General features: G+C 44.6%; 1 protein-coding gene across 1 annotated transcript; it reads left to right on the top strand.

Annotated features, from left to right (window-relative positions):
- Positions 1 to 654: 654 nt before the first annotated feature.
- LOC137532605 (uncharacterized) lies at positions 655 to 55,923 on the top strand. Its single transcript, XM_068253352.1, has 11 exons — positions 655 to 852; positions 2,488 to 2,558; positions 3,404 to 3,579; positions 8,716 to 8,841; positions 10,139 to 10,224; positions 10,344 to 10,474; positions 51,731 to 51,906; positions 53,512 to 53,637; positions 54,279 to 54,367; positions 55,192 to 55,322; positions 55,506 to 55,923. Exons 1-11 carry the CDS (start codon positions 655 to 657, stop codon positions 55,651 to 55,653), a joined length of 1,458 nt encoding a protein of 485 aa, XP_068109453.1. The 3' UTR covers positions 55,654 to 55,923.
- The last annotated feature ends 16,166 nt before the right edge of the window (positions 55,924 to 72,089 follow it).

The following is a 72,089-nucleotide window of genomic DNA, read 5'->3' on the forward strand; positions in this document are numbered from 1 at the left end:
AGGAAATAATCCGACGTTGCCTGTCCATATACATACCCGGAACGGTGTGGACGCCTGGGGGAACGCTGGGGACTAACCGCATCTCAGGATTGTCATTTCCAGTTTAAAGGTACCTTATGTTTTTTGTGCGCAATCCTCCACTTGCACATTCTGTAAGCTGCCACATGATACTCTAAATGAGTCTTTCCTTTGTATTTTATTGCAGCTATCTGTTGCTACCATGGGGAAGCATACATCAAAAGACCACTATAAAGATAATAGGTAAGGAAGGTAGGTGAAGGCCTCTGCTCTCTGGAGGGTGAGCAGTTATTTATTGCATTTTTCTTCTTTTTATAGCTCCAAGCATTCCAAAAAACATAGTGAAGATAAGAAAAAGCACGATAAACCCTCTACGTCTGCACAGTCGTCAAGATTTTTTTCAGACAAAAAAGCCATCATTCAGGAACCGACTACATAAGATGTATCCGCTCTCTGAAAAAGATGATTCCTTAGTAGACTCTTGTCCTGTAATTGATGCTTCAATTGCCAGGTTGGCAAAAAATTCAACATTACCTATGGAAGATTGTACCTCCTTTTAAAGATGTACAGGACAGACAGCTTAATCAGGATCTCAAGAAAGCCTACATGACTGCAGGTGATGCTGCAAGACCGGCGATGGCTCTTACATCTTTTTCCAGAGCAATGAAGTTTTGGATTAATGACATGGGAGAGGCCATCAAAAGTGGAGCAGATAAAGACATGCTTTATTCATTTCTGAAGAATATTCCAGCAGTTGGTGAAGGAATGGGGCATACCACAGATCGACCTATTCGCAACGAGAGCGAACAGGAGGGTTCAAGCCTTCTATTCTCTGTATCCGGATGAACAGGCGGTAGCAACAGATGCACTGGTACAGGAATGGACATTCAGCAAGGCTTATGCTTTCCCACCAGTACCGCTCATATTCAAATTTCTTCAGAAGGTTCTGACCTGCCAAGGAGAGATAATAGCGATCCTTCCCGATTGGCCCAAGAGGCCTTGGTACACTCTTCTGAAATCTTTCGATAGATCAGCCGATACGCCTTGCGCTTTTACAGGATTTACTTTTACAGAGGGAATTTCTACATCCCAATCTGGACAAGTTAAAATTAACTGCCTGGAAGTTGAGAAGCATAGATTGCTAGCCCAAGAATGTCCGCAAGAGGTCGTAAACACTCCATCAGCCAGAAAATCTTCCACTGCAAAGGTTTATAACAAGGTCTGGCAGAAATTTGTTCAATTCGCTGAAGAATACTCCTTTGATCCTTTACATCCGGAGACTAGCCATTTACTTTCTTTCCGAAGGGTCTGCAAATGGGTTTAGCCTATAGTACCCTGCGCTCGCATACGTCTGCAATATCGGCAGTATTGGGAGTTAGTTGGTCCTCTGACGTACTAATAAAAACAATTTTTCAGAGCAGCACTAAAACTGAGACCTCCTAGAAAGCCTAGGTTCCCACAATGGAACCTACCGTTAGTACTAAACTTCCTGTCTGAACCTCCATTCATTCCAGTACACAAATGCTCCCTTTATAATTTAACGATTAAGACGGCCTTTCTCATTGCGATAACTTCCGGAAGGAGAGTGTCGGAGCTACAGGCGTTAAGCTGTAAAGAGCCTTTCTTAACATTCTTCGAGGACAGGATAGTGTTAATGCCAGTGGAAGCTTTCCTGCCAAAAGTATCTACTTACTTCCACTATAACCAAGAATGGACTCTTCCCTGTTTTAAAGATCCTCTGGATGAGAATAACCCTCATCCTCTCAACCCAGTCTCTACCATAAAGGCTTACCTGGATGCAACAAAAACATTCAGAGTGTCGGAAAGGCTTCTGATTACTACATCTGGGATTAATAAAGGGAAAGAAGCTACGATTCGCACTGTAGCAAGATGGATTGTTTCCACTATTCAGAAAGCGTATAAGTCCAAGAATCTCTCTCCTCCCCAAGTAGTCTCGGCACACTCGACTACAGGGATGTCGACTTCTTGGGCTTCGCTCGGAAAAGTTTCAATAGAAACCATATGCAGAGCAGCTAACTGGGCCTCTGGCCACACCTTTATAAGGCACTACAAAATAGCAGCATTATCAACTTCTGACTTTGGAAAGAAAGTTATTTCCCTAGCAGTTGATCAGCCTTTATGATACATCTCATGTATACTGTTTGTTTGCATATGATTCTTTTTGCTGCTGAGTGTCATATAATATGATATAATTAAAAATCTTTTTCTTTGATTGAAATTCCCTCCCTTGTATTTTTTTCTTAGCTAGGTAAGTGCCCAAATGTTATGCTGCCATGGAGTTGCCAGGGAAATTAGAAAATTGAATACTCACACAGCAATTTTCCTTTCCTGGCAAGACTCCATGGCAGCATACATTCCCACCCATTGTTCAGGCGGCTCGTCCATCTTTAAGGAATACTGAGCAGTGGGTGGAGTCTCTTTTATACTCAGGGTGGTCCTATCTGGCAGTTACACGCGAGGAACTGCCCAAATGTTATGCTGCCATGGAGTCTTGCCAGGAAAGGAAAATTGCTGTATAGGTGAGTATTCAATTTTCCAATTTCTTGGACTATATGCAAGCAATGCAATGCAAACACCATTCCCACTGAACCCAGCCTCACTACCAGTCTGTCTTTTCTGCGTCTTATAAAGCAACTCTCCTCCAAAAGTGTCCCGGCCCCCAAATATTGAGGAGTTCAGGCCTTTTCTTCACTGGATTTGTATATATTTATAGTGCTTCTGGTGTGAATTAAGTTGAGGGTGGTTTTGTTTCAGGTAACATCATAGATGTAATGGCAAACTGCCTTGTGGTGAATCCTAGGTGAGTGCTATGGAGGCTGCTATAGTTATTTCCCTTTAATCAATACTAGTAGCCTGGCAGCCCCACTGACATATTTGGCTGCAGTAGTGTCTGAATTACTCCAGAAACATTTAGCTAATCTTGTCCGCTCTGACAATATCGTATAACGCCTGATGTTAGAGGCAGGACAGCCAGGCAACTGATATTGCTCAAAAGGAAATGACTATGGCAGCCTCCATATCTCTCATCTCATGTTCACTTTAAGTATGGTTTTTGTTTTGCCAATTTTACCAACCCCATGATGAGGCTCAGATTTTTAATGTTCAGGTATGATCTCATACTACATTAGTGGTGAAATTGGCCAATTGACATCAGATGTGTACCTGGCTTTAGCTCTGTTGCTGGGACTTGACAGATTTGAGAACTGTCATAGGCCAAAGACTCATAGATGCTAAATACTATGTCATTACACTATTACCTGTGTAATCTTCTTAAATTGCCTATCCTGAGAAGTAGTTGCCTCGGGTAAAAGAACCATGAGGTGATTGGTTTTTTTTTTTTTGTTTTTTTTTTTTTTCCCCTCAGCCGTGAACCAAGCTCTCTTATTAACCCAAAAAACCTGAAGAACTTGCCAGAGAAAGATTTGAAGCATCAGCTAAAAAAGCATAAAGCCACATCCAGGCGGCATATATTCCTTGTTCGGCATGGGCAGTACAATGTGGATGGAAACACAGATTCAGAGAAAGTATTAACCAAACTTGGTAAGTGTGTGGGAAGTTAATGTGGAAAGTCTATTGCTTTTTCTTCCATATTGGTAAGTTTTGGCTACTTGCATTCTCATGACAGTTTTAAAGGATACCCAAAGTGTTATGATCATGTCTGCAGCATGTACTGCTGGCTGCAGTTTTACAAGCAGTTTTTGACTTCTTTGCATGCTATTGCTAGCATAGTTTTGCTGGCAAACACACTGAGGGCCCTTTTCCACTAGTGGCGTTTGCGATGCTGATTTTTATTTTTATTATTATTTTTTTTTTTCTACGGTTTTCTACTCGCTACTGTTTGCTAAATGGGAAACGCGGTAGGTTACTTCCACTACCGCGATTCGTTTTTGCCTCAAACGCGATCGCGCTGCGGAGCGATATTTGCCGCAATTTTGCTATGCACACTACAGCATAGCAAAATCGTGAATGCAATCGCCGGAACGTTCCTGCATTTTGCGATTCAGCAATCGCTAGCGTTCAGCGTGAACGCTAGCAATTGCTAGTGGAAAAGGGCCCTGAGTGATTCCTTCTGCATATCATTGTCTGCCCTTTCCTGCTGTCAGCCTGTGATTTATAATTCACCTGTGTGGGAATCTGCATGTCTGCTCCCATTGGATGACCTCAGTATAAAGGACTGCTTCCTGCAGGGCTCCTCGGGCTATCATAGTTTCAGATCAGTCTGTTACTCTGTTCTGGCACTAGTGTTGGGCGAACAGTGTTCGCCACTGTTCGGGTTCTGCAGAACATCACCCTGTTCGGGTGATGTTCGAGTTCGGCCGAACACCTGGTGGTGTTCGGCCAAACTGTTCGCGTTCGCCCGAACTGCCAAATTACTAGCCGAACAGGGCCCCTGTTCGGCCGAACAGGGCCCTGTTCGGCCGAATACGGCCCCCCTATGGGGTCGCAGGCATAAGGGGGGAGCATGCCCCGATCGCGGGGGGGGGTCGGAAATTCCCCCCACCCCCTCCGCTAGCGCTCCCCCCTCTGCCCGCTTCCCCATACAAAAGTTGCAAGAAGTACCTGTGTCCGGGTGGTAGTGGGTGGCTGTCTGGCTGGCAGTGGGCGGCACTATGCAGTGACTAAATGAGGAGGAGGAGTCCGGAGAGTGACGCGTTGAGGGAGGCCGGGCAGCGGGCGGTTCAGCAGTAGTACTGCTGAACCGCCCGCTGCCCGGCCTCCCTCAACGCGTCACTCTCCGGACTCCTCCTCCTCATTTAGTCACTGCATAGTGCCGCCCACTGCCAGCCAGACAGCCACCCACTACCACCCGGACACAGGTACTTCTTGCAACTTTTGTATGGGGAAGCGGGCAGAGGGGGGAGCGCTAGCGGAGGGGGTGGGGGGAATTTCCGACCCCCCCCCCCCCCCCCCCCGCGATCGGGGCATGCTCCCCCCCTTATGCCTGCGACCCCATAGGGCCCCTACAAGCGGGATGTTCGGGGAGTTCGGGGTTCGGCCCGAACATGCCGAACATTGCGGCCATGTTCGGCGAACTTTCCCGAACCCGAACATCCAGGTGTTCGCCCAACACTATCTGGCACTCCTCGCTCGTAGATCTCGTGTGGACTGCACTGACTCCTGCAAAGGGGTCAGTGAGTCCTTCTAAGTCCTGTTCTTTCAGTATTTGTTACTTGCTAGTCTTGCATCCTATATCGGTTCATCGCTAATATATATACGCATACTAGCGTGTTTGTTTTCCCTTGTATTTGTGTTACGTTAATACATCAGTGTCACTGATATATACGTACACGAACTGTTCAGTCACTCAGCTTTCAGCACGTTTTGGTAGGTTGCGCGTATCGTGATCACCCGTGCTTGGCTAGTCAGTCCGGTTGGATTGCGCTCGCTTCTGTGTCGAAGTAGCAAATCTTCCTAGTCCTGCTCCAGTTCTTAGTTAGTGTTCCTTGCTTATGTCATATATCGGTTTATCGCCGATATATACATATGTCAGTCGTTGTAGTTCATTGATAGCTGTAATCGTAATACGCTAGGAAATCTTACCTATTGTATATTTGTATGTACTAGGTCTGCCTTCTTTGACTCTATTTCCTGACTATTCTGTCCTGTCCTTGTGAGGCACGCAACTGCATTGGCTGCCTCATTTCAGTCTGTCTTGTTATGGACGCTTGCTGTCACCTTAAAGGGGAACTGAAGAGAGGGCTATATGGAGGCTGTCATGTTTATTTCCTTTTAATCAATACCAGTTGCCTGGCAGCCCTGCTGGTCTATTTCTCTGCAGTAGTATATGAATAAGACCAGAAGCGAGCATGCAGCTAGTCTTGTCAGATCTGACTTTAAAGTCTGAACAACTGAAACACCTGATCTGCTGAATGCTTGTTTAGGGGCTATGGTTAATAGTATTAGAGGCAGAGGATCAGCAGGGCTGCCAGGCAACTGGTATTGCTTAAAAGGAAATAAACATGACAGCCTCCATATACCTCTATCTTCAGTTCCCCTTTAAGCAGTGACTAGTTAAGAAAGCGTTCATTCTGTTACCTGTCCTGATCTTCTGAGGTCTGGTTTATGCACAGTGCTACCTTGCGCTGAGCCACTATAGTGGAAGGATTGTTTCTGGCTGTTCGGATCTACGCCTGCTCTGTATGCCACATCTCCTGTTGGCGTCAGTCCTCTCCTCCACTAAACTGGGGATATCCTGGTTCCTTGTGCTAGCGTGTGTACCTCCTTCACGTCAGGATATACACCACGTGCTGACTGTGGAGAATATACCACCAAGCGTAACACAAAGTGACATGATGAGATAGACATGTGTATGTACAGTGCCAAGCACACACAACTACGCTGTGTGGGTTTTTTTTTTTTTTTGTTCTCTGCCTGAAAGAGTTAAATATCAGGTATGTAAGTGACTGACTCAGACAGGAAGTGACTTACCGTGTGACCCTCACTGATAAATTCCTACTATAAAACACTTTCCTAGCAGAAAATGGCTTCTGAGCCAATAGAGGTAAAAAGGGTCTTTTTTTTTTTTTTTTTTTTTTTTTTTTTTTTTTTTCAGTTAGGGTCACCCTGTAGTCACTTCCTGCCTGAGCCAGCCACTTAAAGAGAACCTGTACTGAGTAAAAATATTTAAAATAAACACATTAGGTAACTTCAAATGAACATTACATAGTTACCTTGCCATCAGTTCCTCTCAGAAGCTCACAATTTTCTTCTGACAATAATCCCTTCCAGTTCTGACAATATTTTGTCAGATCTGAAATATATCAGTTGCTGTCAGTTATAGCTGAGAGGAAAACTGATGTACCAGGTAATGTCCATGTTTCCCTATGGCTCAAGTGGGCAATGTTACAGTTTAACTGTGTGCTGACCAGAAAGCTGTTATGGGTATTGGCCATTTTCAAAATGGAGGACGGAAAATTCCCTTGATCACAGTGGACAAACAGGACGCAGGAGAGGAGAAAGAGATTGAGGAGTAGACTACATGGAAGGTAAGTATGACTTGTGTATGCTTATTTTGACTTTTAATTTTCAGTTCAGGTTTTCTTTAAATTCCTGATACTTAAATCTTTCAGGCGGAGAGGGAAAAATAAGGAACACAGCATAGTTATTTGTGTGCTAGGCACTGTACATACCCATGTCTATCATGTCACATGTCAGTTCGGATATCCTCCTTATGCCCATTAGAGTTTAAGTTAAGACATTGATACCTTAAGGCTGCTTTCACAGTGGGACGTTACAGGCACACATTAGAGCAGCCTGTAATGCAGCCCAACTCACAGCAATGAAAAATCAATGGGCTGTTCACAGTGCCCACGTTGCGTTACAGTGTAATGTTGCACGTTCAATGAGAGTGCAGCATGCTATGTGTTATACGCGGTTTTAGTCACGTTAGACTGTTTGCACATGCTCAGTAATGTTGTTTGTTTGTATGCAGGAGATGAGAGTCCACTATTTTGCCTAGCCACATGGCTAATGTTCTCTGCCTGCTAGCAATGATTCATATGAATCATTGCCGGTTCTATCAAACGAAAACGGCGCACCAAGAGCCGTGTAACGCGGCTCTATGTAGCGTCCACCTTCAGCACCACCATGCGTTGCGTTAGGGGAATGTTATGCGGCCTTAACGTCCCACTGTGTAAGAGCCCTAAGGTATCAATGTCTTAACTTAAACTCTAATGGGCAGGTTTTTAAAGTGTAAATAATCAAATTGTCAGAATTTACACAAGTATTCTGCAGAAATGGTATTGCCTTTAGAATAGGGTCAGTTTCATTGTGTGAACTGCAATGGAGACTGGACATAGACTTTAATACAAAGTCTGCATGCAGCAAGTTAGTATATATGTGTATTAATCTCTAATTTCAGTCCAATAAGATGCAAGTTCATATAGGACTACAACTTTTATATGCAAACCTATATGCAGCTTGAAAATGGATTAATTGAATACCGCTCAGGTGAGGGTTGATTGCTCTGACAGAAAACCCGTTCAGAACGGGATTTCCTGATGGGCATGATCACCGCGATCGGGAGGGAGCAGGGAATCGTGTAGCTAGCGCTAGAGGAATCCGTTGTAGCTGCATTTTATATCTTTAATTTTAGTCAGGTGTGGCTTAGTCTCAGAGCACATTCTTTGTTCTTTACATGCATGGCCCCTGATGAGAGGATCATAAGGCCCCATCACATCCTCAAATGCGGATGGCTGTGCATTCACAACATGCGCGTATGTACATTTGCATTTGTATGTGCTGCGTGGCTGATCCCATTCACTGAAAGTGTATGGGTCAGCCGTGTGTCTTTGTTAAAAAAAAAAATGCATGCAGCATGCGTTCCCAGATTGCACTGGCCCGAAACACATGCAGTCTATGCACTTTCGGATGTCATGAGTGTCTGCCTCCTGCACGCGTTGCCGGAATCCGGACAGCATCACATGCTGTGTGAACAGGGCCTCACTGGTCAGAACTGGAGTGCAAGGTTTGCATAACTTACTCCAAAAATGGAGTAAGTGACCCTTTTTCTTGTAAAATATATTCTAGTTTTCACAAATGTAATGTTGAGGATCTCCCCATAGTCTCACACCTTAATGCCTTAACAGTCACTGTTTGTTCAATCAACCACAATACTACACTACAATATATTTTTTTTTTTTTTTTTTTTTTTTGGGGGGGTTTCCTCTATTGTAGGTCGTGAACAGGCACAATTGACTGGTAAGCGTCTGGCTGATTTGGGGTATAATTATGATCACATAACCTACTCTACATTGACAAGGGCCAAAGAGACATCAGAAATCATTGGCCAGTGCCTGCAAGGTAAGTGGTACAACTGGCCATCATTCTTTGTATCTTGGGATTCCCACTGGTTGCGGTGTGTACAACTCCGACAGACTGTAGTGAAAGCAGTTTTTTTCCAGAAGGCTTTTTTTCCTACAGCCATCTATATGCCAGGTGCTGCTTGGCAATGAGCACTTGCCATCCTTGTAAATGTCAAACATAGTTTGTGACATTTAGGCCCCTTTTGCACTTGGTGCTTCCCAACCCCCCCCCCCCCCCCCCCCTTTCCTCTAATGATATGGTGTGACTTAAAGTGGACATTAACTCAGAATTGCTTTCTGCTCTAAAAGATACAGCATAATTTTTAAACTATGGATTAACGCTGATACAAATCATAAAATGTGCAGTTTCTACTGCTGAATTCATGGAAGCAGACATATTGTTTACAGCCTGTGCTTTTTAAATGGGCTTCTCTGCCATAGGCAGTCATGTGACACAGGGAAGGATCAAATTACAACTTGTGATTAGACACAAATGAGGGGGAATTACACAGGCTAAACTCTCTAAATACATACAGGGTGCATTTCTCGGTTTTCCTCCTGTGCAAGAGTTCAGGTCCGCTTTAAGGGAAGACTTCTGGGATTAGCACAGAAGTCACATGGTAACACTGCAGCTTCTGCCACCCAGAGCACTTCTGTTTCATTGCAGGCAGTGTCCTGTTCCATTGCCTGTAATGACCATTGTGACAAGCTGCAGTAGGAGAGTACTGCAATGCAGTAAGTGTAAAAAGGGCCCTTAAAGAGACACTGAAGCGAAAAAAAAATTATATTTGTATGTGTAGCACAGCTAAGAAATAAAACATTAAGATCAGATACATCAGTGTAATTGTTTCCAGTACAGGAAGAGTTAAACTCCAGTTATCTCTATGCAAAAAAGCCATTCATCTCTACGACTTTCAAAGTCGTGGAGAGGGCTGTCTTCTGACTTTTATTATCTCAACTGTAAGTGAACGGTCTTCTTTTTATCTGCCAGAAGAGAGGTCATTAGTTCACAGACTGCTCTGAAAGAATCATTTTGAATGCAGAGTGTTGTGTAATCTGCACATATTAGAGAATGATGCAATGTTAGAAAACACACTATATACCTGAAAATAAAAATGAGAATCTTCTAGTAATTAATCATAGTACACAACCAATTCATTATATCTTTTTTTTTTTTTTTTTTTTTTTTCTTCAGTGTCTCTTTAAATTGGTACTCCTAATTAAAGTACTGAAATGCTGTCAATTTTGATGCCTTTAGATTCAAATGTTTATCTTCCAACTACCCTCTTTGTCAGGTGTGGCACGAACAGGCTCTGACTTGCTGCAAGAAGGCCATCCCATCCAACCAGACCCATGTCAGCACTGGAGGCCAGAAGTTTTTGTGAGTCCTTGAATTATAATTTTCAGTTACAACAGCTACCATATTTTGCATCAACTGCAAAGAAAATATTGCATGCTCCAGTTTAGGCAGCACTAATGTTATGGAAATGTCTTGTCCAGTATTATACAGATGGACCTCGTATAGAAGCTGCATTTAGGAAGTTCATTCACCGAGCTGACTATGAGCAAAAAGAAGACAGCTATGAGATAATTGTCTGCCATGACAATGTAATCCGCTACCTTGTATGCAGGTAATACTTGCTGAGCTCTAGCTTAAACCAAAACTGAAAAAATACACACGTCATACTCTCCATAGTCCTCAATCTCGTTCTTCTCTCCTGTGTCCTGTTTGTCCACTGTAATCAAAGGAATTCTCCATCCTCCATTTTGAAAATTGCCATTACCCTGTAATCGCTTCCTGGTCAGCACACTGTTAAACTGTTGCCCACTTGAGCCATAGGGAAACATGGTCATTATCTTGCTCATCAGTTGTCCTTTCAGTTATAACTGACAGCAACCAATTTATTTCAGTTCTGACAACCTTGTCAGAACTAGAAGTAATCATTGTAAGAATGGTAACCTTCTGAGAGGAACAGACAGCGAGGCAGGTATGTCATATTTGCAGGTAAATAATGTTGATATTCTTTCTCACTTCAGGTGTGAGTAGAAATTCTTAGTTTCCCCTGGAGGGGAAAGTGAGGGAAACATCCCAAGAGGTGGCTGAATGTTTCCAGTAGCATTCATGCTGTGATTAGAGATGGACCGAACAGTTAAACTGTGAACTCATTCGCGCGAACTTCGGTGGTGAACCTTGAACTATGAGTTCAACCCGCCCCTATACTACATCAGGGTCAACTTTGACCCTCTACATCAGTCAGCAGACACAGGGTAGCCAATCGGGCTACACTCCCTCCTGCCCCCCCCCCTTATAAACTGCAGGCAGCATCAGCCTTTTCACTCACTCGTGTGGCTGCAGTAATTGGAGAAGGGAGAGAACCTGCTGACATAAGAAAAGCTTAGTTAGGCTCTTGTATTAGGCTTGTTAAGTTGCGCCTTCTTGCTGATACTTATTGCTAAAAAGCACTCCTCCTCATCAACAGCTCTGAGTGCTAATGTTGTTCTTGTGATAGAGAGGTGTGTGTGTGTGTGTGTGGATTTTATATAATATTCCCACAGACACCTGTGTTGCATATACAGCCCAGTCAGTCGCAGCTTCTTGACCTTGGCTCCTTGGTAACTCCTACTGTGCCACTGCCAGGCCCAGCACATTCAGTGACTACGTGTGTGTGTCAGCTGCACATTTGTAATACTAATCACTGCATACCCACCTGTTCAGTGCACCTACCTACATGAGCGCATGCAGTGTTGTATACCACCAGTCACTGCACCTGTTCTGTGTGTGACAGCTGCACATTTGTAATACCAATCACTGCATACCTGTTCAGTAGTGCACCTACCTATGTGACCGCAAGCAGTGTTATATTTTATACCAGTCACTGCACCTGGTCACGGTTCATGTGACAGCAGCACATTTGTGATACTAGTTGTTACAGGGCCCCTAGTGGCCGTACCGACAATGCCTTCCAATCTGTTTCAGCACACAGACCATGCAATCTGTGGTCGCAATCGGTGCACAGAAACCGCTGGGAATTTGGCCGCAGACCGACTAGAAGGGAGCCTGTGAGTTACGGTAATACAATTTACACACTATTTCAGGGTATAACTGCCACCACCTCTGTTACCATATGACAGAGGAGCCCACTGACTGTCTGATTCTAGACCTGCAAATAAAACGGTTAAACACTCTATTCTGTCTAGCTAGCAACAATAGTAGCGACTCTTCAGAAGTCAGAGTTCAGTTTGTGCGGCTGAATAGCAGGGTAGCTGAATGAATAAATGACGATAGCATCGTTTGTTAAATATGCAACATGAAGAATTAATATATACAGAAAATCATTAAAATCAACAATTATAGAAACATTAATAGCCAGTATGAAAATAAGGAGAAAATACTTAGGTTCGTGGAAATGTGTCCTTTCAGTCCTTAATTTCAGAGTGGAGGACTCAGTGTCAAAGTCCAAACAAGCCAGATGCCAGTATGTCCTTAAGCTGGCAAGGATGTAATCATGTTTCAAAGTGGAGGACATTGATTTTTAGGTCCTCTGCCATTCTTATACCCCTGATCCAGTCGGAGGGAGTTAGGGCGGGAACCACACCCCCTCTTAGAACATGAGATGAGTCGAGTCCTCCCCTTCTGCTGGGGACCAAAAATCATATCTAATCTTATATGGGCTCTCACAGAACCATACAGGTCAGGGCAGATTTACTAACCTTTTCAGGTCTGTCCCGATTTACCCAGCCCCCTGATACCAAACATGAGGGGTAGGACCTCTGTGGTATCACCAGGGCACTTCCGAACTGCCTAACAGCCCTTACCTCAGAATGTTCTGAAACGTTCTCAGTACCAGCGCCAGGCAAAGCCCAGCACGCTCTGAGTTTGGATGGCCTGCCAGTCTTGTAACACGAGAAATGTGACAAATATAGCAGTTTATGGATTATTATATATATCTAGGAACTACAGCAGGTCAGTTCTAGGTGAAGGGCTCTTTGAAGCTAGGACAGCAGGCTACTTGTCGGCTTCCCTGCTAAGATCGGGGCCGAGGGGTCTCACTCTCTCTTCTAAATTGGTCCTGTCAGGCTACTTATCTGACTTCATCTGATGGGTGGGCCCTTAGCACAGCTGGGTGCCTGGGACAGTTCCTGCTGAAAGCTAACTGTCTTTTAAAAGAAGGAATGTCATCCAAATCTAACCAGGAAGTGATCAGAAAATTGACTGCGTGAATCCTTCTGATTTGCCTGCGTTTCTCACGGCTGTTCCGTGACACTAGTCATTGCATAATTGTTCACAGTACCCGTGTGACCTCACGCTGTGTAGTATACCAGTCACTGCATACCTTTGACTGCACCTGTGTAACTGCACATTGTATTAGTCAAGTCAGTGCATACCTTTCACTACACCCCCAGACCCTCCCCAAACGATATAGACAAAACCGGCACAGGCAGGCCACCCGCAGGTCTGTTCGCGGCCGCGCTGACGTGATTTCATTTGGCCCTGGCCAAAAAGTATAGTGCTCTGGAGAAGGCACGTCCCATCGACTCCCAAGATTGACAGGACGTGGTTGACTATTTAACACAGAACACCTCCTCTTCCGCAGCCACCAGCGCTACTACAAGCACCACATCTGCTGCATTGGACACTTCGCAGGACTTATTTGGTGGGGGAATTCACTGATTCACAGCCATTATTGAAGATGAAGGCACTAAGCAAGTTACACCACCTCATATGTCTCAGTTAGGCGACACTATGGACGTAAGGGAGGAGGATGATTAAGTACCTGCTGTTGGTGCAGTTTGAGGTGTCTGAGGCAAGCTAAGCTGGGGAGGATGTTTATGATACGGATGTCACGTTGGTTCCCAATAGAGATGAACAGGGGGACAGTTCAGAGGGGGAGTCGGAGGAGGAATAGGAGAAGAGTTCCTGAAAGATGCAGAGGGAGCTTGTCGTCAAACAGCTGGTGGCAGTGTCCGGCGCCATGTATCGCCACCTATGGACAGCCAGCCAACATGCCCTTCAACGTCGGCTGCTGATGCCACCATACTGCCCACAACCCTGGGCTCAGCCATGTGGATTGTTTGTTTGTTAGTGGTTTTTTTTTTTTTTTTTTTTTTAGATCAGAGCAATTCCATCTCTTCTCTCGGCCAAAAATTGAGCTGTGGAAAGGCCAACAGCCGCGTAGGGACAACTGCCTTTTGAGAAATGGACATGGAGAAAAGGCACAAACTGCAATGGGAAGACCACCTGAAGAAAAGCATCACGCACAAGCAAATCCACCCTCCTTCTCCTCTTCCTCCTTCAGGTGCATCATCTTCAGCCACTTTCTCCCTTGCACCTTCACAATCACAGCCACCCTCCTCCACTCAACCTCTCACCTTGAGCGGTTCCTGCTCCTCTGCACACAGCAGCAGCCAGGTGTCCATGAGGGCAATCTTTGAGCGGAAGAAGTCAATGTCTGCCAGTCACCCCCTTGCACGGTGTCTGACAGCTGGCTTGGCGGAACAGTTAGCTCGCCAGCTGTTGCCATACCAGCTGGTGGACGCTGAGGCCTTCCGAAAATTTGTGGCCATTGGGACAACGCAGTGGAAGATACCAGGCCGCTATTTCTCAAAGGCTATACCCAAACTGTACCATGAAGTTGAAAGGCAAGTGGTGTCATCTCTGGCACACAGTATTGGGTCAAGGGTCCATCTGACCACGGATGCCTGGTCTGCCAAGCACTGTCAGGGCAGGTACATTACTTACACAGCCCATTGGGTCACCTGGTGACTGCTGGCAAGTGGGGAGTACATGGCTGTGGAGCAGATCTAGTTGTGACACCTCCACAGCTTGCAGGCAGGCATTTTGCCACCTCCTCTCCTCCTGCTACATCCTCTCCACTGTCCTCCTCCTTGGCTGAGTGGCAGTTCAACTCTACTGGTGCTGCAATAACCTCTCCAGCTACACAGTCCCAGATCCCCAGGGCCTATGCTGCATGCCAGGAACGACTGTCATGCCTTCTTAGACATGTCTTGCCTCAAAGTGCAGAGTCACACTGGAGCAGCTCTCCTGGCTGCTCTGAACAGGTGGATCAGTGGCTGACCCCACACCAACTTGAGATCGGCAATGTGGTGTGTGACAACGGCAGCAATCTCTTGTTGGCTTTGCGTTTGGGAAAGTTGACACGTACCCTGCATGGCACGTGCTGAATCTCATTCAGAGATTTGTCAGTACCCAGGCTTACAGGACATCCTGAAGCAGTCCAGGAAGTTGTGTGGGCATTTCAGGCGGTTTTACACGGCCATGGCATGCTTTGCTGATATTCAGCGGAGAAACAAATTGGCTGTGAGACGCTTGCTTTGCGATAGCCCGACTCGCTGGAATTCAACAGTCCTGATGTTCAACTGCCTGCTACAACAGGAGAAAGCCGTCAAACAGTATTTCTACAATTACATAGGACATGCTCTGGATAGCTGGGGATGTACTGGACACTCATGCGAATTACCTGCAGGCTCATGCAGCCCTTTGTGGAGGTGACAAACCTGGTGAGTTGCAGTGAAGGCGCCATCAGCGACTTGATCCCATATGGTCCAACTTTGCTCTGCATTGAGCAGTACAGCACTTGCAGTTTGCTTGAAGCCTATCAGAATTAACCACTTTGCAGCCCGGGTACAGTATATCTATGCTCCTTTTTAACTTCAGTTCCCTGCCCAGAGCGTAGATATACGCACCCGCTGTCCGCGCTCCTGCACTCGTGTACGCTGCTGCCCGCTCGCCCGGAGATCAATGAACGGGAAAAAACGTTCCTATTCGTTGATCTCCGCCCCCCAATCTTAAATCTGCCTTGCTTTACTCACTTTTGTTGCCAGTGGTTTAGACATTAAATAACTGTAGTGAGAGGTATGTGGAGGCTGCCATACAGGGGAGGACTGGCCAGGGGGGAAGGGGGGAAATTTCCCCCCAGGCTGCCTCTCATTTAATGATTTAGGGCTGGTGCAGGGCCTGCTGCATTTAGGTTTTTTTATAAGGTGAACCACTAGGCTGGCTGAGGGAAATAAAAGCCCAATTAGCAATTAGAGGGTGGGAAAGCTAGTAAATATACATGGCATGATGCAGAGCAAAGCCTTGCCTGGAGGGTCAGTGGGAATAAAAAAAAACTCTGCCTGCTCTCTCACCATCATTGCTCCCAACTGTCCCTCTTTTGAAGGGACAGTCCCTCTTTGGATATAAGTCTGTGTGTGTTGGGGGGGGGGGGGGGGAGCCTTGGGGAATTAAGGTGGCCATACATCTGTCGACTCGGTGATCAACCAACTGTTTTGATAATTACTATCGACTTGGATGAAAATCAGTGCTGCCACAAGCTTGCCTAACTAATCAACAACTTTTTGTTTTGGAGTGGAAATTGGTAGAATCTGAGATGCTGGGAAATCTCAGGCTGATGTGGTTAATCCGGTGCACATCGGTAACAGAGTGCGATAATCACGAACAACGAACACGGCCGAAACCCCTGGCTGTCGTCTCTCCAAATGTACTATGTGACACCCGATGCTTGTGCAGTTATATTTTACCTGTCACGCTGTCCTGTAAGTGTCCTTGCTGTATTTCCGCATGGGCGCCTCATGTGATTAGCGGCATACAGCAAGTGGGGCGCATGTGTGACACCATTTATGCTGAGGCTACCATGAACACGGGCCTCTAGTTTGTGTTTTCCCCCTAGGCCAAAAGGTCCCAGTCCTCCCCTGCTGCCATATTTATTTTCTTTTAAACCATACCAATTTTGGCTGCAGTAGTGTTTGAATCACTCCAGAAACAAGCATGCAGCTAATGTCCAGTCTGACAATGCCAGCTGATCTGCTGCATGCTTGTTCAGGGTCTGTGTGGCTAAATATTCGAGGCAGAGGATCAACAGGATAGCCAGGAAACTGGTATTGCTTAAAAGTAATTATGGTAGCCTCCACATACCTCTCGCTATAGTTGTCCTTTAATGGCTGTGTTGATATTGCACAAATAACCTTACACTGTTTGAAAAGCTGTACACTGACCACTTTACATAGTATAACAGAATCATATCTTCAGTGTTGAATTTTCCATGAATATTAACAAAATGAGCGGTGCACTCACTTTTGTGAGATGCTGTATGCTGGGGAGACTCAACAGTGGCTGGGGGGGGGGTAAATTTATTGCTCTGCTTGGGGCCCTGCATGGTCTTAACCCAGCTATGGGCATGTATAACATTTCTGACATGCGACCAGTATTCTACAACTTCACTAGTGCTTGAGATGCTAAAAGCAAAATCTATCAAAACTAGACTTGTTTGTGTTACAGATTCAGCCCATAGCATTGCACTACTGATACAGTGCAATGCTGCAGTCTAGGTTTTCAGTAGATTTCATTGTGAAATCCTATTGAATGTGTGCAGTGTATTGGGGGGGGGGGGGGGGGGGGATTTAATTGCCTTTCTGATCTTATTCAGATCAAAGGGCTTGAATTGTTTGTAACATTGGGTGGCAATCTGTGTTTAGCCACCATAAGTGATGATCCATTGCTATGCATAATGTAAAAATGTTGCTATTGTGATAGTAGCAAAGGTCTGGGGAAGTGTAGTAGCTTTGCATCTGTACTGTAATTTTAATCCCCACGGTTTTTGATCACCTGTAAGGCAACAATCTAACAGATTTGTATGTTCTTACCCTGAAAAGATTGCTAAAACAAAAGCCCAACCAACCCTCCATCCTTTAGTCTAATCTGGAAGTGTGTGGTCTAAAAAGACAAGTAATAGACATTTCTTAGTGTTCAGTAGCTCATCCAGTGACTGGGTTTATATTTCCTGCATGGATTGTAAATGGATGGTTTTCTTTTTTACTTTTCTAAATATTCCAATCTACTACCAACTTACCAGGTAGAGCCTCATATTTGTACAGCCTCATTGCAAGCAGCAATGACTTTTGGTGTGGACAGGAAAATGTTAAATCCTAAAGGTTATGGATCTACTAGCCTAATGTTTCCTCCATCTTTCTAGGACTCTGCAAGTGCCTCCGGAAGCTTGGCTACGAATGTCTCTTCACCATGGTAGCATCACTGAACTTCTAATTCATCATAATGGCGACGTATCTCTCAAGGGACTTGGCGATGTTGGCTATATGCCTGCCCAAATAATTACTAATTGATGTACAGACAGTTTTGGTTTTGACTGCATCCTTAAGCACTTAACGGCATAAAGTAATAAGGCTGCATTTTTAAGGGACTGTATCTGATTGATGCACTTTAAACTCATGAGTGAACTTGTCCATGAAATCACTAAACTGATATTGTCTAAACTATTTATTGCATTAGTGGCTGCATTCACAAGCTTTTATACGTTATTTTATAACTAACACTTCTAAAACTATTTTTTTAGCTCACTTGTTACATTAAAGAGACTCCGTAACAAAAATTGCATCCTGTTTTTTATCATCCTACAAGTTCCAAAAGCTATTCTAATGTGTTCTGGCTAACTGCAGCACTTTCTACTATGACAGTCTCTGTAATAAATCAATGTATCTTTCCCCTGTCAGACTTGTCGGCCTGTGTCTGGAAGGCTGCCAAGTTCTTCAGTGTTGTGGTTCTGCTATGAACTCCCCCTTCTGGCCCCTCTCTGCACACTGCCTGTGTATTATTTAGGATTAGAGCAGCTTCTCTCTTCTCTCTTATCTTTTACAAGCTGGATAAATCATCCTCTGAGCTGGCTGGGCTTTCACATACTGAGGAATTACAAACAAGGGCAAAGCTGTTTGCAGGAAGAAAAGAGCAGCCTGAAACTTCAGTTCATGGGGGAAAGAAACACACAAATGATCTCTTGAGATTCAAAAGGAATGCTGTATACAGCCTGATTGTGTATGGATGTATTTTCTATGTGTGGACATACTGTACATCAACCTACTTCCTGTTTTGGTGGCCATTTTGTTTGTTTACAAACAAACTTTTAAAAACTGTTTTTAACCACTTTTAATGCGGCGAGGAGCGGCGAAATTGTGACAGAGGGTAATAGGAGATGTCCCCTAACGCACTGGTATGTTTACTTTTGAGCGATTTTAACAATACAGATTCTCTTTAAATATTAATCACAAATTTGTGCACATAACTGATCACTCTTTTTGTTGCATCTCCAGGATCAGGTTAAAATTAATTATAAATGCAGTTTTAAAACTACTTGTAAAGTCTCATCTTTGCTTATTGATTACACTACTTGACTATAAAATGCATTGCTTGAGAAAATGATTGATTAGTACATATGCAATGGGATTACAGATGTCTCAATATAGGGATGTAAATGAAACCGGGAAACTCCAGTGCCAGAATTTACATGTAAAAGTCTGATGTGGAGTACTTCTGTAAAATATTAGCCAGAGGGATAAATGGCATGTCGCTCATGCTATGGGAACCTTTAACATCAGTCATGCTTCTGATCTGCCAGCAATAGGGTGCCCTTCATACAATGCAGTAAAAGCAACCAAGATAATTATTTGGGAAACCCAGAAATGAACTTGCATAGACTTTGCCATTAGCTAATATAACCATTGTAAATTGGAGCTTCATCCCTACCCCCAGCTAGAACATGGTGCTATGATTTGGTTCTGTCTTCATTGCATCTATGTCCATTTATAAAGATGGGGTGACCTTGGTTTAATAAGCAAATACTAATGAAACAAGGTGCCCTGCTTGCACCACACTTGTTCAGAGCCATTGTGGGGGTCCCTCTGACTCCCTTGCTGCCGCACTGCAAGCTTGCTCAAGCAGTACCCTGGAAACTGGGATATGCCCTTGTGTACTGAGCCTAGTCCAGCCAGGGGACTCAGAACTACAGCTAGACCTGTACAGGGCATTGTAGGTACATGCAGGAGGAAAGTGAGGATGTCCAGCAACTGACATCAGCTGCTGGTAAAAATTTTAGGTCACTTCAAGCTTGTAAAATTGGCTGACAATTTGGCTTACCAATCAACTGCATAGTCTGTTGTGGCTTCTAATACTATCTGCTTGGAAGATTTAGTGGGGCTGGGGGGGGGGAATCTCTGGTTGCTTGTTAGTAGTTTGCCAGTTTCTCCTTGCAGCATGGTGGTAAAGATGACTAAAACCTTTTTCCTTAGTTGAAATTGCCATGGTCTTCAAGTGTCTGCTCCTTCCCACTTGTGCAGAGGAACAGATCTTCCTAGTCTGTTCTCCACTCCAGTAACTTTTTTTTTTTTTTTTTTTTTTCCCCCTCTATACTCTATATCCTTGTAACATTGCATTGTATCCAATGCAGTAAGTAGACAGCACTTCTGTGCAGCCCCAATAATTCTGGGCACATAGATGCATTCCTTCATAGTGGAGCACATCTGCTACAGCTGGACCACAATGCACCATCAGCTCCTGCTGGCAGCACATGGTACTCAACAAATGGGAACAGAGCCTAAATTAATCTTGCAGTACAGTGTGCATGCATGGAAAGACGGTAATCCCAGTGATATACTTCCTGTCCAGCAGGAAGTACATCACTGTACAGGGGGTGGTGCTATGCATATGACCCTGTCAGCACACTCTGCTGCAGGGTCATATGATTGACAATAGGGCAGGGCTTTGCATCACAAACACAAAGTCCAGGTGTAAAACTGGCCTAAAGTATACATGAGAATTAAAAGAATCAGATCTACCTACCTGGGGCTTCCTCCAGCCCCTAAAAGCCTGTGTTCCTCATCACAGCTCCACTCTCTGCCAGTGTCCCCTCTGCATGTGCAGAAGCTGGTAAATGTAATACAAAGTATATCCTCACAAGTATAAATACAAAGAGAAACAACGATACCTGGCACCAAATGTAGCAGGGCAGACACACCAGGACTGGGACCAGGATACAGAGCGTGCTCATCCAGAAAAATAGACCATCCAATCGAGCTTGAAGAAAAAAGCGGGGCACCACTCCTTTAAAAATCCCTTTATTCCGGTGGGGGAAACAGCAGGTACATGCAGTGGGGGTATCAAGTGCCTGACAGTTGTTTCGCTGGTTTAAACCAGCTTCTTCAGAGGCAGTATAGTATAGTATATCCTCACAAGTAAAGGTATAGGTGTTGAGTGATTAAACTTGGTACATTAATACTTTTATTCCTTGTCAATTTACTTACAAAAGCAGTTATAGGGGTTGATTTACCAACATCATCTCACTCAAACAGCGTTAGTTAATGTTGCGCACGCTACACCCAGTCCTGATAGCGTGTGTGCACAATCATTTTTCCAGTAACCCTCCAGGACAGGTGAACTACGAGATTTGACCCCTCCCAGGAAACAGGAAACATCCACTTGATCTCTCTATAAATTTAGACCCACCGCAGGTGTCCGGCAGTATGGATGTTTCCTGTTCCCTGGAACAGGTCTCTCTATAGTGGTCCGGGTCCTGGAGAGCCTGGGTGGCTAAGGGCCTGGGGCAAGCTGCTGTGAGAAGCTAATATAGCGGAGATGATCCAGCGGCTTACCTCCCTCATACGCACATGGTGGATGTTGGATGGCGACAGGGGGAGGGCTGCAGCGAAGACGCTCTGAGGCAGAGGCTACCGGCGCGGATGCAGGACGCTGGGAGAGGCGGAGCAGTAGGCAGAGGCCGTGCGTGCAATTTCCCCTCAACCAAGATGGCGGAACGGATACTTCCGGCCGCCGTGACGTCACTTCCGCCGCCCGGAAAGTGAAGAGCTGCAGCGTCTCGGCGTCTCACTCTCTCACTAGTGAGAGATGGACACCGCTCAGGAGACCTGTGATCCGAGGCAGGAGGCCAAAAAGGACACGAAGGTCGATAAGCCTGAGGCAGACCAAACCAAAGCAGACGCAGGAGTGGTGAGATACTTGCTGGTTTGGTGGAACTGTTACAGCTAGCCTTAGCTGTGGGGGCAATGTAGGGATTATCAAGCATTGTTTTTTGATTGTGACTGGGTTTTGTTTTCCTGTGTTTGATTTTCAGAGTAATGCTGCTGACAGGCCCAGGTCTAAGCGTTGCCCTACCTGTAATGTCAAATTGTCGCATACATGGACTAAAACTTTGTCAAGCATGTATAATCACTGTATTGAATCAAGAATCTGCCACATCGTATAAGTATTTAATGAGTACTATGAGGAGTGAAATGGCGGAATCTATTAAAGCCTTTAGAGAAGCAATGGCGGTATCTATGATTCCGGCTCCAGTGGTTAATGTTAATCAGGATGTACCTGGCAATACACAAGCGAGTACAGCAGTGATTACTGAGTCGACAGGGCATAATGATATTCCTGCATCAGAAAGAGAAAGAAATTCAGATGAGCCAGGAAATGTGCATAAAAAATGTAATGCTAAAACTAATAGACAGGTGTTATCTGATTCAGAACCTGAGGATGTGGATTTAGATGATTTGTCAGTATCTGAGGGGGATGATGTAGATACAGAAATTAATGAGGATAAGCCCTCAAGATTTAAGTTTGCATCTGCAGAGACTGAAGAGTTGTTGAAAGCAATATATGAGGCGTTAGACTTAAACTCTGACACACCGCAGACCACGTCGGTGCATGACGAATTGTATGCAGGGATGGAGGGGGATCCGCCATCAGTGTTTCCAGTACATACCTCCACTAAAAACATGATTAATAACCAATGGAAGAATCCAGACAGGAAGGTTTTCTTATCTAGGGGATTCAAACGCAGGTTTCCATTTTCAGAGGATGATAGTAAACATTGGGACAAATGTCCTAAGTTAGATGCAGCATTTGCCCATGTTAATCGTGACAATGAATTAGCATTTGAGGATATAGGTAACCTAAAAGATCCCGCTGACAAAAAAACTGAGTTTGCCTTAACCAGCTGAGCGGTCTGGACGAGCTCAGCTCGTCCAACACCGCCAGCGGCTGCCGCTCAGGCCCTGCTGGGCCGATTTTAACGAAATAAAAAGCAGCACACGCAGCCGGCACTTTGCCAGCCGCGTGTGCTGCCTGATCGCCGCCTCTCTGCGGCGATTCGCCGCGAGCAGCGGCGAAAGAGGGCCCCCCTAGCCGCCTGAGCCCAGCGTAGCCGGAACAAAAAGTTCCGGCCAGCGCTAAGGGCTGGATCGGAGGCGGCTGACGTCAGGACGTCGGCTGACGTCGATGACGTCACTCCGCTCGTCGCTATGGCGACGATATAAGCAAAACAAGGAAGGCCGCTCATTGCGGCCTTCCTTGTTTATTCTGGGCGCCGGAGGCGATCGGAAGATCGCCTCCAGAGCGCCCTCTAGTGGGCTTTCATGCAGCCAACTTTCAGTTGGCTGCATGAAATAGTTTTTTTTTTATTTAAAAAAAACCCTCCCGCAGCCACCCTGGCGATTTAATCAGAACGCCAGGGTGGTTAAAGAAGACGTGGACAGCAATTGGTGCGAATTTTCGGCCTGCTGCAGCCACTACGGTGGTTGCTCGCACACTTAACTTGTGGATGCGGCAGGTTGAAAGACACATTAAAATTGGGTCCAGCAAGGAATTGATACTTAATTCATTTACGGTAATGTTTAAAGCCGTTCATTTTATAATAGATGCCGCCTCAGAATCCATTAGACTGACTGCAAGAGCAGCGGCACTGGCCAATGTAGCTAGAAGAAATTTGTGGATAAAAACTTGGGAAGGAAGTCCTTTATCCAAAAGCAAGGTCTGTACTATACCGTTTTCGGGTGATCTATTATTTGGGCCGGAATTAGATCAAATTCTGGAGCGTATGTCGGATAAAAAGAAGTCCTTTCCAAAGAAAAAAGTTTTTCAACAAACGAAAAAGTTTTTTCGTAAGGACAAACAGAACGTTAAAGGGATACTGTAGGGGGGTCAGGGGAAAATGAGTTGAACTTACCCGGGGCTTCTAACGGTCCCCCGCAGACATCCTGTGTTGGCGCAGCCACTCACCGATGCTCCGGCCCCGCCTCCGGTTCACTTCTGGAATTTCAGACTTTAAAGTCTGAAAACCACTGCGCCTGCGTTGCCGTGTCCTCGATCCCGCTGATGTCATCAAGAGCGCACAGCGCAGGCCCAGTATGGTCTGTGTATGCGCAGTACACTCCTGGTGACATCAGCGGGAGCGAGGACACGGGCATGCAGGCGCAGTGGTTTTCTGACTTTAAAGTCAGAAATTCCAGAAGTGAACTGGAGGCGGGGCCGGAGCATCGGTGAGTGGCTGCGCCAACACAGGATGTCTGCGGGGGACCATTAGAAGCCCCGGGTAAGTTCAGCTCATTTTCCCCCGACCCCCCCTACAGTATCCCTTTAAACCGAACCAGCAGAGTAAGCGGAAGCAATGGTCTTTTAATAGAGAACAGAGCAGACCTAATGCTTTGTTCAAAAACCCTGACGTGCAATTTAAGCAAAAGTGACGACGAAAACCAGGTGGGAGGAAGGCTGGGGCAATTTCTTCCACACTGGAAATTAATTTCAAAGAGCCTATTCATAATAGACCTCATAGAAAACGGTTATCACATAGTGTTTCAGGAGAAACCTCCTACACGTTATGTGACAACGAATCCTTTAAAGATTGCAGAAAATACGCAAGATTTGCGGAGCATTCTGCAGGACATGATGGAAAGAAAAGTAATAACGATTGTGCCCGTAGAACAGGAAAAGAAGGGGTTCTACTCAAAGATATTTTTAGTCAAAAAACCGACAGGAAAGTTTCGACTAATACTGAATCTAAAACCATTAAATCCGTTCATAAAACATTCAAAATTCAGGATGGAATCAATTTACTCGGTTCGGAATCTGCTGATTCCAGGGGGATACATGATAAGCATAGATCTGAAAGATGCTTATTGGCATGTACCAATCGAAATCAAATCACAGGCGTTTCTGAGATTCGCGGTAAACGATACAAATGGAATACAGCACTACCAGTTCCGCTGCCTCCCGTTTGGGATAAGGTCGGCGCCGAGAATCTTTACAAAAGTTATCACGGAAATCGTTGCGGAACTTCACAAGAAAGGAATCATTCTGATTCCTTATTTGGACGATTTACTGGTACAAGCGGATTCAGTACAACAGTTGTTACGTCACAGAGACATAGTAACGACGGAACTGAAAAAGGCAGGTTGGATAATCAGTGTAGAAAAATCTCACATGATTCCAACTCAAACAATTCAATTCCTAGGATTCATGATAGACACGATAGAACAAAAGATATTCCTGCCGGAACAAAAGATAGAAAAAATTGTGCAGGAGATAAAGCATTTCAGGTCACTGACACTGATATCAGTCAGAAATGCAATGAGACTTTTGGGTCTATTGACGTCCTCGGCACCAGCAGTTCAGTGGGCAATGGTGCACACGAGGATTCTACAATTGTGGATGCTAAAAAGTTGGGGCAGAACAGTGCAGACATTGGATCGCAATGTACAGATAACGGAGGAAGTAAAGGTGTCTCTACAATGGTGGTTAAACAAACAGACGCTAATACAAGGAAGATTGTGGCAATTCCCAATAGAGGTGATTCTAACAACAGACGCAAGCATGTTAGGCTGGGGGGCACACGTAAAGGAATTCAAGGTGCAGGGTCTCTGGAATCAGCATATCAAAAATCAATCTTCAAATTACAGGGAAATGCTGGCAGTAAAGCTTGCGATGATTGCAACAATGCACTTGTTAAACGACCAGCATGTGCAATTGAGAACGGACAATGCTACGGTGGTAGCTTATATAAACCGACAAGGGGGGACAAAATCCTTCAAACTACTGAATCTCTCCCTAGAAATTCTGGAAATAGCAGAGAACAACTTAAAATCCTTCACAGCAGTCCACTTAAAAGGCTCACTGAACAATCTGGCAGACTTTCTCAGCCGGATGCAGACGTCAAATATGGAATGGACCTTGAATACGGAAGTATTCAGGGGACTGACCCAAATTTGGGGGATTCCAGAAATAGATCTATTTGCAAACAGAGCCAATGCGAAGTGCGAGATGTTCTTTTCACTGAATGCGTTGGATCATCCATCAGCAGTGGATGCTCTGGCGCAAGAGTGGGAATTCAAACTTGCGTACGCGTTTCCACCTCTGAACATATTGCCTCTAGTTCTCAGGAAAATAATGAAGTCCACAGTTACCGTCATATTAGTAGTACCAAATTGGGAAAAGAGATCATGGTTTCCACTGTTATTGAGAATGAGAATAGCGGGACCAATACAATTACCGAAAGTGGACAATCTAATCACAGTCCACGGGGTGAATGTTCCACAGGGATTAGCCTGGAATCTCTCGGCTTGGCTAGTGAAAAGTCAATCCTAAGGGGGAAAGGGCTGTCAGATAGGGTGATAGGAACCCTTCTGGACAGTCGAAAATTAAATACACGTAAAATTTATGGAAAGTACTGGAAGACTTATAACCAGTGGTTAATACAGTCTAGGTTTAAGTCTTCTGAAATTGGAACAATATTGGAATTTTTACAAAATGGTGTGGATAATGGCCTAGCCCTAAGCACAATTAGGGTCCAGGTGTCGGCCTTGTCGGTCTTTTTAGACAAACAGTTGGCGAAGCATCCTTTTGATTTTGAGATTTTTAAAATCGGTGGAACGGAAAAGGCCAGTTCGAGTGAAGACCTTTCCTAAATGGGATCTTTCGACGGTTTTGAAAGCTTTATCCAGAGTACCTTTTGTACCATCAGAAGACTTAGACTTAAGACTACTTACGTTAAAAACAGTGTTTTTGGTAGCTATAACCAGCAGCGGCTCCAGCTTCAGATTTTTGGGGGGGCTCAAAAGGGGCACAATGGCTGGCAGGCGGGGCTCATGGGAGAAATTATGCGCCGCAGTGAAAAATGGGTGTGGTCATGATGGCATGTGGGCGGGGCTAACTGTGATGTAGTTATACCAGCTAATGTAGTTACATTAAAAAAATGAAGTAAATGCACATAATGACACAGTGTTTCCCCAGTAAATGCATGTAATGAGAGACAGTGTTTCCCCAGTAAATGCATGTAATGAGAGACAGCATTTCACCAGTAAATGCATGTAATGATAGACAGTCTTTCACCAGTAAATGCATATAAGAGACAGTGTTCCACCAGTAAATGCATGTAATGAGAGACAGCGTTTTACCAGTAAATGCACGTAATGAGAGACAGCGTTTCCCTAGTAAATGCATGCAATGACAGACAGCCTTTCACCAGTAAAGGCACATAATGACAGTGTTTCACCAGTAAATGCACATAATGACAGACAGCGTTTCATCAGTAAATGCACGTAATGACAGACAGCCTTTCACCAGTAAATGCACGTAATGACAGACAGCGTTTCACCAGTAAATGCATGCAATGAGAGACAGCCTTTCACCAGTAAATGCACATAACGACAGACAGCGTTTCCCCAGTAAATGCATGTAAGGAGAGACAGTGGTGTAAGTGGGCCTGCTGGGGAAGTTTGAGCACCACCGTAGTTTCCCCCCAAAACACACGTAATCTGGCAGCACTCCAAATGTAGCCATATATCAGGCGATGATATGCCGATTCAATCAAGAGGCAAATATCTCTCTAATTGAATCTAATTAGAAAGAGATCAGTTGACTGCCCATGCACTGCAGGCCAATTCCCGATCGATTTTATGCTGATGTCGATTGGGAATCAACCTTGTGACACCTTAACCACCGCCTCGCCCCCCTCTTCCTGTTGCACTATACTTAACCTGTCTGTGTTCGCTGCGGGCTTCGTCCGAAATCTGCATACACGTGCCCTAGGTGGTTGCCGCAGTAACATAGGCAAATGTATGCAGATTGTGGATGGAGCCAGCTGCGGACACATTAATAATAGTACACATTTGACTTTAGAGGGGACAGTGCTGGGGGTTTCGTTGCTCGTCCTGATATTGCTCGCGGTTACAGCTGTACACCTGATCAACCACGACAGCCCGGCATCTTTCATCATGTCCGATCAATACATGCCACCAATTTGGGCCCAAAATTGGTTGCATCATCGTTCACGCATTCTCTTAGCAGCACTGATTTTCATCCGATTTGATAATCAAATCCGATGGTTGATCAGCCACAAAGTCGATAAATGTATGGCCACCTTAAAGTGGACCTGAAGATTGAATAAAAACAAAGAAATTCACTTACCTGGGGCTTCTGTTAGCCCCCTGCAGCCATCCTGTGCCCGCACATACCTGAACCAATCCTCTGGTCCCCCGCCAGGCGCAGTTTGTACTAGTTTGCAGACGCAGTACAGATTTTCTCATACTGCACCTGCGCAATACACTGCCGGCCACAGGAGCGCAAACAATGATGCGTGTGGCCAGAGCTGCGCAGACACAGTGGCCGTTGACTTGTAAGTCAGCGGTGAATAAACCGGGCTGCGGTGGGGGACCGGAGGATCTTTGACAGGATGGCTGCAGGGGGCTGGGAGAAGCTCCAGGTAAAGTGAATCTCTTTATTTCCCAGTTTTCAGTTGTGTTTTAAGTGTGGAGAGGAGGTAAAACTAATGAGTTAAACTGACCCCAGTTCATGGCTGGTCAGCAGGAGGATATCAGTGCACACCATAAGGCTCCCTTCCCCCATGATTACATTCTGTGTGCTCATAAGCATCTCCAGGCAGAGCTAATAGACAAGTAAATGCTGGCAATTTGGGGGATGATGAGGAAGGAGAGGAGAGACACTCTCTGAGAGGGGAAGACAGTTCCCCCTGCTTGCAGCACCTGGGTCAGAGCTGCAGTCGGGGGGCTGGGAGAACACAGGCAGCAACTACAGACAATGAACGTGAGACTGTCAGCCCAAACCTTTCTGTGGTGATTCATTGCTGGGCTTGACTGGCTGCTGTCACTTGTATCTGTGGCACTGCTGGCTACACTTTCCTGCAGGCTGCTTCGTTCCTCAGTGTGTGTCTCGTGTGCTGGAAAGAGGGGTTGGAGCTGGAGCCCGGATAACAGGATGGAAGATAGAGGCTGAGAGGAGGAAAAGCTGGGCTGCAGTTGGATGCCTGAGCTGAGGGGCGGGACTGGAGTCTCTCCCTCTGTCAGCCAGCTCTGTCTCTATTAGCTGTGTGGCAATGATGCCCTGGCTGGCGGCACCGCACCCCGCTGTAACATTTTTACGAATGCCGCCCATTCTGTTATATATTGTACTGGCAGGGGGGCTTTTGGGGGGGCTGACAGCTTGTGAGCTGGGGCTTAAGCCTGGGTAAGCCCCAGTGTAGCGCCGCCACTGGCTATAACGTCGGCAAGACGTATAAGTGAACTTGATGCATTGTCATGCAAAGAACCGTTCTGTATAATATATGAGGATAGAGTAGTACTCAGAACAAGTGAAGAATTTTTACCAAAAGTAGGGGATAGATTTCACAGGTTGCAAGAAATCATATTACCTTCATTTTTTATGAATTATTCAAATGAAAAAGAGCAAAGATGGAGCACGTTAGATGTTAGAAAGAATCTGATTGAATATCTGAACAAGGTAAAAGATATCAGAAAGTCAGACAGTTTGTTTGTTAATTTTGCAGGCAAGATGATAGGCCAGAAAGCTTCAAAAAGGACTATTGCTAGATGGATTAATCTATGTATAGTAGAGGCCTACAAATGTATGAATTTAGAAATACAGGGGGAGGTCAAAGCTCATTCGGCTAGGGCAATGGCTACGACTTGGGCTTTCACAGCAGGAGTGTCTGCAGTGGAGATATGCAAAGCGGCAACATGGAAGAATATAAATACCTTCATGCGCCACTACAAATTGGATCGGATGACTGCAAAAGATCAGGAATTTGGAAGGAAAGTCCTGCAAGCGGTCAGCCCGCCCTAAGGTTGGTGATGTTTATTTCTCGCTCATCATCTCGTAGTTCACCTGTCCTGGAGGGTTACTGGAAAAACCCTAAGCTAGCTAACGGGTAGATATATTTTAGGTCACCCTCCAGGACAGGTTGGGAACCCACCCATATTAAGAAAATGTATAATACTGTATACGTTATGTGTATATAGGATAAATGACAATATATAATAAGGTAGTCTGGTGTGTAGACCATGTTCAGGGTTTCTTGTATACATACTGCCGGACACCTGCGGTGGGTCTAAATTTATAGAGAGATCAAGTGGATGTTTCCTGTTTCCTGGGAGGGGTCAAATCTCGTAGTTCACCTGTCCTGGAGGGTCACCTAAAATATATCTACCCGTTAGCTAGCTTAGGGTTTCAAGTGCTGTGAGATGTATTTGTAGCACGACCATTCAGTATCACGCGGCACTTTGAATTATTGTGCTAAACTTAACGCTACACTGACATGACCACACATAGAATGTACATGCTAAAATTAACTTTTGAGGTGTGCACACAATAAGATAATTTTTTTTTTTTTTTTTTTTTTTTCCAGTTCTGATCTGTTATATTGTCAGTGTTTTGACCTTCGTATTAAATATCTCTTATGCCTTTTGAGATTAGCCTACCTGTAATTTGGATGTTGAGTATGTGGTGAGATGTCGAGTGTGGAATTTTATATTTCAATAGTGTCAAATGTTAGCCTCTGCATGGTTAATGTCTCAAAAACATGCAAATTATGTTAAAATACATGCTTCTCCATGAGTTCTCAGACATGACCATCACTACTGGCTGTATGGTTAACACGCAGCAGACTTGTTCTCTTGCTTTAACAAGTTGTGGATAGTCTCAGCAATGCTGCATCCCCAACATGGCTGTGTTGATTGTAGGGAGCTCAGCTCCAGGACCAGTACATAATGACAAACCACTCTGCACTGTTCACACAAACTTTGCAACACATTCTGGGTGTCGTTCTACTGCATTGGCCAAAACTCAGACTGGTGCTTTAATAAACTGTTCCTACTGCACTCTGACAGTGATGTGGAGGAGTAGCGTAAGTAGCTGCTGTTCCAGAAGTGCTATGTTAGACACAACCACATGTTTAGAACTACTGCTAGATTATGTGGGCAAAACGGGGCATATGGGTCAGGTTAATGGCCTTGACAACAGCCGAGATTGTGTTGCCCTTTGACACATTACCAAGCTGGAATCTGCATAAAATCAGCCACATCTGGTTTTGGGTGATGGGTTCTCAGGCTATTATGACTCCACTCTTCCAGGGACACCAGCTGCAACACTACCTGACAGTGCCGCAGCGCTGCACTCTGGCTGGGAGGTGACAGCACAGGTTCTGTTGCGCTATAATCTGCATTTCTACACTGGGCTGGGGGAGTGCAGGAGAGGGATTGAGACATAGAGTTGCACAAGGACCGAAGGAAGCACGGTTGGTGCAAGGGGACAGATGGTGGTACAAAGGGGGACAGAAGGATACAGAGGGATACAGGATGGATGGGAGAGGAAGCACAGGGGGACACAGTGGAGGCTGTCTGCAACTTGCACTATCTGGGTATTGTGGTGCTACTCTTCAGGAAACTGAACATCCTGCTGCTACACACATGCAGCAGAAGCCGGTCATCAAATACCTGCATGAGGTGGGACTTCATTCAGGCAGGAACTTAATCCAGGGGCATGGAGCTCCCAGGACCAATTGCACTCCAGGCAGTGGCCTGGAATACCTTTGGTTGGAAATATCACTGACCTTTTAATATATTATCACCGACCTTTAATATATTAGGTCTCCAGGCTCCTTATTGTGAACAGCCTCTCCCATGGCTTGCCGATATAGCCCCCATTCGTAGCTCTGGTGGGTTCTGTAGGGTGCATGCAAAAGTCTTGAGGGGGGGGGGGGGGGGGTCTGGAGGTGTGTGCCTGTGTAATTTTTAACATGTATTTCTCCCTTCCTCTTAAATTCTTCCTCTGACAACTACTAATCTGAGACCTGTTATGTGCTTTTAAACCAATGGGATGGTGATTGGAATCTACCTGGGATTGGTAGTGCCTAGTGGGGATTTTTTATAATGCAAACATCTGACAAATCCAAACCCAAATATGTAATCCAATGGAAATTTGTTGTTAAAGTACATTTTAGAGTGGACCTGTACACTCCTTTTTTACTGTGTGCGGAGCTGGCCATTCAGGAATTGCTGTTACCTTCTGAGAATCAAAATCATCCAAGAACCTTCCTGACATATACTGTATGTTTATCCAAACAAGTAGTGAAGATGAAGCTTTCACCCATGTAGACTACCATGAACACATCCAAAAAGTCTTCAAAGATGTAATTCACAAAGAGTTGGAATGTAGCTGGTGCACTATGAAGTTCAAAGAACATAATGGTATTCTCAGTATCCAAAACAAGTTCTACAAGCTATCTTCCTTTCAAAAATGTATGTTTATTTGTATGCTCCTTTAATGCATATTTTAATAGTCTGTGAACTAAAATTGAGATGAATAATGGCTATCTGTTAGTTAGGGTACTGAGTTCAGGATAATCTATGCAGGGTCTTACAGAACAGTTTTTTTTCTGCAAAAAAAATAAATAAAACCCCTTTTCTGGTAGATGACTTCGGAGACTGAAAGAAACCATTCTTGAGGCTTTTGTCCATATAGTCTTTCATTGTGACTAATTGTGGTTTTGATAATGGAAATATAAAGCCAAGGAGAATCTCTGCTGCAGGGAGCAACTCAGTAGGGCACTTGTAATTGTGATAAAGTGGTAAGGTGTTTCTTTTATGTCCGGCAGCTGCCCAATGCCCTGATCTCTGCTGCCTTTCCAGAAATCCAGCCCTGCCTGATTCATGCCTATGACACCTTTTCCATCATCAGCTCATGTGTCCGTATCTACTTGTTTTACGTACTCCTCTTGCTGCTGGAACCAACATTAAAGCATAGATGAAGTAAGAGGAATATGGAGGCTGACATATTTATTTCCTTTTAAACAATACTAATTATCAGGTTGTCACACTGATCTCTTTGGCTGCAGTGGAGTCTGAATCACCCGCCTGAAACAAGCATGTGGTTTATCCTGTCAGACTTCACTCAGATCATCTAATCTGCATGCTTGATTAGGGGCTATGGTTAAACGTATTAGAGGCAGAGGATCAGAAGGACTGGCAGGCAATGTGCATTGTTTAAAGAGAACAAAGGTCAAATACTTAAGGACAGGGTCTCTGGATCTTCCTGATGCTGCCCATGATGTCCTTCAGACCTCCGTCGCTGCCCAGAACCCCCCCTGCACATCGCGACCATGTTCCTCTTCATGCACGAGCAATGCCGCACCTGCAGTAGCACAGTGGCTCTAGCCTACTGCACAGGCGTGGCTGTGCTCATGTAAGAACAGTGAGGTCACACTCGTGCTTGAAGATAGAAAGGAGAGAGGGGGGCAAGCAGGAAGATAGCAAGGTGGGGGAGGGGGGTAACCGACACTTAAATTCTTCCCCTGTGACATAATCATCCCCTTACCCCAACTACTGATCTGAGACATGCAAAGTGCTTTGAGACCAATGGGACGGTGATTGGAATATACCCAAGGAATGGTACTGCCTAGTGGTGTGTTTTTATAATGCAATCATCTGACAAATCCAAACCCAAATATGAAATCCAAGGATATTTTTTTATTAAAGTACATTTTAGATAGAGTGGACCCTTGCATAGTCCCAAGTTTGAAGAGGACTGTGGTCTCGAAGCTTGGAATCCCACAAGAGCCTGTCTGATTCCTTGGGCGGGAAGGGGGGATGTCAGTGCTTGGCAATGGTGGACCGGAGAATGGCATGGGGAGCCTTTACAGGTTTGAGTGGCATCCCTCTTAGGTAAGTGTTTGACTTTTGACATGAGGTTAGCCTCAGGTACACTTTAAAATAATATAAATATGACAGCCTCCATATCCCTCTCACCTCAGCTTTAAATATAGATCCATCACTGAGGAGGCCTTCCTTCCTGATCCTTACCAAGTCTTTACTTACCGTACATGAAGAAAACGTCAGATTTGATAACATTCTGTCCCTCAGTAATCCCTACAATGCCTTGGTTACATGCCCATGACCCTTGCATCAACTGGACCACTGATTACATCTTTTTACCTTATCTTTTTTGTCAACATTTCTACTTTTCTTATCCAGGAAATGTTCTGTGTATAGATTTTGAAAATAAAGCTCTCATTCAGACTTTGACTTCCTTGATGTCTTTAAGAAAATAGGTGTTGCTGTACATGGATTAGGAACAGCAGCACATGGAGGAGGGGAGCTGCTGCCCAAGGGAGCTCTGCATAAAAGAGAAAGGTTGCTGTACAGGATATTACACATGGAAGAGGAGAAAGCACATTGATTGGGAGGGGTGCTGCTGCTGCACATGGAAGGGAGATGGGAGAAAATTGGCACAGGGGAGAAAAAAAGCATATACCGTATATAAAAAATATAAATCTGGCCTTGGAAGCAGGGCTGAGTATTATCTTTACCATGTTGTCTTATGGGGCAGTTTCACAGGAAGTGACCCGAGGTCCTACAATATAGGCACAGGTTTGTCCCACAATATAGGCACAGGTTTGTCCTACAATATAGGCACAGGTTTGTCCTACAATATAGGCACAGGTTTGACTGGTTGCACCACTGCCATTCTTCTGTGGCAACAAAGGGTCTAGCTAGGCTAACCCTTGTGGGTTCTGGATCTTCAGATGAGAAGAGTGGCAACTCTAGTAGAAGGAAATAGTGCTACTTGTTTTTCCAATTTGTGTTCCCCGAGCTGGCTGTGGCAGCTGTATAGATCTTACAGGCTGGGAGCACACTTTGCAGAATTGCACGCGTTTTTCAATAGTGCGCTCCTGAAAAGCGCATCTAGTTCTGTAGTTTGCTCCCAGCTTTTATTAGGAATACCGAGTTCTTCAAAAGAATTCTCCAGTGAGTGAAAGACTTTTGCTGCTGCTATATGAAATATACGATCAATCTATACATAGCTTTCTTCTCATGGATTAATCGTATATGAAATATATCATCAACACCACATATAAAAGACGATTCTATGTCTTTTCTGCTGACCAAAAAATCTTAGCCTTATTGACTAGACTCAAGAACAATAAGAACTGAATCTGCTAAAAGTGGTTAGTTTCAACCAGTTGCCTGTTTTTTATATACTAAAGGTGGCCATACACTTTTAGATTTACAGCAGATTCGACTATCAGATAGATTTCTGTCAGATGCCTGTCAAGTAGAATCTGACAGGAATCCATCTGATGTGTGCCATACGCTAGGAACAGATTTCCAATAGATTTCAGAATAAACTCTATTGGAAATCTATTGAAAATCGATCTAAATGCCTTATTGGACCATTAGATCCAATGCAACTCTATGGCCCATCGATCTGCTGCCAGCAGCAGATCGACCTAGATCTTCCATCCTGTCAGATAGATCAAATCGATCGAAATCGGCCACAAATCGATAATATGGGGAATTTAATAGAATTGATTTCTGATCGATCAATTGATTCTATGGATGGCTAAAATCGACCAGTGTATGGGCCCCTTAAAGGATTATGTGTTGAATAGTCAATGTATGTACAAGATTAGAATTGTGTACCAACAATTTTTCATTCAAGAGGGAATGTCAATATTCCATGTGCAAGACCAAACTGATAGGGCAAAGATCACCTCTTATTTTGAACAATTTTGATACAATAGCGCCCCTGCTGGAAAGTATCACAATTACAAAGTCTGTATAATTCATTCATAAGTCAATGGTGCCACCTGCTGGAGAATAATAATAATAATGGCAGTATTTGTATAGCGCCTTTCTCCTGTCGGACTCAAAGCGCTTGTGAGGCAGCCAGACTACATGTCCAGAAAAAAAAAATTAGGAGTATTCAAGTTACCTAGTTAATATTGAACTAATATTAACTTGTCAAACACAAGTATCAACTACAGATTGATTAGAAGTGAATCCCTGGGGCGGGATTTTAGATAGAGATGAGGATAAATTATGAGGCCCAGTCATCACAAATGAAGACACTTCCACACGAAGGCACACCCTCACAACAAGACTCTCACACCTGAAACACCCAGGCAGAAGGAGATCGGAGAGATACTATAGGCCCGGCAGGATCCTATACTCCATATCATTGCTAATTATAAAATTTCAATTATATTTATACCCGTAAGTTATCGGCTTGGATATTTGTTGATTCTATTTATTATATAGTTACCCTGAAGGCGGGCTTTTCCAGCGTTGCAAACTGGAAATGCCTACGTTTACATTAGGTTTATTCTTTTCTAGATTTTTCTTTATTATTATCATATCCATATATGATGATATCCAAGCTATAATTTAAGGAGTAAATACGGATTGATTAATGAAAGTCCTTAACCGAACAGGTCGATTTCCATATTCTTTCTTTTATCCTCAAACCAGATTTTGCTTTATAATTAAGTCTTGCAAGAAAATAATATAGAAGTATTCTTGTGGTGATATTTATTGGGGTTTTAAGCAGGTCAGATTATTTCTAGTTTTTCCATTGTTCTTAAGCTAGATCGTATATAAATCACAGTAAAAGTATTTTTCTAGGTTATCCAGGGGCAAACAAAAGATTTTCAAGGGGGGGTATTCCTGAATGGTCTCCCTCAGTCACGTATAATACAGTATAATAATATGGTGGGACATCATGCTGGGTACACATAATGCAATTTCCCATCTGACTAACTGGATCTGACAATTATTTCCTAAATGTCCGTTCTGCTCCCGATCTACAGCGGGATTGATCAGGAGCAGTTTGGATACAGATAATAATGAGGACAGCTGATATTGCTGATGAAAGGGAAAGTGAAGCATTCACAGAGCAGGGCACAGGGCTGTGCTCATATCTGACTCTGTTAAGTTCCCTAGAGCTGCTCCATGCTCTGTACACATGCTGCTGCTCCATCTAAAGTCGACTGTAGCAGGGAAAAAAGGGGGCAATGCTGTGAGCTACAGGATGCCTGCAGACATTCTAGTGTCTCAACTTGTGAACGATGGGCGGAGCTTATGTGTCTTGGCTACGTCATGTCCATGCTGCATGGTAGAACGGAACTACCACTGGCGTCCTGTAAGCACTGAGCCGGCGAGTGGCTGCCATTACTTTCTGAGGAGTGCGAGAGACTAGCAGGGACCAGGTGCATGGCTTGTGATATACAGGATCTTCTCAGAAAATTTGCATATTGTGATAATGTTCATTATTTTCTGTAATCTACTGATAAACATTAGACTTTCATATATTTTAGATTCAAATACACACAACTGAAGTAGTTCAAGCCTTTTATTGTTTTAATATTGATGATTTTGGCATACAGCTCATGAAAACCCAAATTTCCTATCTCAAAAAATTAGCATATTTCATCCGACCAATAAAAGAAAAGTGTTTTTAAAACAAAAAAAGTCAACCTTCAAATAATTATGTTCAGTTATGCACTCCATACTTGGTCGGGAATCCTTTTGCAGAAATGACTGCTTCAATGCGGCGTGGCATGGAGGCAATCAGCCTGTGGCACTGCTCAGGTGTTATCGAGGACCAGGATGCTTCGATAGCGGCCTTAAGCTCATCCAGAGTGTTGGGTCTTGCATCTCTAAACTTTCTCTTCACAATATCCCACAGATTCTCTATGGGGTTCAGGTCCGGAGAGTTGGCAGGCCAATTGAGCACAGTAATACCATGGTCAGTAAACCATTTACCAGTGGTTTTGGCACTGTGAGCAGGTGCCAGGTCGTGCTGAAAAATGAAATCTTCATCTCCATAAAGCTTTTCAGCAGATGGAAGCATGAAGTGCTCCAAAATCTCCAAAATGCTGGGAGCTGTGTTGCCCCTATGGCGATATCCTGAGATCTGTGGTGCCTCAATGAGGGCATGCTGGGAGCTGTGGTACATCAATGGGGGCATGCTGGGTGCTGTAGTGCCTCTATGGGGGCATGCTGGGTTCTTTGGTTCCTGTATGGGGGCAAGCAGGGTGCTGTGGTACCTCTATCGGGCATGCTGGGTGCTGTGGTGTCATGCTGGGTGCCTCTATGGGGCATGCTGGGTGCTTTGGTGCCATGCTGGGTGCTATGGTGCCTCTATGGGGCATGCTGGGTAGTGTAGTGCCATGCTGGGTGCTATGGAGTCATGCTGGGTGCTATGGTGCCTCTATGGGGCATGCTGGGTAGTGTAGTGCCATGTTTGGTGCTATGGTGTCATGCTGGGTTCTGCGTAGTTCCAGCCTGGGTGTTGTGGTGCTTATATGGGGCATGCTGGTTGCTGTGAGGTGCCATGCTGGGTGCTGTGGGGCCTGGGTGACATCCGGAGCACCCCAGAATAGATCCAGGGCACATGCCCCTGATCTTTGGGGTTAGCAACACCCCTGTCATCAGGCCTTAATTTAGGCCCCTTTCATTCACATGGGTAGCTGACAAGCGGTGAAATCACCACCTGTCAGCTGCTCTCCTGCACCGGCTGGGCGATTGTTAGCGCCCGATATTGGCACTGTACAGGTGTGTCCCCCCCCACCCCCACAAACGGAGTTCTGAGCACGGCCACAGCCGCGCTCAGACGCTCAGACTCGACATGTCGCAGTTCTCTGGCGCCCTGCAACACCAACATGTGTCAACGCTTAACACATGTGGTGTTACATCCGCTACAATTCAGCTGCATTTAAATTGCACTGGCAGGTGGCAGACGGGAGACTGAACTGCTCTGAAAATGTGCAGTTCAGCCTCCCATCTGAGGGGGGCCTCACCGTTGAGGTCTGATAGTGAACCGCAATACAATACTATAATTACTGAATCTGCTCCACAAATGATGTCAAAATCATCTGGAACAAAATGACACCTGGTAAATGACACAGCTGTCCAGGCAGACCACGCTAAAGGTGCCTATACATGGTACAATTTTTTATTCTTTTTTCCGATTAGATAATTTAGTTCAATTATTCTGTTAGATCAAATATAAAGATTTTTTCAACATGTCTGATCGGATTTTTATAGAAAAAAAAATGGGATAATCATTCATTTTTCTTGATCCCAAAAAAAAAAAAAAAAAGATTATTTTCAACTTTTATTCAATTCAATCATTTTGGTAGAAAAAAATGGGAAAATTGAACTTTTTATTGTACCGTGTATGGGCACCATAAGGAACTTGCCTGGATGGCTGTGTCACTTACCTGCCTGGATGCCCCCTTGCACCTCGACCAGCGATCAGCTTAGCCAATCGACTAACTTGGACAAGTATATATATTTTTTAATGCTATGGAGAATCACAAATTCTGCCGTGACAAAAGTGTGACATTTGCCTTAGGCCTGGAATCCACTAGGAATTGCTGCAGGGCTTTAAAATCGTCCCAGCACTGTGTGCAGCGAATCCTAGTCTGATTGCATATATATTTCCCTATGCCTCCATGGCAGCACAACGGGTATTGGCCCCACCCCCAATACCCCACAGGACAATTATCTATAAAGTTCTAACTGCCCCTCCCATCACTGTCTTTTTTTCCTGTCCCTTCACCTCACAGGACAGTCACAGGAGATTCCTGCAGGTGTGTTTTTATTTTCCCACCCTTACCGGCTGCATCAGGTAGCCTTCCGCGCAGGTTGCCTCCCCCTGCTGCGTTGCCACCTCACAAGGACTGTAAATCAGTCTGGCTGGTGGGGACCCCGTTCTGCTGGTCTTGGGGGTCCAGAAAGATTTGCCTCCCACCTTCCTACTCTGCACTAAACTGTGTGGCCAGGTGGAGAGTGCTAGTACCTGTTTTGCTACCCTATCGGGCGGTTAGCGTGGGCATCTTTTATCCCTTTTGTTTCTGTTTCCCCCCGGGTCGGCGTGTGTTCCAAGGGACGCTTCTGATGCGTCCCATAGACAGGATCTAGTATGGCCGCTGTCCGCTTCCGGTTTCCGGCTCTTGGTGATTGGAGGAGCCGCGATGGAGCGCGGAAACGACTCGGGGGGGGGGGGGGGGCAGGGGAGTGTGGAGGATGATAGCCGCTTGGCTAACCAGGACTATTCAAAACGCTTACAAAGCAAAACTAATTAAAAAATTTAACATATTTTACCTGCTCCAGTTTCCCTTCTGTCTCTTTTTTCTTTGTTCTAGTTAAATCCCGTTGTGCTGCCATGGAGGCATAGGAAAAGCGGAAAATTGAATACTCGCCTAACGGTAATTTTCCTTTCCCGATGCATCCATGGCAGCACAAGGGACCCACCCAAGTTCGGTGAGGTACTAGTTACAAAACAGTGATGGGAGGGTCAGTTAGACCTTTATAGATAATTGTCCTGTGCGGTATTGGGGGTGGGGCCATTACCCGTTGTGCTGCCATGGATGCATCGGGAAAGGAAAATTTACCGTTACGTGAGTATTCAATTTTCCGATATATATAGATATATATATATAACTTTATTGTACTTACCAGGTGTCTGACTTCCACCTGTGGCCCTGCCCCCTAAAGAAAGAGGTCATAGGTGCTTCTCTATGACCAATAAGAGAAGCACCTGTGACCTCTTCCTTTAGGGGGCGGGGCTACAGACGGAAGCAGGAAATCCGGACAACGGGTGACTATTATAAGGTTTTATTTTAAGCGCAATTGCTTGCCCCCAAGCGTTGCAAAATGACTTTGAAAAGCACTTGTATAATTGCTTTAACATTGAACGCTAATGCAGTCAAAATGCTACATGTCCTGCAATTGCGATTACCCCTATCTCAATCGCACTAGTAGGGTCCCCACCACCCACTTTCATTGGCAAAGCGCTTTGGAGAATTGCCTGTGATTGTCGGCAATCGCAAAATGTTGCCAAAATCGCCCTAGTGGGTTGCAGCCCTAACACCATCTTATCCATTGTTTGATGATGTGCTTATATGTTGCTGAACTAGGCTGTCCCCAGCCACCCACATGCACTGCCCGTTCATTCATCTAAATGAGGCCTAAAGCCTGGTACACACATGCAATTTTGTTTGGCTAATTTTAAGACTTCCATGTACTATGAGAGATGACCTACACAAAGGCCTCTATTCTCAATGAGTTACCGTTTTTGGTAATGAAATGTCTGAAAATTACAGACTTAGGCTACTTTCACATCAGGACGTTGCGTTTGATGCGACATTAAGGTTGCACAATGTGCCCCTAACGCAACGCATTGTGCACTATAACTTGGACGTTATAGTGCATTCTTTAGCCCTGCATTTGGTACGCCATTTTCAACGCATAGTGATGGAACGAAAACGGCGCATGCATTACATAAAAAAAAAAAAAAACATTACTGAGCATGTGCAACACAACTAACGCAGCAGATTCATTGCTAAACGCACAGCATGCAGCACTTTCTAATAACGCCTCACGTTACACACAAACGCAACGTGTGCACTGTGAATGTCGCACAGACTTTTGTATTGCTGTGCATTAGTCGCGTTATAAAATTTTCGAACGTGCGACTTTAACGTCCCACTGTGAAAGAGCCCTAAAGTGTGACTATTTTAACATTCACAATGTTTTCCGGGGGGAATTACCATTTGCAGGAAAATTACAGGAAACAAAGTGATAAAAGTGCGGTAACATCGGTAAAAAAAATAATCATTATTTTAGAGGTTAATGCCACAAAAAAAGGAATTTGTAATGAAAAAAAAAAACAGCACATTATTTCATTGTTTATAACCATTTTTATCACCTGTAAGGATTTCTGGCACTGTTTTTCATTTCACAGCCAATTACATGTAGTCTAGAGCCTTTTGAGCTGTGTTTGACAGACTTTCTGCGCAGAAACCGATATCTTACGAACTTATTCCGCATTATTAACGAACGTTTAACAAACTTTTTCTTTACTATTGTTACCGCACTATTTTACTTTCAGAAAAATGTTTGTGAATTTGGAAAAAAAAACTGTCTCTTGCAATTTTCCAACGTAAATTTGGTTACCGCACATGGTATTGTGAATGGAGGCCATTGTGTTCATAGTATTTAACCTGCCTGGCGTTCTATTAAGATCGCCAGGCAGGCTGCGGGAGGGTTTTTTTTTAATAAAAAAAAAACTATTTCATGCAGCCAACTGAAAGTTGGCTGCATGAAAGCCCACTAGAGGGCGCTCCGGAGGCGATCTTCCGATCGCCTCCGGCGCCCAGAATAAACAAGGAAGGCCGCAATGAGCGGCCTTCCTTGTTTTGCTTATATCGTCGCCATAGCGACGAGCGGAGTGACGTCATCGACGTCAGCCGACGTCGTGACGTCAGCCGCCTCCGATCCAGCCCTTAGCGCTGGCCGGAACTTTTTGTTCCGGCTGCGCAGGGCTCAGGCGGCTAGGGGGGCCCTCTTTCGCCGCTGCTCGCGGCGAATCGCCGCAGAGCGGCGGCGATCAGGCAGCACACGCGGCTGGCAAAGTGCCGGCTGCGTGTGCTGCTTTTTATTTCAGCCAAATCGGCCCAGCAGGGCCTGAGCGGCAGCCTCCGGCGGTACTGGACGAGCTGAGCTCGTCCAGACCGCCCAGCAGGTTAAAATCTGTTGGCCCTCATACTAAATGGAGGTAGTAAAATTGGCCAATCAAAATTGGATGTCTGTATGAGCCCTAAAGCCTGGTACAGACTTTGAATTATAATTAGTCAATCACTGACAAATTTAACCACCTACATGTAGTATGAGTGTCAGCAGATATTGAATACTCTGAGCAGATTGTGTAGGCAGGCTCTCATACTACATGGAGGTGTTTAATTTGGTCAGTGATTGGCCAATCATAATTGAAAGTGTGTACCAGGCTTTAGGGTGCATACACACATCCACATTGACGTGCCCACCCCCGCCAGATTGTGGGACCCCCGTGATGAACTGGCTAGCCAGTTCACTCCCTGCAGCCCGCAGCTCACCTCAGCCTGCGGAGTCTTCTGGCAGGCAGAGCAGGACTATGGGAAGATGGCATCCGAAGCCCTGCACTGGAGACTATTTGTGTCTCCAGTACAGGGCTTCGGGTGCCATGTTCCCGTAGCCCTGTCAGTGCGGGACTTTTGCAGCGGCTGCCTGCTGGAAGATGATCGGGAGAGCTGTGCGCCAGGAGAGGAATCTTCTGCAGGTGAGTAAATGCTTTTTTTTTTTTTTACAGGCGCACATTATTCTCTGGTGAAACGCTGTCCACATTATGATTATTTTCTAGTGAAACATTGCTGCATTATGATTATTGTCTGGTGAAACGCTGCCCACATTACGATTATTTTCTAGTGAAAGATTGCCGCATTACAATTATTTTCTGGTGAAACATTGCTGTATTACGTATATTTTCTAGTGAAACATTGCCACATTATGATTATTTTCTAGTAAAACATTGCTGTATTACGATTATTTTCTGGTAAAACATTGCTGCATTACAATTATTTTCTGGAGAAAGATTGCCACATTATGATTATTCTCTATTGAAACATTGCAGCATTACGATTATTTTCTAGTGAAACATTGCCGCATTACGATTCTTTTCTGGTGAAACATTGCTGCATTATGATTATTTTCTAGTGAAACATTGCCGCATTACGATTATTTTCTGGTGAAACATTGCTGCATTACGATTATTTTCTAGTGAAACATTGCCGCATTACGATTATTTTCAGATGAAACATTGCTGCATTATAATTATTTTCTAGTGAAAGATTGCCACATTATGATTATTTTATGGTGAAACATTGCCGCAGTACAATTATTTTCTGGTGAAACATTGCCGCATTAGGATTATTTTCTGGTGAAACATTGCTGCATTACGATTATTTTCTGGTGAAAGATTGCCACATTACGGTTATTTTCTGGTGAATCATTACCGAATTACGATTATTTTATGGTGAAACATTGCCACATTGCCCCTGGGTAGCACCACACGTTATATACGCATTGTGTCACATACCGTGCAGCATACAGTCATTGAAAAGTATGCTTCAATGTACTGTTAATACAGGCATGAATGCAGTGCGTTGGGGTACCACTCTCTGATCAAATGCACCGCAATGTTCTTTGTTAGAATGTGGCCATTACAGCACACTGCAAGTCTCCACTGTGAACCCGGGACTAAGGCTGGGGTCACACTTGGGAAATACCAGGGGCATTTTCTGCAACGCAAAACCGCACATAATGCTTTCCAATGCCCAATGTCAGTGCACAGGGAGCAATGTGTGGTTTTCCGCAGCAGGAAAAAAAGCTGACACTGTTGCTTTTTACTGCACAATGCGTAGGATTTCCCTTTGCCGACAGTCAGCTGTCCTCAGCCGCTGCCGGCCAAGAAAGCTGAGTTGTTTTCCCGCGGCCTCAAGTGTGACCCTATACACACACACAAGACTGAGGCGGCCGATAATGACCGCCTCAGCCAATAATTTGGTGTATGTACAGCAGCCCCTGATGAATAACCGCCGCTTGGCTAGAGATCCGCCCGGCAGATCATCTTAGCCAAGCGACAGCCGATTGCTTTGTCTGCGCCGCTCACCCGACCATCTCGTGACATCACGTGTGTGCACTCCGTAGTTCCTCCACCTTCCTGCATAGCAACAGAACACATAGTCAGCTGTACAGCTGACACGTGTCTATAGTCCAGCCCAGCGATGTTGTCCAAGGGATCGGGTTCTGATCCCCAAAGGGCAACATCAGCCAGCCCATGTGTATGGGCCTATATGGTATAAAGCTTTTTACTTTCTAATGCCTAAAATCCACTACAAGTCCCAATTGCTAGCGTTTTTAAGTAGCGTTTTGTAAGCTATTTCATGAGATGTTTTCCAGTAATTTTGGTAGCAATTTTAAAAAGTGTACAGCGATTGTAATAGCGATTTGCGATAAGCGTTTTTCAAATTATTATTATTTTTTTCTACAGTTTGCAGTAATTTAAAATCACACAATCGCTATGGGTAGCGATTCATGAGCGATTTGTCAGTGCTTATATACTTTACGTTAAGGCTGCTTACACACAGGGACGTTACAGGCGCACTTTAGTGCGCCTGTAACGCTCCCCCAACGCACAGCAATGTAACACAAGTGGGCTGTTCACACAGCCCACGTTGCGTTACATGTAACGCTGCACGTTCTTAAGAAAGTGCAGCATGCTACGGCGTTAGAGCGGCTTAAGCCGCGTTAGACTGTCTGCACATGCGCAGTCATGTTGGGGAGGAGCGGAGAGTGGCCAGGCACATGGCTAATTAATATTCACTGCACGTTGTGACGTGCAGTGTTTACTTCCTGGAGTGGCCGCTCTGTGCGGTGATTGGCCGGCGGGACCACGTGATGCCGCATGCGCACAAGAGTACGCATCACGGACGCCAGAGTGAGCTGCACAACGCGGCTCACTCTGATGTCCACATAGAAGAGCACCAGGCGTCGCGTTAGGTGCACGTTATGCGACCTTAACGTGGCACCTAACGCAACGTCTTGGTGTGCAAGTAGCCTGAAGCACAAATGCTCCCAAAATGCTGCATGTCCAGCAATTGCGGTTTAGCTAATCGCAATCCCTACTGTAGAATTTTTTACAGTTATTTACATTGGCAGAGCGTTTAGGGAAATCGCTAGTGAGTTAAAGCGCTTCCTAAACACTCAAAAAGCACTCTAGTGGGTTCCAGGCCTGAATGAAACACTTAATAAAAACTATTTATATAATTTTCACAACTGTGAGGGAGGGATCACACTTGTGTGTAAGGGAACCGCACAGGAGGAGTCCCCGCAAGCATTAGCAAAATCGCAATCGCAGGACATGCCACATTTTGGGAGTGTTTGCGCTTTAATGTAAAGTATAAAAGTGCTGACAAATCGCTCATGAATCACTACCCATAGCGATTTTTGTGTGATTTTAACTTTCTGCGAACTGTAAAAAAAATAATAATAATAATAATTTGAAACAACCAATGAGGATTAAAAATCGCTAATCGCAATCACAGTCACTGGCAAAAAGCTTACACTTTTTTAAATCGCTACCAAAATTGCCGGAAAACGCTCATGAAATTGCTTATAAAACGCTCATTTAAAACGCGATTGACTGCGATAGCGCTTTGCGATTTGTAGTGGGTTCCAGGCCTGAATCAGTGAATGTCAAATAGTGAGATCAAATCTCTTCTTTTTCAGTCATGCATGAATAATAATGCATTTGTTGGTCAGTTTTTACGAGGGACGATCAAAGAGATGCAAATTCTTCCAGGTTTATGCAAATGTGTATGCAAATATATGCAGCTTCAAAAAGGACCAATCAATGTAAACCTGGGTTTAAAATGATTGGTCCATTTTCAAACTGCATATAGTTGCCTAAAAATTTGCATCAACTCGGAAGAATTTGCATCTTATTGATCATCCCTAGTCTTTACACCTGTATCTCTATCTCTATAAGGCCTCCTTTCCACAAACTGTTTATAGGCAGTGAAATGCCTCTCAGACTCTCACAACTGCTCACTGATGCCTAGTAACTGCTCACTGCTTCCTGATAACTGCTCACTGCTGCCTGGTAACTGCTTGCTGAGCACACAGCTCAGCATTCCGTGGAAAGGAGGCCTAAAAATAAAAAAACACATGAGAAAAAGCAGGATAGGTGAAGGTGTGTATCCTAGAGCGCCCTCTAGAGTCTATGGTCTAACAGTATATAAGTTCTGTAGCACAGGATCTCACATTAGGTTCAGTGGTTGTGCTTGGGGGAAAATGTTTGTTCGTAGAGCAATTGTGGCCGGTGGTGCTGCTGCCGCCACTCTTCTCACTGCCTTTGCTATGAAGCCGAATGGGGAAGACCCAATGGCAGAAACTGCCCCTTGGCCACCTGTCTGCACTGTGCGCTGGAACCGTAACTGGGACTAGTAAGTTCTGATTAAGGAAAACCTGGTTCTAGGCGACAGTTTGAGCCCTGGATATGCATTTTTGGTGTTAGCTTTCACAAATAAGTTTTGCATGATTTTTGTCAATTAAAATTTTGCTGTCTCTTAAGCTTGGAATTGTACAGGGGCCCACCACCCCAAATATGTAAACTTCATTAGTTCTGGAGACACTCATTGGCTATCATTCATGAACAGGCTGTTGGTAAAGAGAATTAGTGCGGGAAAACACCGCTGGCGGATTTTTAGACTTCTGGGTGGGCATTCATAAAGATGTATCCATGTGCAGAAGCAGTGCGGAGATTCCCCGAGCTAAGCAGGCGGAGACACGGAAGCTGCAGAGTTGATACATTTCTCCGTGTTCCGCTCTGCTGCAGCTGCCTGGGAGGTCTGTGTGTCTCCATTCACTTACATTGGTATCGCCACATCAGAGGGAGTGGTACTTCCTGACCTCACACCGCTTGCGGTGATCTTCATGAATGAACATTTTGCTACATTTGTACCGATAATCACCGCACAAGGCGGTGATTTATCATTCTGCTCGGTCGTGTCATTTTTTTCCATGCAGAAAGAGGCTTTATGAATGCTGACTTTGCCGAGTGGTCGGTAAAGTCGGCTGTTTTAAGCACTTCCGCATGCGGAAATGCTTTATGAATGATAGCCATGGTAGTGCATCAGTTTTGGAGACTTACTCCTACATGTAGATGTACTGTTCCTCTCCTTAACCCCTCCACACATGGTTGTAGCAATTACCCCTGCCAGGGGGGCCCAGAGGCTTTGGGGGGAGTACATTTGAAATCGGCGCTGGTAGACTTGGGTGCAGAATACTGCTGGTATATGGCTGATCCTGCTTCTGCACAAGTCCCGGCCGCGTTAATTACTATTTCCTCTCCAGGCCGCCATGGATAGTGGGGGAATGAAATAATTCGGCTTCCAGCTATTGCTGGAGGCCTTTTTTTTTTTTTTTTTTTTTTTTTTTAAGCAACCTCGGCTCTGTCTTCTGACGGTGCTGACGTTACTCACTGAGCTCTGCAATAGGAGTGATTCCTATTATAGACTATAGAGGTGCCAGCTGCGCCCAAATCTAGCAGCGCTGAAAAGCACTGCTCTGTTTTGACTCCGCTACCCTCTCTCTCCTCAACTGCAAGTGCAGCCAATTGGCGCCAAAAAAAAAACTCACTGCTCCTGCTTCCAGATGCTGTCACTGGGCTTCTCATTGGCTTGCAAATTCACAGTTCCTATTGTTCAGGATATGGAATGCGTATATTGACAGGAGCCCTAAGCCTGGTACACACTTACAATTGTGATTGGCCGATCACTGACCAACTTTACCAACTCAATGTAGTATGAGGATTTACCTTGAAATGTGCAGTCACAAACTCTGAAGAATACAAGCCAGCTAGCAATGGTAAAATTAATTGGGCTGGTGCAAGAAACACAGTAAAGCTATAGCTGGGATTTAAAGGGAACCTTAACTGAGGGATATGGATGTTTCCTTTTAAACAATACCAGTTGCCTGGCAGTCCTGATCTATTTGGCTGTAGTAGTGGCTGAATCTCACACCTGAAATAAGCATGCCGCTACTCCAGTCTGACTTCAGTAGGAGCACCTGCTCTGCATGCTTGTTGAGGTTCTGTGGCTAAAAGTATTAGACACCGGATCAGTAGGAGAGACAGGCAACTGGCATTATTTTAAAAGAGAAAATCTATATCCTCCAGTTTAGGTTCCCTTTAAGACTTGGAAGTGTTGTCTTGTCAGAGCACTGAGAGCAGTGCTGTGGAAGGCTTGCCATGTGGTGCAGAAACTTACAATGTGACCTGGTGCATTTATGCACAATACATGTACAGTAAAGCATACTTTAGTGTATGCTTCTCTTTATGAGACGCAGCACTGCTTTTCTTTTCCTGCTGTCACATGCAACTTTCACCGAACCTAGCTTAAAGGTGCACCTAGCTGTCCAGGTAATACAATGTCCATCGTACACCCCCAGACCCCTGAGGGGTACAAATAGTAATAGCCAGGGTATAGCTACCCTAGCTGGATGCTGTTGTTAGTGCACTTAGGAGCCGTTGTGAGCATACAAACAGTACTTAACCCTTGATGCTACATGACCAAACGTCTATACACACCCCTACTGGTATATATTATATTATCCCACCCCAAATCTTATTTCAAAAAGTGGTAAGTGCCACTAAAAATTGGGTAGGAAATGAATTTGACTAGCCCAGGCCCACTTGAAAATGGTTCAATCAAGGTAATCTATTTCTAAAAAAAAAAAAAAAAAAATTCTGCATAAACTCCTTTGCATTTTATTTGCCGTCCCCACTTACATGCAGTAAGTGGGGACGGCAAATAAAATGCAAATGAGTTTATGCAGATTTTTTTTTTTTTTTTTAGAAATGGGTTACTTTGATTAAACCATTTTCAAGTTGCATCAACTTGCTCTGAACATAAGTCTGCATTTCAGATATGGCTTTGAAGTACTAAATCTAAAACTTTGATTCAAGGCTATATTTGTGATATTGCAGTGCATTGCAATATTCAGTGTCGCCATTGCAATGCAATTTCCCAATGCGGGGTGCCACACAATACCAGTGTTTGACAGCACAGTGAAGCATACTATGCATTACCTGTGTGCATTGAAACCAACAGCGTAACAATTGTCCCAACAGTAAATGCAACTGCTGGGCGGGCCCCAGGGGGAGAAGCCTGGGGAGACCTGGCAGCTCTGGGGTCTGCACAGGGCTGGTTTTATGAGTGGGGAGCAGTGTGCACACAGCTGTGGGGAGCAGTGTTGCCACCTCGTCCCCTTAAAACACCGGCACATATGAATTATACATTTTGGCTAGTTAGATGCAGTTTAGGCACTAATTGTGAGTAGCCGCAGAACCTGTATAGCTTAGATGTTTTTTTTAAAGGGATGAGGTGGCAACCCTGGTGGGGAGAGAGCAGCAGGGAGACTTGCCTCTTCAGCGTTCCACGCGCTGTGTCCAATTGTGGGGGCTGTGTCTGCTGCTTCCCTCCCACCAGGCTACCTATACTGGGGGCACCTATAACAGGCTGCCTATACTGGAAGCAGTGTGGATTTTTTTTTTTTAATTATATATCCTGCCTTTCACTCCTGTTTTCTGTTTTGGGGTAGCATCAGTTTTGCAGGGGAGCCCAGTGATTTATAGTTATGCCCCTGACTGGAACTCAAGGATCACATGCTGCACCACTTTTCCATTCCATTCCTGCTGTTACATGAATACACCTTTCACTGTGAACCTAGCCTTAAAAAAACTTAAAGGGGAACTTCAGCCTAAACAAACATACTGTCATCAAGTTACATTAGTTATGTTAATTAGAATAGATAGGTAATATAATCTCTTACCCACCCTGTTTTAAAAGAACAGGCAAATGTTTGTGATTCATGGGGGCTGCCATCTTTGTCATGGGGGGCAGCCATCTTTTTGGTTGAAAGGTGACAAGGAGCAAGAGACACAGTTCCAACTGTCCTGATTACCCCTCCCAGCTGCACACGCTAGGCTTCAAATGTCAAATTCAAAATGGGGGGAAAAAAAATTCACTAAAACAGCAGAACGAGAACAAAATCAGAAATCCCATCATGTTTTGCACAGCATCAGGGGAAGAAAGCCCGGGCAGTTTTCTTCTGTGCAGATAAAAATGAGGCTTGTATAAGAGAAACAAAGTTCTGATGCTGTGAAACTGTTAAAGAAACACCAAGCCTTTGCAGTGCTGCTGAGTCGATTTTTAGTCCGGAGGTTCACTTTAAGTGATGGGATAGTACTGCTATACAATATGGCCACACAGAAAATGAGGGACTGTACTGCTTTCCATATGGCCATGTGGGAAAAAGAATCAAACCTTTCATCTGAGATGGCTTGTACATAGTGGTATTACTCAGCGGTGTACAGAGTATATTTTCTTGTCCCGAAATGCCCCACAGAGGGGCTCACAATCTAGTCCCTAAAATTCTCCTATATCGTGTAGTGCTTGTATCATAGTCTAGGGCCAATTTTAGGGGGAACTTATCTGTATGTTTTTGGGGTGTGGGAGGAAACCAGTGCCTAGACGAAACCCATGCAGACATGGGGAGAACATGCAAACTACTTGCAGATGTTGACCTGGCTGGGATTCAAACAGGGACCCAGCGCTTCAAAGTGAGAGCTCTAACCACTATGCCACCATGCTGCCATGAAGATAATCAAGGGGGTGGTGCTCAAATATGGAAAGGGCCCTAATCGTGCAAATCGAGTATGTAATGCCCCCTCTCCAGAAAGCAGTATTAGGCAGTCTTGGCCCCCCTTTCTATTTTTTTTCAGTATCAGGCAGATTTTGGGTCTCCCAAGTCTTTTGGCTGTTACCCTCAAATCAGCAGTGATAGGTGCCCACTATAATATATTGCACAGTGGAGCCTGATGCAGGCACGGACTCGCCTATCATTGCTGAGACCTCTGTCCCTCTTGATCAGTAAACAAGCTCCTTTTAGGCAAAGTGGTTGCCAACATGGACTAGTTGCTAAGCCATAGCAGGTGCAAAATTGCAGGAAGTGCCAAGGTGCAGTGGATGCCCATATACAATGGGTGGTAAGATGCAAAGATCCAGTTTGTGCTAACTTGCAGTGGGTGCTGAGGTGACAAAGTACAGTATGTCAAGCTGCAGTGGGTACAAAGTCCAGTTTGTATTGGGTGTTTATTTGCAGTGGGTGCTAGGCAGTATTGGGTGCTGAATAGAAGTTGTTTACTATAGGGTTGCAAGACAGACTTGGAAGCCATATCCTAGTATAAATTATAGTATAAACAAGTGCTTCTCTAAATTTGTATAAAGATTGCACTATAATCCAACTAGGTCCTATTTGGAGAAAAGCTGTCACTTGCATGCCAGACTAAGGGCTTGTTCACACCTAGGACTTTGTATAGCTTCCCTCCCCCCCCCCCCCCCCCCCCCCCTCTCACACTTTCATGGATAAATACATACTAAAATTTTTCCAGGTGAAAGAGTTCACTTTCTGACGCCAGGAAGTGAAAAAACAATCACTCTGCAAAAGTGTTGGGAGGTGCTAAAAAGAAAAATGAAACCGCTGGTGTCAGCAATTTCGATTTTAGATGTGAACAAGGCCTAACACTTTCAGGCAGAGGAAAGGGACAGTCTAGTTATGTGTATGCTTGGAGCTGTACATGCATGTTTCTCATAATGGGTCTTTTCCAACTGCAATCCCTGAGGGGTATGAAGGATGTAAGGTAAAGGTGGCTTCTATTTCACGATACGTAAGCTGAAATATTGGATGGAAGGATCCTTCAGAGTAAAATCTCATCTCTTATGTCTCTGCAGCCGTGAACCAATATCTCTGATTAACCTCAGTGACATAAAGAACAGTACAGAAGACAGTTTGAAAGGTCAACTAAAGAAGTACAAGACTAAAGCCAAACGTCATATCTTCCTGGTTCGGCATGGACAGTACCAAGTAAATGCAGAAACTGACTCGGAGAAAGTCCTGACTGAGCTTGGTAGGTCTAGTTCAACTCCTGAAGTGAAACCTTTTCTACTGCAAAATGTTACACACGACCCATATGCAATTTTTTTTTTTTTGTTAGGAGAATTTTTCATCGTCTAGTTAAAATGGTTTTGATAGTAATTTTTCAATTGCAAAATGCTTGACATGTTTAAGTATCGTCTTGCTTTTGCTATTTAAAAAGCCATTTTATTCACAAATTTGAAAATATTACATAAGAGAAGAAAATGAATAGCATATGGGCCACTCTCAGAACTTTTCTTCTAAATGCACTCCACATCTCTATACTGCTAGAAAGGACAAAACTGCTAAAAACTATAAGGGCATGTCTACACTAGTCAGTTTTTTCTGCACAGGAAAACTGACAACCAATATTGGGCTCAATGGAGTAGTTCACACTTGGAGTAAACTGTAGGATTCAAAGCGCATAAGCATAGCTCAGACAAGTGGTTGGGTTGGTTGTGGTACAGAGGAAGAATTCTTTAAAGTGAACCTTAAGTCTGCTAAAAAAAAAAAAAACAGGTTTACTCACCTGGGGCTCCCCTCAGCCCCCTGCAGCCGATCGGTGCCCTCGCCATCTCTGCGAAGCTCCCGTCCCCGCCGGCGACCACTTCCGGTTTCGCCGTCAGGACCAGACAGGCATGGGAACGTGAGTGATTATTCGCTTTCCCAGCCACAATATCGCCCCCTATGCTGCTATTGCACAGACCAGGCACACTTTTTTAATAAAATGGCCACTGCAGCTTTAAGGCCAAGCTGCAGGGCTGCACAACAGAGCATAGGTTTTTTTTTTTTGTTTTGTTTTTTTTGTTTTTTCCTTAGAGGTGCAGGACATGACTGGTTCTAGGGATACTGCTCTGTCAGTCAAAGATCTGAGCCACTGATGCACTGTATTCCTTCTGCAATCTGAACAAGATTTCATGGTCCATTGTATCAAAGGCTGCTGAGATAAAAACAGCAGAAAACTGATAGTGTGGATAAAGCTTAATTATTTTTTTTTTTTTTGGGGGGGGGAATTACAAACCTAGTTAACTGCACGAGCAGCCCAAAACGCATGTTTCTGGTGTTGTGCTCACAATATGCATGTTACTGCATGTGAATAGGCTATGCACTATAAGAGCATGTTTACATCCTTGTGTTGTATGACCACATTATCCAGAAATGCAGTGTAGAAACTGTGATGGGATTGTGTTAAATGAGTGCCGTACACTGCATATTTTTTTTTTTTTTTTTTTTTTTTACTATAAAAAGTGGTGTTGCATTATGACCATTAATGTGAACTTGCACAAGATGCATAGTGTGAACTTTGCTTGACACACTAGCAGCACTAAGTGCTTGTGATTTGAAAATCTTGTGTTTTTGTTGAAAGCTCAAATACTTCTGTTGGGCTCCCTGAATAGCATGGCACCAGGGAGCCAGCTGGGAAGGGAAGAAAAAATATCCTATTAAAAGACAGGGCCCGAGAGCATCCTTTGCCAAGATGCCAAAGAAGCCAGTGGGACATGGGCAATAACCGTTTACGTGCTCAGAGCAGTTGACTTTTTTTTTTTTTTTTTTTAACAGAACTCTATACTAATTTTTGCCATCTTGTATGTTGTAGGTCGTGAACAAGCTAGCTTGACTGGTCAACGTCTAGCTGCTTTAGGATACAAATATGACCATATAATCTACTCTACGTTGACGAGGGCCAAAGAAACCTCAGAAATCATTGGCAGACATTTGGATGGTAATGATGGCATATTAAAGTGTACAGCATTTCATTTGTAACAGGCACACTTTTGGTTAAATTAAAACTTTGAGACAGGAAGAGGCAGGATTGCTGTGATCCCTCCTGTTGTCTCTTCCTGCCCCATTCACTCTCAGGAGCAGGGACGGATCAAGACCTAGTTGCGCCTGGGGCAAGGTCAGGTTTTGGCGCCTAAACTGCCATTTTGCCGCCTTTTAAGAATTCACAAACTGCGCCTGGGGCAAGATACCTGCTTGCGCCCCCCCCCCCCCCTAGATCCGTCCCTGCTTAGGAGGGAACATCACAGCATGCCTGCCTCTTCCTTCCTGAATTTGATTTAGCCATAGGAGTTTCATTTTGTAGTTTGTACACATTCAGTAATGCACCTTTTCCTTAGTGACACCTGGGGGTAGCTTGGTGGCTGGGGTGTGCTAATGCAGAGGTATGTGGATCCAGTATGAACATGCCTCTGTGCATACCACGGCTTTAAATTATCTTTGAAAATTTGTATGTAGTGTCCACTCGCCACAGTACCAGTGTTAGATCTTTGATTGTAGAGTAGCTTAATGAGGAAATCCTCCTTTTTTTTTTTTTTTTTTTTTTTTTTCCCCCCCCCCCCCCCCCCCCCCCCTTCTCCCCAGGAGTGCAGCGGACTGGCTCTGACTTGCTACAAGAAGGTTATCCCATCTGTCCTGACCCACCTGAATCTAGATGGATACCAGACTTGTTCGTAAGTGCAACTAGATTTATGTATTGATCGTGGCTAAAGAGAATGCCCCCCCCCCCCCATATAAATTGTTGATAGGGCTGTTAACATCTGCGATATGCCTGTTAAAAAAAGGGGGGGGGTACATATTGCAGACCCTACACAAGCATTTATACTATACAACTATGCATGGTATTGTGCAAGAACATGACATGTTGGCAGATGCACTTTCAACACACCTGTGGGCATGGCTGCATTGCAACAGGCTTAAAGGAAAACTTCAGCCTAAACATACTGTCATTAAGTTGCATTACTTAATTAAAGGTGGGTAAGAGATTACCTATTTTAACAGGCAAATTTGATTTCATGGGGGCAGCCATCTCTTTGGTTGAAAGGAGGTGACAGGGAGCATGAGACACAGTTCCAACTCTGTGTCCTGATCACCCCTCCCAGCTGTGCGCTAGGCTTCAAATAAAATCTCAAATTAAAAATTTAAAACCAATTTTGCGCCAAAACAGCAGAAGGAGAACATCGGAAATCCCATTATGCTATGCACAGTATCAGGGGAAAAATCCTGGGCAGTTTCAGTTTTTTTTTTTTTTTTTTTTTTTTTTTTTTTCTGTGCAGCTAAAAATGAGGCATGAGTAAAACTTAAGTTCTGATGCTGTTAAACGCCAAACCTTTTCAGTGCTGCTGAGTAGATTTTTTAGTCTGGAGGTTACCTTTAACAATACTGTAAACACTTGCAATGATGCACAAGATTGAGCCTGCATAGTGTGGTGCAATGGGCATGCTTTAAATATACAATCTGTTAATATACTAAACCTAACTTCTGGAAATTCCTCTAGTACTTTGAAGCTGGACCCCGTATAGAAGCTGCATTCAGAAACTTCATCCACCGTGCTGATCCTGAACAAAAAGAAGACAGCTATGAGATCATAGTCTGCCATGACAATGTTATCCGCTACCTTGTATGCAGGTAATCTCTGCCCCTCCCCTCCTTTACATGTACCTTATTCACCACATACACTAATTTCTGCCCACCATATGAAAAGTTAATATCCTGTATATTAAAGATTTCCATAAAATGTTCAAAATGACAACTGTCCAGTCTGACATTCAGGCCTTGATATACAGTGTAAAACTTGCCTTGCTTTTCCAGGTCTCTGCAGCTGCCGCCAGAGGCTTGGCTCCGCATGGATCTCCACCATGGAAGCATCACTGAGCTTCAAATTCGCCCCAATGGTAACGTGTCTCTGAGGATGCTTGGTGATGCTGGCTATATGCCGGCCAAAACACTTAGCAGTTAACTGCAGCTTAAGGACTTGAACCCCTCTCCTGATGAACTTGCAACAACAAACTGAACTTTTTTAAAAATATGTGGGTAAAAATATTGTTAATGCACTTGTGTAAAGGGAATCTTTCAGAATGCCAGTGAAGGCTCTCACCAAATGCCATACCTATGAACACTGCCTTGCCATATGGTATTGGGCCCTACGGTCTTATATGAAATCCTAAATGTTTAAAATGACTCACTTTTAGCACGCTTCTATTGTTCATCCACTAAAGTGTTGTATAATACAGACCTCACAATTTTTCTTAGTTGGTTAAATATTTTAAATAAATGCAGTTTACTATTCTGACTATTGGACACATCAAATGACTGGAGGTAAAACCATTTGATTAAAAGTATCAAATATTCAGGAAAATGAAGTTTACTACAATATCATGTAGATTTTCATAAACCATAGTCTTTACCACTGAAGACTAGGATCAATGAGATACAGATCATGGTGCGTTGTTGCACTACTATGCAAATTTATGCAGCTTGAAAATAGACCAAACTCTACCTGGTTTGGCCCATTTTCAAGCTGCATGAATCTGCATAATACTGCATCAACTTGGAATTATTAGAATCTCATTGATTCCGACTGAGGCATGGTTTTGGGGTAGTGTATGTCCTGTGGCAGTCAGTGAGTCAGGCCTGGTGCACACTGAGCGGTTTTGTAGTGGTTTCCAAACCGCTTCCGCCTGTGAAAACGCTTGGCTAATGTATTTCAATGGGATCTGTATGCCAGCGGTTTGAGGTTTTTAGCAAACCTGAGGCACTTTTGCGGTTTGCAGAAGCGTTTCTGCCTCAATGTAAAGCATAGGAAAGCTCAAACCGCTAGGTCAGAAGCTGTTCAGTAACAGCTTTTACTGTAACCATATTTGTAATTTGTTACACAAACTCTCCCAAAAAAAATGCTAGGCATGTTTAGAAACCTTCTCTAAACATGCCTAGAATATGCTCCAAAAACCTCTAGCGGTTTTGGTGTGCACTGGGCCTCACAGTAGAAGCAATACAGTTCTTTACCAATCGCACACACATACAACCAAAGAGAAACTGCAAGATGGAAAAAAAAGATGTGCCCTTTCTGAATATTGCTGTATGTGCAATCCATAACAACCCTCCATTTCTAGATGAGCTCATCTACCGAATTGCTTAGGCAATTAGGGCTCACTTTCACAGGCATTTAAAACTGTGTGCTCAGCAAGCAGTTGTGAGTTTGAGGCTTTTCAATGACTATCAACTGCTCATGGAAAAGGGGCTTTAAAGTTGAAACTTCCAACCATTTGGACCAGGCATGGGCAAACTTGGCCCTCCAGTTGTACGGAACTACAAGTCCCACAATGCATTGCAGGAGTCTGACAGTCATGAGTCATAAAGGCAAATGCCTTGTGGGACTTGTAGTTCCATAACAGCTGGAGGGAAGAGTTTAACCATGCCTGGTCTATGGTGTATGGTTATCCCCGCTGTCAAGTGGATTGCTGACCGGGGGGAGGTGCTGCTGTACAAAATCTGGATTCTTGGCTGAGGCAGCTGTTTGCTGCCTCAGCCAAGTTTCATCTAGCACAGGGGTTGGGAACCTTTTTTGGCTGAGAGCCACAAATGCTGCATTTTAACCACTTTACCCCCAGCGGTACGAATTTCTCCGCCCCTTTTTTCCCCTCCTAAAAAAACCAGGGACGGAGAAATCCGTACCTTCTGCTGTCCGCGTTCCCGTCGCTCGTGCGCGCGCATCCGCCGCTCGTGCACGCCGCCGCCCGCTCGCCCGGAGATCAATGAACGGGAAAATCCATTCCCGTTCGTTGATCTAGCCCCCGCAATGATCTGCTGCTTCTTTCAGAAACAGCGAGATCATTGTGCGTCTCCCAGCCTCCTACTGCTTCCTGTAAGCGTCCTTCCGGACGCTTACAGGTCGCATGTAAACAAACACTCTGTGGCCATCTTGTGGCCAAATAGTAAACTACACCCTAAAAGCATTTTACATATACAAACATTACATTTACACAATAAATTAACTCATTACCTCCCACACTCCCCAATTTTTTTTTTTATAATTAAAAAAAAAAAAAATACAATAAAAAAACAGTTACCGTAGGGACTGAACTTTTTAAATATTTATGTCAAGAGGGTATAACACTGTTACTTTATAAACAGCGGGCTTGTAATTAGGGATGGATGCAAAACTGAAAAAAATGCACCTTTATTTCCAAATAAAATATTGTCGCCAAACATTGTGATAGGGACATAATTTAAATGGTTTTATAACCGGGACAAATGGGTTAATACATTTCATGGGTTTTAACTACAGTAGCATGCTTTATTTAAAAACTATAATGGCCGAAAACTGAAAAAAAAATTTTTCCCACATTTTTTCCTATTTCCCCATGAAAACACATTTAGGCCTGGAACCCACTGAAAACCGCAAATGCAAAACGCAACCGCTAGCGTTTTGTCTGAGCGGATTCATGCGCGTTTTGGGTTGTGTTTTGCAACATTGTATTTTTTTTCCCCAGCGGGTGCCTAGCGTTTTGCGTTTTATCCTGATTGGTCCTGTGAATTATTTTTCATTTTGTTACAGTGTGCTGAACCGCAAAAACGCTAGCAAAACCGCTCCGTTTAGGTTTTGCTGAGCGTTTCCGCTAGCGGTTCAATACTTTACATTGAAGCGCTAACGCTCCCAAAATGCTGCACGTCCTGCGTTTGCGTTTCTGAGAAACGCAAACGCTCCTGTGGAAGTTGCCCCATCCATTAACATTAGCCCAGCGTTTTGGCAAACTGCTAGCGTATCGCAGTGCTGCCAAAATGCTGCCAAAAGCGCTCCTGTGGGTTCCAGCCCTTAGAATAAAATAATTCTTGGCATAATGTCCCACCTAAAAGCCTAATTGGTGGCAAAAAAAAAACAAGATATAGTTCATTTCATTGGGATAAGTAATAATAAAGTTATAGATGAATGAATGGAAGGAGCGCTGAAAGGTGAAAATTGCTCTGGTGGTCAGGGGGTAAAACCCCTCAGCGGTGAAGTGGTTAAAATGTAATTCTGTGAGAGCCATACAATGTTTGTCTTTTCCAGGTCCTGTATTGCAGCTCCTCAATTGGACCTTTTTGTAGGTGGTCATGTTTAGATTTGTGACTCTTCACATCTTGAAAGTGACCATCTTCATGTGTCTAAAGGCCTGAAATCCACTAGCAGTATGTTACTAAAATTTCTTGTGATTTGATAACTCTTGGTAAGGTGGGGATGTGATCCTACTTAAAGAGACTCCGTAACAAAAATTGCATCCTGTTTTTTATCATCCTACATGTTCCAAAAGCTATTCTAATGTGTTCTGGCTAACTGCAGCACTTTCTACTATGGGCTCTATTCATAAAAAAGTTGTGGCGAAAACTCCTGGAGGGAAAATACCGCAGCGGTATTTTAGACTTCTGGGTGGTAATTCATAAAAATCTTGCCAGCTGCGATGCAAGTGTGGAGATCTCCCGCTGAAAGCTGGCAGTAAGCTGTCGGAAGGCATGTGGAAACACTTCAGCCGGCAGAGTCCCTCCGTGCACTGCTCTCTCTGGGAGGTCTGTCCCATTCACTTGTATGTAATCCGCAAAATCAGAGGAAGCGGTATTTCCCGTCCACATACCGCTTCCTCTAAACTTCATGAATGGCCATTTTGGTACTTTTTTCTAGATAAATCTAGAAAAACACTGGAGAAGGCGGAAATTTCTTGCTCTGCGGGGGATTGTAGATTTTCATGCAGGAACAGCTTTTATGAATGCCCACTTTGCTAAATGGACAGGAAAATCCGCTGTTTTGAGCGGAAAACTTGCGGTAAGGTTTTATGAATAGAGCCCTATGACAGTCTCTGTAATAAATCAATGTATCTTTCCCCTGTCAGACTTGTCGGCCTGTGTCTGGAAGGCTGCCAAGTTCTTCAGTGTTGTGGTTCTGCTATGAACTCACCCTTTCTGGCCTCTCTATGCACACTGCCTGTGTGTTATTTAGATAAGAGAGAAGCTGCTCTAATCAGCTGGATAAATCGTCCTCTGAGCTGGCTGGGCTTTCACATACTGAGGAATTACAAACCAGGGCAAAGCTGTTTGCAGGAAGGAAAGAGCAGCCTGAAACTTCAGTGCATGGGGGAAAGAAACACACAAATGATCTCTTGAGATTCAAAAGGAATGCTGTATACAGCCTGCTTATGTCTGGATGTATTTTCTATGTGTGGACATACTGTACATCAACCTACTTCCTGTTTTGGTGGCCATTTTGTTTGTTTACAAACAAACTTTTTTAAAACTGGTTTTAACCACTTTTAATGCGGCGAGGAGCGGCGAAATTGTGACATTAGGTAATAGATGTTTCCTAACGCACTGGTATGTTTACTTTTGAGCAATTTTAACAATACAGATTCTCTTTAAGCAACATGATTTTATATATAAAAAAAAAATCCCTCATAGCACTGCAAGTGGCTTAGAAAAGGCTCCTTTAATTGAGATGAGATTATTCTAATAGATCAGCAGCTGTCAGTTACAACTGAATGTGCAAGGTAATGCCTGTTTCCTTATAGCTCAACAGTGTGCTGACCAGGAAGCTGTTATGCCGGGTATACATGGCACGTTTTATGCGCCGGATTGAGCCAGCGGCTTGATGCCAGTGTATCCCCACTCGTGCACGCAGATCGATTGCCGCTCGTACCTGTGGGAGTGGCTAATTAGCTGCCCGTTTCTGCCCATTGTTCTCCCCGCCGATATCGAGCGCACTATCGATCCGGTGGGGTATCAGACAGGTTGGCTCTTATCAATCGAGCCATTAGTCTCGATTGATAAACCTCCATCCTGTCTGTGTATGCCCAGCATTAGGGGGTAATGGCCATTTTTAAAATTGAGGATGAAGAAATCCATTGATCACAGTGAAGAAACAGGATGCAGGAGAGGAGATTTTTTTTTTTAAGGTTCTCTTTAAGGGCCCTTTCATACTGCATGTCAGAATAACTGCATGCCAAAATTCTATGTGGCTGTTTACATCCCTGCATTGTAACAGATGTTCTAACTCACTGCATGCAGGCTATGAATTGTCTGTCCAGTCTCCTGTGCAGTTAACATATTATAAAACGTGCACTATGCAGGGCTCGCAGTGTAAATCTAGCTTAAAGAGAACCTGTACTGAGTAAAAATATTTAAAACAAACACATGAGGCAACTTCAAATGAACATTACATAGTTACCTTGCCATCGGTTCCTCTCAGAAGCTCACCATTTTCTTCTGACAATAATCCCATCCAGATCTGACATTATTTTGTCAGATCTGAAATATATCAGTTGCTGTCAGTTATAGCTGAGAGGAAAACTGATGTACCAGGCAATATCCATGTTTCCCTATGGCTCAAGTGGGTGATGTTAGTTTAACTGTGTGCTGACCAGAAAGCTGTTATGGGCAGGGTCGGACTGGGACCCTGGGGGCCCACCAGAGAAATTTCAACCTGGGGCCCACACATCCCATTACTGCGGTGAAAAAAGGAACATGACCATGCATCGGAAGGTGGGCGTGGTCATGATGCATCATGGACAGGGCCAAATGTACATGAACTTAGCAGCATTGTAATGAAGAAACACTGCTACCCAGTAAAACTTTGCATAGAGTCCCCCTTTAATATAATGTCCCAGTTGCCATACATATGACATGGATTAGATTGTGAGCTCCTCTGAGGACAGTCAGTGACACGACTATGTCAATTAATCTAAGTCAATAAATCTAAGAATCTAAGGCCTCCTTTCCACGGACTGCTGATAGGCAGTGAAATGCCTCTCAAACTCTCTCAACTGCTTACTGCTGCCTGGTAACTGCTTGTTGCTGCATGATAACTGCTTACTTCTGCCTGGTAACTGCTTGCTGAGCACACAGCTCAACAGTTCGTGGAAAGGAGGCCTCAGTCAATCTAAAATCAATTACCTGGTGGGTGGCCTAATATCAATTACCTGGAGGGTGGGTGGCCTAATATCCATTACCAGGTGGGTGGGCTAATATCAATTACTAGGTGGGTGGGCTAATATCAATCACCTGGAGGGTGGGCTAATATCAATTACCAGGTGGGTGGGCTAATATCAATTACCTGGAGGGTGGGCTAATATCAATTACCAGGTGTGGGTGGGCTAATATCAATTACCTGGAGGGTGGGCTAATATCAATTACCAGGTGTGGGAGGGCTAATATCAATTACCAGGTGGGTGGGCTAATATCAATTACCTGGAGGGTGGGCTAATATCAATTACCTGGAGGGTGGGCTAATATCAATTACCTGGAGGGTGGGTGGGCTAATATCAATTACCAGGTGGGTGGGCTAATATCAATTACCAGGTGGGTGGGCTAATATCAATTACCAGGTGGGTGGGCTAATATCAATTACCAGGTGGGTGGGCTAATATCAATTACCAGGTGGGTGGGCTAATATCAATTACCTGGAGGGTGGGCTCACACAAGCCTAAGTAAGGCAGGGTGGGTGATCTAATAAGTGAGCTTACACTTTGAAACGTCTTATGTACATAGGCAAAAGAGGTTAGTATGTTAGTATTAGGCAGAGTAAAGGTTAGTGTCAAGGTGGCCATTAACGATACAATTCTCCAGATGATCGACCATCTGATTCGATCGTAATATCGATCGGAAACAATCATTCAAGATCACTAACAGAAGTAATGATGCTAACCAATTTGATCAGACCAATGATATTGATCCAGAAAATGAATCTATTCCATTAATCTGATCAAATTGCATAGAAGCTTTCATTCCGCTAGTGGGACCGAACGATCATCTCCAAAAGATATTGAGATTAGGTGATCGTTTGGAGAATTGTATCGCTAATGATCATTAGCAGAGGAGAGAAAAATAAATGCAATGCAGGTAGGTAATCCACACAAATAGATGTATTAAATGGATAGGACTTACTGCAATTCAGTGACAATAACTGCACAAAATAATCATAAATAAAAAGTGCAAATGCTAAATTCATACACCAGGAATACAATAAACTGCATAACCTGAAAGTGCAAACAATACATTGTTGTAAACTAAAAGAAAATACAAAACGAGGGATGAATAGTGTGAGAATTCTCCAGACAGGAAAGAGTGGAGATAGGGAGTTGTGTAAACTACAACAGAGAGAAGAGCTGACAGCTATTTCAGGCTCAGCTCAGTGCTGGGACAGGAGAGTGTGTACACGGAAGGGAGGGGGGGAGGGCAGTGTCTACAGCACTGACAGGCAGGAGGTAGCCAGAGGGTGAGATAAAAGAATACCTGCTGGCAATGGCATTCCGTGGAGGAGGCAGATCAGCTGGACCAAAGACATGTCTGTGCTGGCTGATTCAAATTAGCCGCGCTGTTGCAGCTTTCTCCTCACTGCTGTGCACGTGGGGGGCAGGGCCTCTTCCAGTAACCAGAGTGACTCTCGTCTCTGGCTGTATTCCCATCTCTGTCTGCTGTAGAGCGGAGGGGTGGAGCCACGCCCACTTGCTGTGTTTTCTCTGTTCAGCCGGAACTATAAACTAATTGCCGGCTGGAGACAGAGAGCGCAGGGAGGCGGAAGGTTAAAATAGTCCCTTAGCCTGCCTGCGCAGCGTCTCTGCAACAATCTTCTGGGGGGTGATTTTACTTATTGAAATGGCCCAGCCAGGGCTGCATTAAAGAAGATATTAAAACACATGTAGCCAGAAAACGCGCCCCGTCTATGGGCCCCATAGTTATCCCTACGCCACTGGCCCTGGGGCCCACTGGAGATGTGGAGGCGGGGCCCACCGACCAAAACATCGGCACTTCGCTGGGTCAGTACGACGCTGGTTATGGGTAATGGCTATTTTCAAAATGGAGGACGGAAAATTCCCTTGACCATAGTGAACAAATAGGACGCTGGACAGGAGAAAGACACTGAGGAGTAGACTGCATGGAAGGTAAGTATGACTTGTGTATGCTTATTTTGACTTTTATTTTCAGTACAGGTTTTCTTTAAAGCATCCGATGCAAACCTGAATGTGGCCACTGTACTGGTGTGCTCCTCTGAGCAAGGCTGTTTACTTTCATCTGCAGTGTAAAGACACAGAAATGGAGCACACAACCTGTACAAATGTACTAGTTTGTACTGTAGGAAGCTAAAAGCTGTTGCTTGTGTAAAGAATACTTGTTCATGGCTTTTATAAGGCTGGATGGGAAGGGTGAAGATGCAGTTCCTTTAAATACATGTATGCCAACTGGTCGCATCTGTATACAAAACATAAGAGAAACTGGAGGATGCACACAAGGTAAAACAAATACATGCACTTACACATCACTCAATTTATCACTTATACCTAACTATCTATACTGGAGACTTATCTAACTACTATAAGGGGGGGGAGGGAGTGGAGTGCTGTAGAAACCGCACTGGAGATTTGGATGTGGCCATAGGAATTACGGCTACATCTGCGCACAGTGAGTAATTTGGGTGCCGTCAAGACTGAGCACATTAATATATAAAAACACTAATTCAGTCACTGGCAATAGCTGGAAGCTGAATTACATTTTTTCCCCACTGTGACCTGGAGAGGGAATAGTATTTTCACCATGCCAGCACTTTTTTAGGGTGAGCTATTTTATGGCTTTATCCTGCACACAAATCTACAGTCAACTGGTCTATGCCTGCTTTCTCAAGTCAATAAAGAGCTTTAAGGAATTCAGTTTGCGGCCTGCGTGCCCCAAAAGATTCTCCCATGTAGTCTACTCATCAGTCTTTCTCCTTTCCTGTGTCTTGTCCACTGATCGGTGGAATTCTCAGTCCTCTATTTTAAAAATGTCCATTACTCCATAAGGGCTTGTTCACACCTAGGTTTTTTTTTTTTGCGCTGGCGAATTGCAAAATAGCCCTGAAAGTGCTTGTGCAATGATTCTCTATGAGAGTTCACACCTGAGCGGTTCATTTCCAATCTGTTTAGCAAAGCGCTGCCTGTGCCATTTTTAGGGTGATTTTGCTACAATGGATGGTATAGGAATAGCACAAAATGCTCACAATCGCTTTGTATGGCGATTGTGTTTGTGCTTTGAATAATTACAATTTATTTCCAGTTCACTTCCTGACTTGCATCAGGAAGGTAAAAAACAAATCACTCTGCAAAAGCGCTTTGAAAAGCGCTGTATACAAAATCGAATGTGCTGGGAGGAGAAAAACGCACAAAAAAAATCAAAAATCGCTGGCATCAGGCTTTGTTCACATCTAAAATCGCAATCGCTAACCACTGCCTTGTCAGCACACTGTTAAACTGTAATATCTACCACTTGAGCTATAGGGAAACATGGACATTACTTTGTTAATCAGTTGTCCTTTCAGTTATAACTCTCTTGCTGACGTAAAGTTGACAGCAAATGAAATATTTCCGTTCTCACAATCTTGTCAGAAATGGAATATGGTGAGCTTCTGAGAGGAACAAACTGTGAGGTAAGTATTCATTTGCAGGTACATCATGTTTGTTTTAAATATTTTATTTGGTTCAGGTTCACTTGAAACTGACATTTTAATTGCTTTGCAAATTATCTAAAGAGCTCCAGAGAATACTACTACAACAGTGTATTGCACTTAAAGAAAACCTGTAACGAAGAAAACATCCCCGGGGGGGTACGGTACCCACCTCGGGTGGGGGAAGTCTCCGGATCCTATTGAGGCTTCCCTGTCCTCCACGGTGGCGGCAAAAAGCCTTCTGGAACGGCGGTGATGTAAATATTTACCTCCCTGGCTCCAGCGCAGGATCGGCTCTCCGCACGGAGATAGGCAAAAATAGCCGCTTTCCGTTGGGTCTGCTCTACTGCACAGGTGGAAGTCTCCTGCGCAGTAGAGTGGACCTGACGGAGATCGGCTATTTTCGCCTATCTCCGTGCGGAAAGCCGCAACAGCGCCTCCGTTGGAGCCAGGAGTGGTAAGTAAATCAGCGCTTGTCGAGGGAGGATTTTGTGACTCTTCGGGGGAGCCAGTGCTGGATTGACTGCAGCTACAGGAGTGGGGGAAGCCTCATTGGGATCCTGAGGCTTCCCCCTCCTGAGGTGAGTACTCCCCAGGGGAACTTTTTTTTTTTTTTGTTACAGAGTCTCCTTAACGTGCAAAAGAATCAAATTACAGAAGATACTCCCCTCAGTAGTAGAAGGGGACAGTCCATTGGCTTTCCCCATCCTTCTCAAGCCCATGGGCCTTGCGCTGGCTCTATATTCAAGGTCTTGTCAAATATGCTCTTGTGGCTACACTCCCTCCGCATTTGAGTGAATCCATACTGGCCATATGCAAATACAGTCCTACTAAACCCCACCGTGGACAGTGCAGAATGCTTCTGTGGACGGGAGAGTTCTGTGCTTGCGCAGGTAGCAAAAATTGCCGCTGTGCAGAACGCTCCCGGCCTGGCTTATGGAGGGGGACAGTGGAAGGACAGCACCGAATCGGGGCCAGTGAGCAAGGGGACTTGAGGAAGCTTTTCAGTTTGTGTCCTGTTATCTCCTTCCTGACAATTTTGGCCAATTAATACAGAAATAACTTTTAAATATTTAATTTTATAGGTCTGTTCATAAGGAGAATGTGTGTGTGTGTGTGTGTGTGTGTGTATTTTCCCACTTTTCACCTGCATGTCTGTAGTGATAGGATGCGATTACAAAGGTGCCCCGGTGCTGTACAGATGCATCTCCAGGCAACGGCAGAGAAATGCATCTGCATAGTAGGACCCTGACTTGTCATCCTAGCAGGGCCGGCCTTAGGTTTCACAGCGCCCTGAGCGTAACCAAACTTTGGCGCCCCCCCCCCCCCATTCATCCTCTTCACGTGTGAGCGCACCACACACATACACTAATGGGGGGGGGGGCTTAGTAGTGCGTAGGTAGAAAGGTAGGTGCCCCCAGTACAGGTTAGATAGGTAGGTACCTGCAATATAGGTTAGATAGGTAGATGCTCCCAGTATAGATTAGTTAAGTAGCTGCCCCCAGTATAGGTTAGATAGGTAGCTGCCCCCCAGTATAGGTTAGATAGGTAGCTGCCCCCCAGTATAGGTTAGATAGGTAGCTGCCCCCCAGTATAGGTTAGATAGGTAGGTGCCCCCAGTATAGGTTAGATAGGTAGGTGCCCCCAGTATAGGTTAGATAGGTAGGTGCCCCCCAGTATAGGTTAGATAGGTAGCTCCCCCCAGTATAGGTTAGATAGGTAGCTGCCCCCAGTATAGGTTAGATAGGTAGCTGCCCCCAGTATAGGTTAGATAGGTAGGTGCCTCCCAGTATAGGTAGGTATCCCCAGTATTGGCTAGATAGGTAGCCGCCCCCAGTATAGGTTAGATAGGTAGCTGCCCCCCAGGATAGGTTAGATTAGGTAGGTATCCCCCAGGATAGGTGAGATAGGTAGCTTCCCCCCAGTATAGGTTAGATTAGGTAGCTGCCCCCCAGTATAGGTTAGATTAGGTAGGTGCCCCCCAGGATAGGTTAGATTAGGTAGGTGCCCCCCAGGATATGTTAGATAGGTAGCCGACCTCCAGTATAGGTTAGATAGGTAGCTGCCCCCCCAGTATAGGTTAGATAGGTAGCTGCCCCCCAGTATAGGTTAGATAGGTAGCTGCCCCCAGTATAAGGTAGGTAGGTGGAGGGGGGAGCCGCAGCGCGGGGAGGGCAGCCCGACCTCTCCCTCCTGTTAAGCAGGAAGTTTAGTGTGCATCAGTAACTATGTAGAAGAGAGTAGACCAGCGGCAACTGCAAGTGAGAGGCGCCGGCGATCGGAACGAGGGAGGTGAGTTATCTCTGCTGCAGTCTGAGGGGGGAGCACGGAGGGCAGCCCTGGGAGAGGAAGGGAGGGAGAGGTCGGGCTGCCCTCCCCGCGCTGCGGCTCCCCCCTCCCATCACGGCGCACGGACATGTTTGTCCCCTTCACCCCCAGCAGCCCCCATCACCCCCAGCAGCGGCACCAGGGGGCGGAGCGGGAGCAATCTTTAATAAAACATTCGGCCAGGGGACAGGAGCGCCCCCTGGAAGCCGGCGCCCTGAGCGATCGCACCGGTCGCTCAGGTCAAAGGCCGGCCCTGCATCCTAGAGCTTGCATCCGATCATTTCAGGTTCTCAATAAAGGGTGTATAAATAGGTAAAGATATACAATGAGTTAATAGACTAGAGGGTTGAACTTTACTGAGAGGAAAACAAATTATTGTGCATTTTAACTTTTTTTTTTTTTTTTTTCTTCCCGCTACTGTTCTTGTTTAATTGGTTGTTGCAATAGCACCAATCATTTGTTTTACAAGGGCTGCGTGTGTAAATCTTGGACATAGTTTCTACACTCGAACATTAAATAATTTACAAATGATTGTAAAAAAAAAAAAATTGTTACTTTTTACTACAGTTCCTCCAACTAGTTAGTCAGTGTTTGCTCATTGTAAAATCTTTCCTCACACAGATTTATATTTATCACAGATGGCAACACCTTTAGTCCTGTCAGGTGCAGCTCTACGGAATGTTTTGCAATCTGAAGCCAGTGAAACTAATGCTGGATCTCCCAGAATGCTCTGGCAGAACATAACTACATAGCTTAGTCAAACTTGGCCCTCCAGCTGTTAAGGAACCACAAGTCCCACAATGCATTGCAGGAGTCTGACAGCCAGTCATGACTCATAAAGGCAAATGCCTTGTGGGACTTGTAGTTCCGTAACAGCTGGAGGGCTGAGTTTGCCCATACCTGGCTTAGGCTAAGCACCATTAACCCATGGTGTGCTTACATATAAGTGTTTCTGATGCTGAAACTAGGAAAATTACTGTGGGCTGGTTCACACTTGGCGATTTTTTTCAGCGCTTTGCCGATCCCGGTGATGAGTAAAGCGCTGCTACTAATGTATCCCTATGGATACATTCACATTGCAATAATTGCGATTTTGATCAATCTCAAATGTGCTGCCTGCAGCGTTTCGGGGGCAATTGTGCTTTGATTTTCACTCTATTGAACGGGAATCACAAGTGCAAATTGTGCTGAATCGTGAGCTTTTGCACACAATTGCGATTGTGAAACCAAACTCAATTGCGGGCAAGCGGTGCTCTAAGTGCGAACTAGCCTTAAGGGCTGATTCACACTATAAGCTTTTTAAGCGCTAGAAATTTTAGAAGCTCTTGCTAATGCAATGTTATGGGGGATTTTTACAAAATCGCATCACTCCCAGTGTGAACATTCACATAGGATAACATTAGTAACCAGAGTTTGTTCCCAACTGTAGTTAAAAAAAAATAAAACTAACTAAAAGAACAACGCCAAAATCCCATTTATTAATCGAGATGGGGTTATCACAGACAGAAGACAATTATATTTTCCGGTTTCTAAAAATTTGAATAATAACTCGGATAACATATAGCAGTCTAGTGGCTATGGAAACAGTTATTCAGCGTTCGCTGAGCACACGTTACCTTACGGCTATACGCCAATCCAAACAGAAATGGTGCAGGTTATTGGTAAATTGTGTCAATCTGTGCTACTGCTTCTACAAAACTCTGCCTATTTTGCTCTGCAGGGGGTAGAAACACCCATCTTTTACTAATGGACAACCCACAAAGTCAGATTTTATAAAAATCTGGACCCTCAGCCACCATCTTTGTCTTCCAAAATCCCACCGACAATGAACTTTCTACAGGCATGCATTCCTAGGAGGACCAAGCGCATGCCATATAGCGGAAAATTGTGTACTTACCTTCGGTAATTTTCCTTTTCTGGAACAAACGATGGCGGCATACCTATGGGTTTAGCCCCGCCCCTGAACCCGATAGCACAGTCCACATGATAAAAGATTAACCTGCACCCGCCTCGCCATTCTCGTTAAAAGTAAGTCCTCGAATGGACAAGGAGGGAGGGAATCGTATGCCGCCATCGTTTGTTCCAGGAAAGGAAAATTACCGAAGGTAAGTACACAATTTTCCACTTTCCTGGACCAAACATGGCGGCATACCTATGGGATATAACAAATCACCACGAGGGAGGGAAATAGTGTCAAACAAACAAGTCAATTTATTTCTTAGCTGCAGAAATAACAGATTTTACAAAATCCAAAGAGGTAAGACAGGCAGGATTTACACGATAATGAGACATAAACGTATTAACAGAAAACCAACCAGCCGCTTTGCATATGGTTTCTACAGACACTTTGGCAAAGGACGCCCAAGAGGACGCCATTCCTCTGGTTGTATAAGCATGTACCCCTGTAGGGACTTCCAAACCTCTCAACCGGTAGCACTGCTAAATGACTTTCACCAACCATGCTGCGATGGTTCGAGCAGAGACTGCCTGTCCCTTCCTGTATCCCTGAAAGTTGACAAACAAATTTTCTGAAGCCCTAAATTCGGTCGTGGCTTTCAAATATGCTTTCAAGCATCTTCCTCCCTGCGTCCTCCAGGACGGCCCTCCTGAGATTGTGTAATGCTGGGAATACACGGTTCGTTTTTGCCTTCGTTTAAACCTTCGTTTCGATTGTGCCTTTTGTCCTTTTCGATCCCGAAATAATCAGTCATACGGTTAATATCACCACCCACGGTTTAGTTTTTTTTTCCGATTCTGATGGTTTCGTTTTTCCAATGATCGAAGGCTGCAAAGAAACGAAACGAAAATCCCTTTTTACAGGGACGGACTAGCAAAAACGAATGTATAATCGATCTGAACAGCCATCAAGCCTACCAATGGCTCGATTAGATGGATAAAGAGAGATAATATCAAACATGTTCGATCACTAGTCGTTCGTTTTTGGGGTCTATTAATCGAAACTATAATGAGATTATGACTATTTTCACATACGTTTTCAACACTCGATTCGTTTACCGAACGAATCGAAGGTTTAAACGAAGGCAAAAACGAACCGTGTATTCCCAGCATTAGTCTCCCCTCTCAAATTGGAAACACCTTTAAAGAAATTAAACAATTAGCTCAGTATAAAGCCCACCCCCACACAATCTCCCTCAGTTTTTAGTTTGTTTCCCAGACTCTTCATGGAAGCACCTGGATTGTACTGCTGTAGGGGAGCCTGTTGGCACCTACATGTGTTTGTTAGTACTGGTTTGGTTTGTAATGGGAGGCGATTTAGGTCAGCATGGTGGTGCAACCTGCACATGGAGGTATGGACAGAGGTACCTGGACTCCTTGTGGATCGGAGGAGGTTGGGAGAGACCCTGCTTGGTACACCACTTTTCTGGCTCTGGCGGCTGTACCGATAGACGCTACTGACATTTCCGGGTGGCGCCGGATGTGACGTATTGTACGCGTCATTGGACGCGACGCGTATCATGTGACGCATTGGCAGAATTTGCATGCGTCAACGTCACGCGTACGGTACAGCGCGTGCAGGCGGGGATAAGAGCCATCCCGGAAGGAGGCAGTGCGGTTTGTTTGGACGCACTTGCAGCACGCCTTGCACTAACTCCGGAGTATCTAGGGGGCTATGCAGCAGTCTATGGAGCCCGCCTCAGAGATACAGGAGCCGCCTCCAGCTGGTAACCCTGAGCAGCCGGGATCTCAACCAGCGGTAAGAGGCATTATTGCTATATTGTATTAAGCAAGTCTTTATATATACATATATAGTAATACACTATTGGGCCTGTATCTTGTTTATCTTTGCAGAAATCAGCTAAGAGCACCTCAAAATCAAAAAAGTGTGCTAAGTGTGGTGTCAGGCTACCTGAGGGGTCTAGTAAGACTGTATGTGGGGATTGTGATAAGGCTAGTAGGTCTAGCAGATCAACCTCTTCCCCAGCTAATCCTGAGAGTACCACAGTGGCTTTATTGGATCTGATGAGATTCATGAAGCAGGAATTGGCTACTACACTTACGGCACTTAGGTCAGCCTTTCCTAGTTGTCCGGTTCAATCTGCCCCGGTAGTTCAGCTAGAACCACAGGCCCAATTAACCGCTTCTCCTGTAATACAGCAGGTAATTACAACTCAGGCTCAGGTACCCCAGACTGGCACGTCAGGGGGGTCGGTACCTCCAAGTGCATTAAGGGACCCTCCTTTACCGTTGCACGGTCCCTCCCATGTGGGTGCGGATGAGGATCCTTTATCCTTGGAGGAAATATCAGATGAATCAGAGGACGGGGAGGTCTACTCAGATTCATCAGTACCTCAATCTGCGGGTAAAGTGCCTAGGTATTTATTTAGTGCCGAAGACACCTCAGAGCTTCTTAAAGCAGTCTATGACTCAGAACAGATTAAGGTGCCCAAATCTACTACTACCCCTCAGGACGAGATTTATAGGGGTTTAGAGGATCAGGGGCCCAGAGTATTTCCGGTGCATAGAGCCATTAAAAGTATTATAACTGCTCAATGGAAGGATCCAGAGACTAAGCTCTTTATTCCTAGATCATTTAAACGAAGGTTCCCTTTTGATTTAGATGAACAGGAAGCTTTATTCAAATGCCCGAGGCTAGACGCACCCCTCTC

This window comes from Hyperolius riggenbachi, chromosome 1 (genome assembly GCF_040937935.1).
Source record: "Hyperolius riggenbachi isolate aHypRig1 chromosome 1, aHypRig1.pri, whole genome shotgun sequence".
NCBI lineage: Eukaryota > Metazoa > Chordata > Amphibia > Anura > Hyperoliidae > Hyperolius > Hyperolius riggenbachi.

What these genes read in the sequence shown, in the direction of transcription:
- LOC137532605 (XM_068253352.1), top strand. Translation starts at nt 655, where the DNA reads ATGGCTCTTACATCTTTTTCCAGAGCAATGAAGTTTTGGATTAATGAC. An exon ending in AAAGGAAAATTGCTGTATAG is followed by an intron (nt 2,559 to 3,403) that starts GTGAGTATTCAA and finishes TTTTCCCCTCAG; the next exon opens with CCGTGAACCAAGCTCTCTTA. An exon ending in ATCCGCTACCTTGTATGCAG is followed by an intron (nt 55,323 to 55,505) that starts GTAATCTCTGCC and finishes TTGCTTTTCCAG; the next exon opens with GTCTCTGCAGCTGCCGCCAG.